The following is a 72089-nucleotide window of genomic DNA, read 5'->3' as shown; positions in this document are numbered from 1 at the left end:
AAACATTTTAATCAGAAAGTTTCATCCAACCAGCCCAAACCAGTCAGCTCCTTGGGAAGAAGGAAGCTTGTGCCATTCTATCAGAAATCAAAAATAAGTGCAGAAAGAAGCAAATCAAGCAACAATTACGCAGAAAAAAAAAAGGTAATAAGAGGGAAGGTACTTCTAGAATAAATATTAAGTAATAGCCAAGTTATTTTTACCTAACTTCTCTTCTGTATTAAAACCTGCTGAGACTCCTAATTACATTTTTTGTACAGAACACGTATAAATCATGTTAGCTTGCATGCTTCAAGGTGAAATGAGAAAACAGCCCATGGGAACCTTTTTTCTCTCTGTCTTATGACATATAATGCCAGGTGTTCATTTTGCATCTAACGTTGCTAAGTAATTGGGCAAAAGATACACAGTATGCTAAAAAATACACAAGCATGACTGTGAAGGTAAATTCCCTCAGAAGAAAAACCTTTTAATATTCTGGAGTTGCATATCCTAATGCAAGCTTGACATTTTTGCTACGAGGACAGTCGGCAAAACTTCACTAGACTGCATTCTCCAGAAAGAACTCCCTTCTTCTGCTCACACCTTTGACTTCATAGAAAAGTCTCATTTCTCGCTATCTTCTGTGAAGTCTCTCGCTAGAGATCAACATGCCTGGCCCCCATTCCCATTTGCAGAGAGACCCCTCTCACAGTCAGAAGGGTCATGGTCACCCACAATAATGTTTTGCCTTTAATAACCTGGGGCTTTAAACCAAATCAGAAGTATTAGGCAAAGCCTTTTTCCCCACTTACAACATGAATATAAAGGAATATATACCAAAAAAATATATCAAGTTCTTTCTAAGCGTACCTTGTAACATCACGGTCAAGCCTGATAACTTTTGGAAAGTTGACTTAAATTTGACTAAAGGAAGAAAAAAAAGGGTTTTTTGAAAAGAGAGGCTTGCCTAAAACTCACCTACAAAGGATATTCTGTTTCTTTAGATGTTACAAGTGCAACACAGTAATAAAGAATATAGATTGAACTAATGTTTAAGCAGGCTGAAAAGCATTAAAGGAATCTGTTCTGGGCTTTCTGCCAACAGCATTCAATGGCAGAGAGAGGGGGAAGAAGAGAACCAGAAAAGGTGTTGGTGCTACATTTCTGGAATAAAGAGTCTAGATATAAGAAAAGATCAAATAAGAAGGAAAGAAACTAGAGGAGAAGACTTCAAAACTAGCAGAGGACAGGTTCTGACTTTTTGGTGAACTGGATAAGTTAGGGAAGAAAAGGTTAATTTATTTAACAAAACACTCAGGTATTCATGTCTGCTGGCCCCCATGTCTACTGGAAAATAAAATAAATTTCTGATGAGAGTTTAACATAACCTTTTCATCATTAAAAGGTGGTATTTCATCTTCTTGTTTGCCTATTTAGCAGCTCAGGATCACTCACTTCATCTTAACTATCCATTCCCATTAACGCCTGGTCTGTGGTTACTGTGGTTTCCATAAGTAATTAGCTGACCTTTAGTTCAAGAACAGCAGTGCAGCAGAGCAACAAGAACATTTATTAAAAAAACAATGCATGTAATTCAGAGCTTTAATTGGAAAACAAAGTTGTATGTATGTACCCTAAAGAAGGATAGGATGGCCCTAAAGTCCTTTCCGTCTCAGAGCAGACTCAATCTATTCCTAAGAGGGTATGGGGGAACAGCCTTGTCCCTGACATACAGTACAGAAAAGTAAAATTGTTAGAATAATTTTGGTTTTGGAGTCCTTTTCACCTTTGCCATGACCCTTCCTTTAGTCCCTCTTTCCAAGATCAATGTGAATTAAAAACAAGTACCACCATGTTGACTTGCAGAAGGTCACCGCACCCAGGGAATACACTGCTCTCAGTATACAAAGCAATCACCCTCACAAATGCTCATCTAAGGCCAAAGTCATGTATTATTTAGATACAAAATGGTGATTAAAAACAATTACCTAAAATTAAGAAGACTGATTCCTAAAATACTACTCCGGGCATGAAAAATAGCTCATGCATCTGAACAAAAACCGGAGCATATGGTCTGAGCTGAGAATAAACTGGCAGCCTTTAATACATATTCTCTGTTGAAAGTGGCATCTGTGGTATCCTCTGTGTGTGTGTGTGTGTGTGTATACACAGGCTTTTGTCATGCACAAGCCTGACATTATGTATTTCTGGGAACCAGTTAACACCAGCAACCACTCTAGTGCCTCTAAACCCTTCTAGAATTGCTTCCCAATATTTTACTGCAATCATTTCTTCCTTACTTCAGGGAGAAAAAAAAACAAACAAAAAAACCAGTTTAATTTTAGTGTGGTTCAAGTTAGAGAGAAGCATGCTATTGTCAAACTAGTTTTCCTCACTGACTCAGAAAGCTCATCCCATAGACTGAGCACTTACCTTCAGGTGGTGATGCTCCCCACAAAAAAAAGCCCTTCTTATTGCAGAGGGAAACCTGGACTGTTGCTTTGCAGACCTTCTTTCTAAGGAAACAGCATTCTTTATTTATTTTCTGCATTTTGTGTATATATATATATATACATATATACATATATATATATACATATACATATATATATATATTTATTTTTAGAAGTTAAAATGCAAATTTATTGCCTATGCTGGGCAATCAGTTGTTCCCAAAATTTCTCTATGTAAATTCACATATCTCACTTGGTCCTTTGGAATTCTAATTATGTAGAGGAAACTGTGGCTGTAGAGGCTGCAACTCCTTTCAAGAAAAGAAAGGACAAAATTCTTCTGATGTCCAAAGTAAGTTTATGTGTAGTATTGACAAATCTCATGGCATTTATTACATAGAATCATAGGGTCATTTAAGTTGGAAAAGGTCCTTAAGATCATACAGTCCAACCATAAATCTAACATTATCAAGCCCACCACTAAACCACTTCCCTAAGCAACACATCTACACATCTTTTAAATACCTTCAGGGATGGCAACACACTTTCCTGGGTCAGCCTGTTCCAATGCTTCAAAACCCTTTCTGTGAACATGTTATATAACATTTGTTTTATATATTCTTTAAAAAGTTAGATCCTGAGATGGATCAGAATAAGAATACTTCCTAGAATCAGAGAAAATTTAAGTATAAACTATAAATATTCAAAGCACAAAGACAAACCCCACCCATTTCTTCAGTTCATTTTTTTAAAATCATAATTTTCAATTAACTTCTTAACAAAGAGGGTAAAATGGGAGAGTAACTTTTAGCTAATTTACACAATTTCTAAGGGCTTGGAATTAACATCTGAATAGCTCCTGTGTTCCAAAATACTTCTGAATTTAAGATTGGTTGAGACAGTGTGGAGACGGTTTATCTGCATGTAACAACTGTGCACTAAGAACAACAGCTCTTGGCAAGTAATAGTTTTGTTCTCGGTGCAGAGGTCTCCTGTTATCTACAGCTCAATCTATGTCCTCAGTGAAATTACACAGAATTTAGGACAGTCTCCTTTTTTAATGAAAATCTTTAACATTTAAGAAAGCTCGATGGCATTGTCATTGCAAACAAAACCCAACACATAAATTATACGTGGCCTGATTTCAGCCACAAAAGCCAAAGCACAATTAATGCAGCCGGCCAACAGCTCAGAATGATGCTTCCAGAAACTAAGGCAGGGTCTGTTTCATAGATGGCGACCCTCTGTGATTTATAATTGAATACAATATTGCATAGAGGGTCTATATATTATGTGCTGCACATTCAATGCTATGTAATAACTACATATCATTATTGGTTACTTGCCCATGTTGAGCAAAGGAATTAATACTGAAACTCCCAGTGGCAAACACCAAGTCACAGCACTTATCAATGAAGTGCAGAGGTCTCAGCAAGAAGTGTAGGAGAATTATACTTCTGCCATGCTGTAAATAAAAAGCTAGAGATTTTAGCGCATTCTTACCAATAAAAATGGGATTTATTATAGTAGTCTCTAAAACAGACCAAAACCTATTGCATTTGATGTTGTTTTCAAACAAAAAGGCAGTAGCTTCCCAAATATAAATCTTGGCTCCAACCTACCATCCTAATGACCTGCATTCAGATTTATTCACTGCTTCTACAAAACAACTTCATTCAGTCATATTTGTAGTCAAAAAACATACATAAAGGTTTTTAAAAGTGATGTTTGCTTCACTTAATTCAGTCCTAATATTCACATGTTCTACAGTATCTTTTTTGTCATAAAATGAAAGTCCTACTTTGGACTGCAGCGGAATTCAACTTCTTGGGAAACTTTTCCATTGCACACATGCTATTTCATATCATAATATGAAATCTGTCTTTGAAGAAAACTGCATACACATCAAGTCCCTAAACAGTTCCTTTAAGGCAGAAAAGAAGATGGAGGTTGCATTGCAACTTTAAGATTTGTTATCAAAAGTTACACTAAATAAAAAGGGAAGAGATACACTCTTTATACTTTCTAGTAACAACACAGCTTCCTCTTCCCAAGAAAGCAAAGTTGAGAAAAAAATTAATTAATTCTTACCAGGATGCTGGTGAGCAACATAACAGCTGCCAGAAGTCAGTATCTTCTTGAAGAATTTTTTTAAATTTTACTATATTGCAAGGGTTCAAAGAAAAAGCTTTTCTGAAAAAAAAAAAAAAAAAAGAAAAAGAAAAAGAAAAATTATTTCATTAGGTCACCTTTTACTCCAAAACCTCAGTGAATAACCTTCAGGGTAAGGAAAGAACTGTATGAACCATAGCACAGCAGATACGTGAAATAAAATGCTGATTTCTCTTACAAAGACAAGAGTCCACTTCCAGGCATCTTGATGAAGAAGCGAAACAAAAGCACTGCAGAATCTGTAATAACTTCCTTGTGTTGTAAAATACAGATTCATTCATTGTCTCTGAGGAACTCTGCTTAGACAGTCAGACTAGAAAGAAGAAAAGGAAAATTTAACAACTAGTAATGCCATAGTTAAATGCCCAAAATAGCTCTTGCAAACTTAGAAATCATATTTCTGAAATACTTCACAGTAGCTTACTTTTAGAACTGATTTTCCGCTTTTTAAAACGGTAAATAACATTCAGTTTTAACTTTGGATGTTGGCTTACCCTTAAACCCAGCTGTGCTGCATTCTCTCTGGCACACACTCCAGCATCTGCAAGCCACAAGCAACACCTACTTGCCAGTGACATGGAGATCACGTTCCATAATGGGATGTTACATAGCTCTATGTGCACTTGCTGATGCAGCCACGCCGAGCAGCTCTGGAGGAGCCAGGACAGGGACGTCAATGCCCGCCACACTCCAGATCTGGCTGGCTTCATGCAGAGCCGTTTGGCTACACACAGCTTCTTGGCTTGTTGGAGGACTCACATCTCTAGGGGTCTGCTTTCCCATTATCCTGTATAGAGGGGCTAGATTCCAAGTCCAGGCACGAACAGCAGCAACAACCTGTCAGAGAGCTGTGGATGTCCTCTCTGCAGCAGAGCCCAGGCCGGCTGTGAGCAGCTCAGTCTCAAGCTGGTGAAGAGCAGCTGCTCATTCACAATGTGGGGTCAGACAGCCAGTGCACAGGTCTATTGGGCAGTAAACTCAACAGGCCAAGGGTTTGTGTCAGCTGAAGGTGTGAGTGCCAGTTCTTGAACTCATCAGCATGAACACTTCCCTTTTAATTTCCTTTGCTCAGCCATGTGATGAGCTTATCTCAGCTCAAGTGCTCAGTACTGTTCAAGTGGGAAAGGCTGTATCTCAGCAGAGCACCTGGCCTGCCTACCTGCTGTTGGCTGAGAGAGCTAAAAAGGGAAAATTTTTGACTTCTTTCCCCCCCTGCCTCCCCCCTTTGTGTTTGGTTACCGAATATTGAACCCACTGTGCAAGGATGTAGCTGCTCGTCTGCCACAATTTGAGTAAGACTACCAAGGATGGCTCCCAAAAGCCTGGGCAATTCACCTGCCCACCACATCCTTGCTTCTCCTCAAAAATTCTCCTTCAAAAATGTTAATCACAGGCTCGCTGTCACAGCTTTTGTCCAAAGGTAGGCAACTTGCATAGACACCAGAAAAAATGAAAGTAGGTAATCATACCTTTCATATGTAAAGTTTCAAACAGCAAACAAAGAAAGAACTCTAATTATAAATTTCTTCCAGCAACCCTCTTTGTCATTCCAAAAAACTGATGTCAATTAGCATTAAATACTCCAAAGAAACTCCTCTTTAATAACATTCTTTAATAACATAAACACAATTTTGTCACCTTTCAAAGAAGAATTTTGTTAGAAATGTGTCGGTAGTGAAGGCATTTAAGCACAAGTATTCCAGAACAATACATATGTTGTATTGCAAATTCTATATGTTAAATCTGCTTCTCTTGAGGGCAGCATTTGAAGATAAAGAGCTATTGAAATTTTTTTTTAGCTGACCTCATTTTGATTACAGAATTGACAATAAGCTTTTAATATTTATTATGATAATTTCTGTTGTCTGCATTTTAACTACTATCAAGTGTTAAGGTAACAGGATAGATGCTTTGTTATACATATAAATCAAATTCCAAAACTAAAAAACAAAGTCAGTGGGATATTGTCTAGAAAATGTAATCAAACAATACTCACTATCTTCTCTTAAATTTTCCAAGAGGCTGAACAAGTCATGTTATGAAAGTGCAGTGCTAATTTACGCTGCCCATACCTGGTTTTTTCCATCTGAATTCCTCTGCCGAGATCCCAGAGTGCATCCATAGCAGTTTCCACCTTCCTTTGGGTGTCAAAAGTAGCCACTAAAGAGCAAAAGTAACTACTAAAGAGCAAGGCCATGTCACCATCTTCCCAGTGTCTTCCTTCATCTAAGCTTGGGCCTTGTCTGACAGCATCTGAGTAACTTTCTGTAGCATTCAACATGGGGCACATACATTACTTTGAAGTGGACACATTAGCTCATTAAAAATACCTCCTTAAAACATGACATGTATGACATGAATTAAACACCACGATGAGTGAAATGAGTTCAAATGTCATTTTTTCTGAAAAGGTAACTACTATTTCTGATCCCCGGGTTCTGGATAATTACTATTGACTATTTGGCATTCTGTTGCTATTGTGCAGTAGCACAAAGAACTGTTTCCCACTTAAATTCTGGAAATTGGTGCATACAGAGGGTTTTTTGCTAATTGTACCACTTACCAAAGGGACCCCTGGCAACCTGGGCAACGCTCCACCTTTCTAATCTGAAAGCTTTTGCTCCACAGCTGGAGGGAGTTCCTCCCAGCTCATTAACTCCAAAATGAAGTTAAGGGCAACCTCATTTATGGGGTAAATCCTACATAACAAAACACTCCTCTAAAGTTTTGACATTTTACACAGTACATTAAAAATAATAATGAGAATAATACATAGAGAGCTTTGCCATTTTTTAACGAATCCTTACTGATTTATATCCTAAGGACAGTAAACCTGTCAAAGACAATTCTAAAGTAAATTTGACAGTATCACCCTTGCTAATGCAATCAGATACTCCTCTGCTACTTTTTAAAAGGAAGTTAAACTGGAAGCAAACGTATCTGCTTTCAAAGGCATAGACCTCAGTCATAGGCAGCACTCATCTCTGCAGCATTTTGTTATCCCACCTCTAATGCCAAGGTCTCCTGCTACCAGGGCATTATAAGCATTTCCATCACATTTGGAGAAGGAAGAGAGGAAAAAAAAAAAGCCAGATGAAGTATATTTAGATTTTGGGGGTTTTTAAATACAGAATTAACACGTGTTTCAAACTCTCCTTCCACCAGAGATTGCATTTGTACATATTCAGAAATTAGTCTAACTTACATTTCAAATTTTTACAATGTGTGAAGAACTTTTAATGATGGCTTAATTGGGTAATTGGGGAACGCACCAGGTATGAGCAACTGTTATGGCATTATGTATGAAAAAAAGCCATGTCATTCCCCAGAACAGTTTCCTGCCTAGATGTATATACATTCCTGAATTTCCATCTAAATGGTAAACTAAATGTGCTAAGCGCACAAAAATATCAAACCACAAATCTTTAATAATTTGCTTTTTTTCCAGAGATTCGTGTCAAAAGTTGTCTTATGCACACTCTAGTGTGGTTTTTAAAAATTGTTTCCTTTTTCGACATTAAGGAACTTCATGTTTAACTGCAACCAGAAGAAAATAATTTTTTATGCAATTACCAAACAACATGCAAGGGAGAGACCCAAAAATCCAGCTCCCTTTAAGCAAATGGTGATTTTGCTTTGTCTCTGATAACAGTGACATTAAAGTTGTCATGGATTGACCAGCACATGATCGTACAACTGTTTTGCACGGGGCATCAGGGAGAGTTAATCAGCTATGTCCATAAATGTCATTTATCATCTATAATTGCCCTGTTACTTTCCAGGATGAAATAGCTAATATTGCAGTTGAGCTTGAAAACATCAGTTTTCTAGATTGTGATCTGTTTTAAAAAGAGGATTTTTCAAGAAGGCAAGCAATCTATGTGAAAGCAGTTGTGGATTACATAACAAAAGAATAGAAAGGATTATATGTAATATAAATGAGCAGCCAGGTATTTTTGTCATGGAACTGAAGTTGTGTGGTATGTTTGCATTTAGTCTTCTCTATATAAATATGATCTACAGAGCCACATGTACACCAAACTTTAACCATGCTCCTCTAACTACTGCTTAGAAAAGTGTGAATGCCAGTGAACAACAGAATTTCACTAAATGCAATTAAAACTACAATGGACATAAAATCAAACTTTTATAAACATTTTTTAAAGTTACTTTAATCTAAAAATGGTTTTATTGAAATACATTTGACATCTGAAATAGGAATCGGTATTTAAAACTAAGTAAATCTTAAAATCCTACTCTTTTCATGCAGCTGAGTAATAACTTTAATGACATTATAAAGCTTAAATTATTTTGGTAAAACCTCATAAATATGGAAGTCTAATCATCTTTTCATGGATAACAAAAAAAAGAAGAAAATACAAATACTCCATAATTTTAAATACAAGTTTAATTCTACAGGGCCTAGATAAGAGCTACACATTACCATGCAGTTATTTCTATGTGGGAAAAATACAAAAATTTGACTGGTATTTTTGCCTTGCTTTGTTTAACACCATCTCTAACTGTACCAGTTTGCCCCCCTCCTGACCTTGGCACAGCTTTCTTTATTTTAATCTTCTTCAGACCTCTTTCTACTCATTTGAAATGATTCTTGTTGCTCAACAAAATCTGGGGACTAATATAAGATGTTCGATGCAAGAATAGAGGAAAGATGCTTTTCTCCAGGGTAGTAATAAACCAGGTTTTCACTATGGCATTTTTTCTTATAAAGGGGAAAGAAATTGGTTTTACTAAATTTAATCTTCACCCACTCATGTTTTTTATTCCAGATGTTCTATAACCCTCACTAAACCTAATTTCAGTAACGAATTAGCAAGTACCATCCTCTGAAAGCACATGTTAAACTAGCCAGGCAAGAGGATTGGAGATTAGCAGACCTTATTTAAATAAGCAACATAGTATTATCTGTTTACCAGACCCTGCACAGTAAATTCACTGGATTAAAACCACCTGACAATAGATAAGGCAGCTGATCCTCGTGCTACTCGTGTGCTTCAACTGCGTTACTTAAGAAGCATCCAAATAAACCTTTCCTGTTACATGAAGTATCCCCCAAAGTAGGGGTACTGCATGTTTCAGGAGTATATTTATTAAATCAAAATCCTAGAAACACAGGGAATAGGACATCCTGTTGGTTGCTGGAACTACCAAAATTCCCACTCTCCACATCAGGTGCATAGAGAACAGAAAAAACACAATGCCTCCCTTTACCAGCAAACCTCCACATTTGCAACACAGGGATCCTACTGCAATCCTCTCATGCTGAGGGTTGGTCTTGGACAGACAACACTGTGACCACTTGCTTAAATTTCACCTTAAAACTGTGCCACATGAAATATCAAAGCACTTCATCTCAAATATAGGGACCATCCTAATACTGGGAACTGGTTTAGGATTTACATCCAGCTGTCTTTGTTGAAGGCTCTGCAACCCACCGAACTTTCATTAAAAAAATTAATTGCTACTTTTAGATTTAAAAAAATAGTGAAATAACTTTAAAGATGCAATGAAAGCAATGGAGTTTAAGCGTTCAAGAATTGTCAAGCAAGAGCTCAGGATTTTAAGTACTATTTCTTTCTACCCTCAATTTTATAACCAGGTTTACAGACTGGAACTCTATACTTTCTCTGAATCCACAGAGCCTGTTTCAACTCCTTTCTTTCTGCCCATTAAAAGATACAAGGATGTTGCCAAAGTGATTTGTTTTCCTTTGCCCTCACCTCAATCAGCAGCACATCATATTTCAACATTTTGTTCATTATTCTGCATTATTTATAATATATACTGGATTAATTATTATATAATAATGGATGTATTTCTGACCAATAATTTGTGTTTGGTTTTTAAAATTTCACTATACATCACTTCAGTGAACTGATTTGGAAGCCACAAGCCTCATCATAGCACATTTTTACAGATCTCTGTTTCCTAAATTACTGTATCACATATAAGAGTAGGACAGAACATGATGTCCAGGGATGTTTACAGACACTTTCCAGGAGTTTGCAGGGAAATAATTAACAATAAATCCTAAGCCTTCACTTCCCTGCAAACTTTTTATATCATTTATAGGAGATGTGGTAAAGCCCATTCTGGTTTTTGTCAAGATGCATGAATTCTTATGCAGGGTTTGGTTTGTGGATGAGCTCCTGCCTCAAGCAACACTCTGTCCCTCTGTACTGGGTTTGTGTGGCCAGGTTTTGGTAGTGGAGGAGCTACAGGGGTGGCTTCTGTGAGAAGCTGCCAGAAGCTTCCCCCATGTATGGTCAAGCCAATGCCAGCTGGCTCCAGGACAGACCTGCCACCATCAAGGCTGAGCCAATGAGGAATGATGGTAACACCTCTGTGATAACACATTTAAGGAGGGAAAAAAATGTTATTGTGCAGATGAAAATTGCAGCCAGAGAAGGGCAGAGTGAGAACATGTGAACAACTCTGCAGACACCAAGGTCAGTGGAGGAGGGGCAGGAGGTTCTCCAGGCACCCGAGCTGAGGTTCCCCTGCAGCCTGTGGTGAAGACCATGGTGAGGCAGCTGTGCCCACAGAGGACCATGGGAGTGCAGGGATTCACCTGCAGCCCATGGAGGAGCCCACAACAGAGCGGGTGGATGCTCGAAGGAGGCTGTGACCTCCTTTGTGGAAGGCCCATGCTGGAGCAGGTGCCTGGCAGGGATCTACTGACCCATAAAGAGAGGAGCCCACGCTGGAGCAGGTTTTCCTCGTAGGACCTGTGGCCCTGTGGGAGGCCACACTGGAGCAGCCTGTGCCTGATGGGCTGCACCCCATGGAAAAATGACCCACGCTGCAGCAGTTTGTGAAGAACTGTTACCCATGGGATGGACTCTTGTTGGAGAAGTTCATGGAGAACTGTCTCCCATGGGATGGACCCCATGCTGGAGCAGGGGAAGGACTCCTCTCCCTGAGCAGTGGCAGAAACAACTTGTGATGAACTGACCACAACCCCCATTCCCCATCTCCCTGCACTGCTGAGCGGGGAGGAGATAGAACTTGGGAAGGAGGGAGTGGTGGGGGGAGGTGTTTTAGGATTTATTTTACTTCTCGTTATCCTGCTCTGATTCTGTTAGTAATAAATTTAATTAATACCCCCATTTTGAATCTGTTTTGCCTGTGATGGTAATCGGTGAGTGATATATCCCAGTCCTTAGCTCATGTACCCTACATTATATTTTCTCTCCTCTGCCCAGTTGCAGAGGGGAATGAGAGAGTGACTTTGGTGGGTACCTGGCATCCAGCCAGGGTCAACCCACTACACCTTCACAGTCTGACCCCAGATGCTCTGAGCTAGGCACAGTCAGAGGACATGATTCATTTAAAAAGAAAAAAAAAAAAAAGAAAAAGGCAAACCCCCCACACTACCCTCTTGCTGATTTTCTCACTAAATAAGCCCTTTCAATTGAAGCAGGATAAATTCAAGCAAAATATTACTGAAGTCTCTTTCCCTTCAGAAAAATTGCAAAAATGTCAGGTTATTTATTAAATTCAGGTACCATCCCTAGACTGGTGGGCAACATTTGGTAGCATTTTTAAGATAGTTCTCAAACTAACTGTAAGAACAAGCAATCCTATTACTTACTGGCAGGTAATTCTCAAGAATATCTGAGTGAAATGAGATCACTTTGCAAACTTACTTACTTATAAACATTTTGTCTTATTTGAGATCAACACGTACTCAGTATCCACATCCACTCCAGAAACAACAAAAGCAACCAAAAATTCAGCAAAGAATATCCTAGACACCCTAATTCTTTCAAAAGCTTCCCCCAAGGAAAAGAAGTGCACCACATCAAGTTCACTAGGGAGAACAGGCTTTTCTCATACCAGGTAATTTCTCAAATAGCCTCTCCATGTGTACTGTGTTCAAGCTTCACTTAGTTATGGGAGAGAGGCTTTAAAATGCACTTACTTGAAATTTTAGTACTTTGGCTGAGAAGTTTTGCAGATAAAAATCACAGAATGGTTTGGGTTGGAAGGGATCTTAAAGATCAGCCAGTTCCAAGACCCCTGCCATGAGCTGGGACACCTTCAACTGGTTGAAGACCAGTTGCTCAGGACCACATTCAACCTGGCCTTGAACACTTCCAGGGATGAGGAATCCACAGCTCTGGGCAAGCTGTTCCAGTGCTTCACTACCCTCACAGTAAAGAAGTTTTTTCTCTTATCTAATCTAAACCTGTCCTCTTTCAGTTCAAGGCCGGCCCCTTGTCCTAGCACTGCATATCCTTGTAAAAAGTCTCTCCAACCTTCTTGTTGGCTCCTTTTAGGTACTGTTCTGAAACACTAATAAGGGTTAAAATGTTGGTTAATTTGATTTTCTTCCTTAAATAAAGGAAATCAGAGTCAGTCACATATGGAAGACAAGAAGAAAAAAAAACAAGACACCGAAATCAGGATTAACAAGTAAATATAACCCAGCCCTGAGAGCTATGTTTTTGGATCAAGTGGATAACTTGTTAGTATTTTATAAATGGAGGATGAACTAAATTCACCATTATCAAAAATTAATGAGATACTGTATTAGAATTTGAGCTTAAAGAAAACTTTAAAGTCTTTAAGTTTTCTTTCACAAGGCACACTAGTCACTTGTGCTACTTCACATCATAATGCTGAGGAGAACTGTATATCAAGAGTGAAATACATTGAATTCTGGCAAAATATCAAAATATTAAAAGAAAGACAGCAAGTAGCCAAAGACCAAAAAAAAAAAGATTTTTCAAATGTATTCTCTACCACATGAAAATTCTTGATTTCTCCATTGTTTTCCAGTATAAAACACTCTCAGGTGCATGGACTCAGGTCACCATCAAAATCTTTAAACTCATTGATGCTGTAGCTTTAAATAGCACATAAAGCTCAAAACTTCCAAGAAGTGGCTGAGATTTGATGCTACATCTTGACAATATTTAATCCTTTGCATAATATTTTATGCACTGAAACTGCTTGGTAAGAGAACAAGAAGAGCTCGGAGACAGTAACATCATTATTTTAGAATAATACTGCATTTTGCCATGAATGAATTCCTGTAGGGTTAGGAATGAGGATCTGTAGTACTAAAGGAAAAGTCAGATATAAGGATGTGAAGGTAGCTCACTGACCTACCATATGTATATTATTTTGCCTCTGCAATTATACACATTGCACTGTAAAACAACCATTATTTTATCATATTTTATAGCAGGGGTGTGTGCATCACATGCCATGCAAAAAATTACTTGGGTCATATCTAGAAGAATATATCATTCACTAATTTCAAGTCCTTGTTGGAACCATTGTGTTGAACTGATACACTGTTTGCATGGCATGGTGCTCTTATTCCAAGAATAATGAAGCAGGGAAGGTACAAAATGTGTGTGTATGTGTAAACAAGTTATAACAGTGTGGCTTAAATGTGTAGCTTTGGCTTCATGCACAACACTGGCATGCAGAGAAAGTATTTTTCAATAACTCATCCTTACTGTATAGAATCTAACTAATTAAGAGTCAATTTGATTCAATTACGGCATCAAGCCAAGTTCCCAGCAGACAGAGATGAGCTGATAAGGCCTTTTGAAAGCACAAAATCTAGACTGCAATTATGCTCTGCAAGACTCCTCTTCACAGAGCTGAGCTTCCCAGAGGAGGTTTCAGCAAAGAGCTTTAGCACGTGGCCCCAACCCCGTACAACATGCAGGTATTAAAGGTGTAACTTTGTCATCTCAAGAGTTAAGGAAGGAGAGCAGGAAAACTCAGTAATATAAAGACAAGCCCAGTTATGAATAATATTGAAATGTAAGAGGTAAACTTCCTCTTTTTGGAAAACCATTCACCATGTGATCCAGCCAAAGGTTAGGCACTTTTGAGCACCTGTGCTGTAGCTGTTTTTAGGTATTGTTTCCAATCATTCTTCATCACCATCACAAACTGCTGCACACATAGGGCTCACTTCTGCTGCTTCTTTGCCAGACATCTCATCAGTATTAGCAACTCCAGAATACTGCAAATATCTAGAGTCACTAATTATTTGTGAGACATTAGAGAACAACTACATTTTATTTTTTTCCCATTACTGAGATTGCTTTAAAGAACAGCATTTCAATAATATGCTTTCACACTGATTTACATTGCTGACTGGCTGCATAAATTACATTTCACCTGGAGACTCAGGTGCCTCTAACATTTTGTATTCCATTATTTGGAGTAGGCAAGCAATAAATGTGTTTTAATTAGAACCAGAAACAGATACTTGATACGACCCAGCAATCCCTTTCACAACAATACTGGGTGCCCGTGCTATGCATTTAGATACAGGCTTCTCTGGAGTTCAGAGGTGAACATGGAAGCTGCAGACAAAATTAGTATTTCCTTCTGCTGAACTGCACTCACTGAGATATTGAAACAGAAAAATCATCTTATGTAATAAGTTGCCTCTCTGACCTCCGTCCTCCCCAGCTAACAAAGGACTGGGGGGCAGACACCAGTTCTTTTGGTTACTCAGATTTATCGATGCTGCTCAGAGATGGCAAACTATGTATTGTTGGAAAAGTTTACAAAGGCGGTATTTGATTTAAAGATGTTTCTGGTACTGAAAACTTTACCAGCCCATCTTTCATTCTTGAGGAGTTCAAGGAAAAAAAGCAGCTCTCAGTATCTGCTGCATCCTGACCTCATCAGCCTGACAGGAGCCCTCAGTCTGACACACAGATTCAATGACTGCTCAGCTGACAATCCCCTTTTGCTAACAGTTAAGATAAAGTGTCTCCTTATTATTTTTCAGTTTTAAACATATTTAGTCTGTATCAAATATCTTTGTTCCTAAGTGCTGCCAGTCATGTGCAAAACACAGGATTCCTGGGAGAAGCTTCTCTGCAGTGTCTTCCTACTCTGGGAATTGTTTTCTACTCTTGGTTTTCTGCTGCAAAAGCTACTTATTTCTTAGGGATTGGGCACATCAATAAATACAGCCAGGATAAATTCACCTGATAACAATGCAAAAACTATACAAATTATCATTCAGAATGCAGCAGGACATGGAAATGAGGCAACAGATTCCCAGGTTACCTGACACAAAATTGGGGCAAAGAATTTCTTCCACACTGAGGATGGTGTCACTTAACACTGGATCCATCTTGGATCCAGTGAAATGGATCCTTTGAAATGCCTGTGTGTCCATTTTCAGCACCTTCAAGCACAACAGGAAAAAAGAAGTCATTCTCATTAAGGAGATACAATTAAAGGATAATTAAAGTGCACAACTCAATGATTTTTTTTCACTAAATTCTCACTGCAATAATCATCATAGGTGGTGTGCACAGAATCAGTCCTATTAGTACTAGAAAAGATTCCTTATTTACCCTTATATTAAAGATGTGTACAACATGACTACATGTGCTTACTGATACAAATTGAGATACAAATCAATGTATTAAAAATACCAGCAAATTGTCAAGTCCTCAAAAAGCAATCACTGAAAGAAGGAGAAACCCTTACAATCACCATGCCAACTAAACCTAAGCACTAAGTGCCACACCTAGTAATTTCTTGGACACTTTCCAGGAATGGTGACTCCACCACCTCCCTGGGCAGCCTGTTCCAATGCTTGACAACCCTTTCCACGAAGAAATTTTTTCTGAAGTACAGCCTGAACCTCCCATGGTGCAGCTTGAGGCCATGTCCTCTTGTCCTGTCGCTAGTTTTCTGGAAGAAAAGGCTGACCCAAACCTTGCTACAACCTCCTTTCAGGTAGTTGTAGAGAGTGATAAGGCCTCCCCACTCCTGCAGCCATTTAAGCTCTCATGGACCTATAGGAGAGATTAAAAAAACCTTACAGCTGAGGCATTATCATTGTCATCTGATAAGACCTATCCTAGATATCAAAGGCGGCCCCAGAGAGACCAATAAAGATTAAAGTTATTGTTCATCACATGAAAAAAAGCCCTTAAGTCTGATTTGAGCTTTGCTGAGATGCCTGAAGAGGTATCAGTCAGCAAAGGTGACTAAGCACTGACCCCAAAGCCTTATACCATCCTAGCACAGTACTGAGTCCAACCCAATTGGCCCTGATGAGTAGCTCAGTCTAGTAGCCACTTACACCACAGCCTCCTAAAGACTCACACAACTGGCTTGGAAAGTCAACGTGCAAAAAACCCTCTTTTTTGGTAAGAAAAGTACAATCACAATTGTTTCTTCAGTCATTTTGCATCTCTGCCTTCAATCTGTCTTGTTGAATTGGGAAAGCAGGATGCCAGAGCACGGCTTACGAAGCAGAATCAAAAACAGGCTGCCTGCCTGAACCATGCTGGGGGGTTAATGAGTGACAACCACAATGATCATAAAATAAAACGAGATGCTGCAGACTTCAATGGGCATTGCATCCATCAAGGGAACAATTTTGGAAGGAAGGAAGAAGTAAAACTGCTCCTACAGGCTCTCTCTCTTCCCTTACTGTGAAGCTAGTACAGCAAAACCTAAAGGTCCGAAATATATTCCATATATTCCACTTTGTTACAGAAAAGGCTGTTTGGTATTTCTGTAAACAGTAGGTGAGAACATAGGTCCAGGTTCTTCTCAGCATCTTTTATTTTATTTTTACATCCTTCTAAATATTTCCAAAACCATCACAAAGCCCACTTTGCAAGCTGTGCTAGAAATTGCACTTATGCAGGAGCCCCAGGGGCGTGGGTTCACTTTACAGAGGGGGATTACAATAGACAGAGGAACAGGAGCTGATCAGCTTGATCATGGGAAAAGAAGGGATGCTGGAAAGCAAGATAAAATGTGCTCAAAAGCAATGCATCTGGGACCTTCCCTAGGCATAAAACAGGAATGTATTCTGAGCTTATCTTTCCAAGCACGAGTATTTTAAGTAGGAAATAATAGAAAAAAATTGTTGACTGACCTCTCATTGATATGCAAAATCTTTCTGCCTTTTCTGCCTCCTCAGATTGGAGGATAAACAACAGTGCATCAAGAGAAGCAACAATTCTCCCAGCCTGAGATCCTATTCACCCTCAAAGGTACTAGAACTGGCACAGGTGAAGAAACAAGTGAAACCACATCAACACAGAGCACAGTCTGAACACCGATGCAGAAAACAGCTAACAATTTTCAAAGTCGAAGTTAGGAGATCGTAGCCAAAACTTCTGGGCTAATGTGAAAACATTTTTCCTAAACCATGTTCAACGTAATCAGTTCCAGTTTCAATGTCTGCACTTTTATTCTTGCAAGAATGCACCGTGCTGTCCTTCAAGATGGTTTTCTTATCAGTATATTCCATGGACTTGTCAACAGCACTCTTAGGTAGAAACATTAGTCTGAACCTAAATACTCAGATCATTTTTCTTTATGGATTTTAATCAATAATGCATTCTATTTCACTGTAATTATTTGTAGGAACATTCTGGCAAGCTCAATACACTTTCACCAATGGAGCATAATGGAAAAAATACAATTTGTCTCACCATCAGAAATATTTCCAATCAGTTTTTACAGCAGAACAATGTGGATTTTCCCAAAACAGGGATGGGGAAATGGAAATCTAGTCATAAAAAGTTTAGTTAGATGTGTTAAAGATATACTTATATTAAACTAACTGAACATAAAAGAGTTCCTCATGTCCCTCCTCCCACCTGAAACGCGGAGGCAGTTTTGCAGCAGGCAGACAACTTGATGGTTGCAGTGGACACCTGAGCATATGAAGCCCACCGGTTACATTCCAATAAATTTCCTAAAACTTAAACTTTTTAATCCATAATAAATATTAAACATCTCCATTGCTCCAGCCTCCCTCCCCTTTCATCAAGTCCTCACTACAAATTAGCATATCATAAGCCGTTCTAGTAGGTTCAGGGGGTTTTGTTCAGGTTCCCTTTTTAAAAACATTTATTGACTTCTTTGAAACTCTCCACACTGGCCGGGAGTTCTTTGGCTGGTCAGGGCATCACAAGGTTGTTGCCCAAACTGCTCCACTTCCTGGAACACACCCACGAATGTTGTTCCCCAGCTGATTGCTCTGTGTGCCTGCTTCAGGAACAGCAAACCTCAGCGTTGTGAGACCATGACAAAACATTCCAAAGCACACAATAATAAACTCTCCACAGAGAGAAATATTCCACCTGACTGCCCTTTTGAAGTATTATCCTGAAATTATAGCTTTTAGAATGTGAATGTGTTTTAGGATTAAAAACGAATGTGTTTGCTCTTTACATTCCTATCTTGTGTCCTCCTAATCCCAAAGAAACAAAGAAAAGCATTTAGAGAAAACTTATTTGCAGCTATCACAAGCCTTTTATTTCCCTGTAGATAAAAAACAAAAATCCATTGTATAACAAATGGTGTCTGACTTCAGAGAAGCCAGAGCATCTCAAAGAAACAAATTCTCAAGCTGTAATGAAAGACATATTCATAACCTAATTAAAACTGCACAAGCAAAGGCAATCTCCTCCCTTAAAAGAGCACTTGTACACATGGATGATCATACTCTGGTTTCATTCAAAAGGCACACAGCTATTTTTGCAGGCAGATATTTGTCAGTCATAAGGAGTAGTTTACGGTATTTGTAAGCATTGAAATTATCTCAGGAAAATCCACCTCCTGCCTTTACGCCCGTAACACATATATTGGTGCTGCCAAAATCACAGCAGTGTAGCTTGACAAATGCTCTAAAGACAGCCCAGAGCCTGAGGCTTCCATTAAGGCAGCAAAGACAGTGCTGGTACCAGCACACAGCTGTGTAAGCTGCAGTGACAAGGGGCACCAGGCACCCAAGTCCAGTGGCTGCTCGTTCCCCTGGCAGGTTCTCTGCAAGACTGAGGGCTTTGCACAAATGTAACGCAGAGCACTGGGTTCATATACCAAAAAAAATTATCATATTGCACAGTTTTTGAACAGAGAGGCTACCTGGAGAGCGCAAATACTTACAGCAAATACACACACTCTGTAGAAACAACAATGTCAATTATGACCAAAATGATAATTTTTCTTTAAGGAAGGAAACTTCAATGAAAACCTCCTTAACCCATTGTAGCAGTTTTCGGTTTCTTAGGTTTTGCTGACACCAGGTGGCACAAAGGGAAAGAGTCTTAAAGCATTAAACATCTCTGTTCCTGTTCCACCAGCCACGTCATACCTTACCCTCTCTGAGTCAAGATTTGCTGTTTCCATTACTACAAAGCCAATATACTCAAAGTTCTAGAAGAGATGCCATGGAAGTCTTTTACAGGTTCAGCCTTGACATCTACCATATGAACTGTTCACCCCCAAGTACTCTAATCTTTTTCATACAGTTGTATTAGTGCAAAAAGATTAGTAAAAAGATGTATATTCACTCCGTAGAGCCATAAGCTTTTCAACTACCCGTACAAAATGAATCCCAGTTCTTAACAGGAAAAAATTTTGCCATGATACCTCAGCTGGTCCTGGTTAACATCCCCCAGATAACCTAAACATGAGGAAAAAACCACTTTTTTACAGATAGCAAAGTACTCTCTTACACAAGGAGTAAATCTCCTCTCCTTGCATCATGACTGAGCCCCATACACCAGTGTTACAATATATTCATTAAATCCATAATAATTTTTTGCCAAGGAAATAAAAGGATTAACTCTAAAATATTGAGGGTATAATGTTAAATGCATAAAGAACAAAAACATATTTAGATACTGCTGACTGCAAGTATTAAAGTATTTATTAAATCAGAGGATCTCTTTGAAAAAAATTAGCATGGAAAAATAAAATATTTAAATATTTTGAAAATATATTTATAGGGTACACAAGTGCCTTCAGTAACACTAAAGTCCATTTATTCAATACATATTTTATAAGAATATTTACAGTGTATTTTTGCGTGCTTCTCAACAACACATTTCAGGCCACAAAACAGACACTTGCAATTCAGCAGTCTCACTGAGACTTCAGCAGTGTAAGGGTTTATGAGTAGCTCTAACATTATTCACAAAGCTTGTTTCAAACACCAATCTCACATTTACTTTTTCTATGTGTACACTAATTTTTCATTACCACATTTCTTGACGGGGCCTCCTGTGACATCCTGATTCATCCTCAGGACTTTGTTACAAGCAAATAAATCCACCAAACACATGTTCCTTGTGTAAAGGCAAATGCTGTGACAGTGGCTGTGACCATGCACCCACATCACTTCCAGAGCCTGCTCACACAGCCAGCACCCCCTGACTTGTAGTGCTGAGTGTCCAGCACAGAGACGTGCTGAAGCCTGGAACACCTGACCACACACTTCTTCCTTAAAATCTCTTGGCAACGCAACCCCAGAACTGTTCCCTGGTCCATCCTGGTCTCTCTAAATACTTGGTGTTCTCATTACCAAGTACTCCTTTAACAAAGATTAGTAGGTAAATGATAACACACACGAAGCATACACAGAAGAGTTCAAAAGCCTTAAGAGAATTGCGAGAAGCCAGCTTGAGAGAATGCCCTGGCAAAGGCATTTTGCTTTCCTGAATCCTTCCCCCAAAAACCCAGTGCAGGACAGGCTAGGGAACAGAGCAAGCACCACTGACTTGCTCATGCCACCCAAGTGTTTTGCCCAGAGATTCGCTGCCTCCTCCTCCCAAAATCACGTTTTCACTGACACACTTACTCTATCAATGCTGTCCCCACTGTACTGAAATTGCATCTCATCTCTGTTGAAACACTGAGTGATTCTTTTGAGCAGCATGTGATATAACTAGTAAGATTTTGAGGAAGAGCAAGAGACCTTATCATGAACAAGGCTGGCAAAGGTCCTTGCAATGCGTACCACAAGTCCAGAGCATCAACAGGAATGTGAGCTAATAGAGGTGCACAGGCACAAATAATATTGAGTCCACACCAAAATTCAGGTGTCCAGCAGCACACCCTGCTCTCAGGGGCTGTGGTGAACACAGAAGCCTGCACAGCAGGACAGCAGCACACACGGAGATGTCCTGCCCTCAATGTCTATCCCAGCCAGTGCAAGCAGAGATATTCAGACCCCACTATGCTGTGGGCTGTCTCCAGTGCCTGGTATCTCTTACCCACCAAGGCTGTGCCGCTCTGACCTCAGTCCCATTTACATCTGTGGCTTCCTAAAGTGTCCTACGCTAATACATCACATGATGTAGTTACAAGGGAAACAGTTGTGGGTTTTTTTTTTTAGTTAGGCTTGTACTTGCTCCATTAGCTCTTCCATGACGAGTGTGGAAATCCAAGGTCAGCCTGAGCTCAGCATTTCCATGATTCATTCTCTAGGACCATTGTCATCAAGTCCTCAAGCTTCAGCCTGGCTTCTCATGCCTTTGAGAGTTCAGCTTTGAGCCATCTACACCAGGGTGAACAGGAGGCTGGTTTTCATAGGACTGGGACATGGTTTATTTAGCCTAGCAAAGCGTGGACTGGGGAGGAGACAGGGTGCTCTCTTCTTGTGGCATTGGAAATAGAAGTACTCACAATAAAACTGAGGTTGGCATGGAAAGGAACGGGTACTATGGAATATGGAAAGGTGACCAACCTCAGGATTTCAGACAACCAGTTTATATTTTCATACCATCTGTCCTGATTCCGGTCAGAGCTCTGCCATCCCGCTTTCACTGAGAACTAGTGAACATGCACTGAGAACCATGGGAACATGCAAAAAGCTTAGGAGGCTGTCTTTAAATTGTCACCAAATCTTTCTTGTCTGCAGAGTCCATAGTTACATGCAGCTGAGCTGACAGATAAGCATTTCTAACCAATCAGATGCAAAATTGACTGAAAAGGGGCATTTCTAGGGACATTGTGGAACTGCTCAGGATGGACTGGCAGCCAGGGAAGAGCAGACAGCTCGCACTTAAAAAAAAAAACCAATCTGAAAACCTGCTTGAGGAGGTCTGGCTGCCCTTTGCTGGGCAAGTACTGAAAGGCAGAAACTCCATTAGTCAGAGCGAGGGTACTGGTCAGCAAATAGAACAGCCAGGCTGCTGGCAGAGCAGGTTTCCCCCTTTCTAAGAGTCCTGTGTTTTACTATACTGGACCATGAAGAGGTAATTCTCCTCCCCTTCCTGTTCCACAGACTCCAGCTCTCTCAGGTCCATCAATAGCACTGTCATCACCGAAAGGACTGCAGATCAACTCTAACTGCAAGCCCATAAACCCAGAAGTGACTTCATTTTTGGCTGGCTATTGAAACGTGGCTTGCAATGAACCTAAAACTCCCCTCATTCTGTGGAAGAATATATTTTAGAAAAGTGTATTTTAGAAAAGTGCAGCAAATTATTTTGAGACTGAAACCCATCATCACGGAGCACCAGATCAGAGCAGAGAGAGGGAGCTACTGCCAACACATTCAAACAAGGATTCTCCAGGAATGAGCATTTCTGTATATCAGACCAGTTTTAATTAATTGTCCATACTAGCTTCTACAACTGGAAACTGTGAACTTATCCACTGGGTGCTTACATCAATGGTCATGATATTTTCCCTTTGATTCGTTGTGTTTGCACCCCAAATCAAAATAGTCCAATCATTTTTTCAAACAGCTTTGTAGAAACATCACTTACTCTGACTGTTCCATTCTTAAAATCCCATTTTTCAAACTAACATAGCCTATAGATTCAGGATCTGAATGGAGATGTTTGAAAACACCTGCAAAACAGGTTTTTGGTGTTATAATTATTGTATTTTCTGGTTATAGCAGTCAACGAAAATTAGCAGTACATTTTCAAAGAAGTCCTAGCATAACTTCTGCTTACCGGGGGGGCTTCTTCGAGGAGTCTTCTGTTAAGAAAATATTTTTTTCCTAAAAAAATATCAGGCTGAGGAACAGAGACAGGAGTTCATGTCTCCTGGTTTTCGCCTGCAGCTCACTACAAGCAGAAAAATCCATGGGATAGATACTCAGTTTCAAAGCCATGTAACTGCACTCCTAAAAGTGGCCTTTACCAAGTTTTTCTGCAAGTAGAATAGGCCAGTAGTTTTTGTTAAAACAAACAGTACTTTTAACAAAGCTGGTTGGTATTTTTTTGAGTCCTGAAACTAATCACAGAGCATAAAAATACACTGAGGACAACAGGAAGCATAGGTCCCAAACATAGAGCTTTCCTGGATATCTCCATTTCCTGGCCCTCCATCACCTCAGACCGTGATCACATCCCAGTTTATGGTGAGCTTATCCTCATGCCTCCCACATAAGGCAGGAGAAAGTTACTGCTTAGAGGAGACTCAGAAAGACCATGCAGTGGGTCATGCAGAGAAAGCACAGCTGAGCAGGGAGCCAAGCATCAGCTCCCTACCGTCTTTGCCCAACAGCCCCTTCTTTGCCTGTTGCCTCCCCTGAGACATATTTATGACACTTCTTCTTTTCACTCTTTATTGTTCTTTGTAGTTTAGCTTCTACCAACTTACCTTTCAGAGTGCCAAGATGGGGTTTCCTTCACACCCTTATCTTCTTAAGGACAAGTTGTGGCAGGAAGAATGTAGCAATGAACCATGGGAGTTGTGGTCTCCCGGGTTCTCAGATAATATTTGATTGTCATTGGTTAGAGGGTCACGTGACATGTTCAGGTGTGGTATTTAAACCTTGGCAGTTTGAATAAATGGTAATTCTGCTCTGGCACTTGTTCGTGTCTGAGTGGGGTTCATGCCTTGAACAGCACCTCAAATGGCCGTCCGATAAGGGACTTCAGCAGGTTACCGGCAACCAGGAGCAGCAGCTCTGGGGAACCTGTCCGGGGGTGTCCATATCGCCAAAACCAAAAGGAAGAAAAGAAAGAATTCAGCGTGCTGGGTTACCTCTGCAAAAAGGAACAAAAAAGGAAGAAAAAAGGACCAGAAGAAAGGACAACAGAGCTTCAGCACAGAGGTAACCAAAAATTGGCGAATATGGGAGGGTGGTTTACCCGTCAGGAGGGAAATACTCCAAAAATCAAACAAACAGCTGAAGCTATCTCTCAACTTTTACAAGAACAGAGTATAACCATAGAAGGAAGTAAGTTATGGGACTTGTTATATTGGATTTCGTTGCATGAACCTGCACTACCTCTGACTGGACCTTGTCAAGTGTCATCTTGGAGGAAAATAGGGAACAAAATTATTGAAAAAGCCAGTGAGGGAAAAACAGATGCCCTCAAGAATTTGGCTACATGGAAAGACATTATGATAGCCTTGAATAAGCACTACAGAAAGGCAAATGCACCCGGGAGAGTGGACTCCCCCCCCCTTCACTCCTTTCCCCTCAACCCCCCCCCTTCAACCCCAGCCCCCCCTTCGACCGAGTGCGGCAGGGGGGGAATGCATGTTGGTCAGAGGGGATGGGGGGGAGGGGGAGCCCTTGGGGGGAACAGTGCAGTGGCAGCGTGTGGTGTGAAGGAGCATGGCTTGGGGGCTGACAGCATGAGCATGGCAGCGGGTGGGGATGCTGGCTTTATGCCAGCGCCCATGGCTGCAGCTGAGACCATGCCATACAGAGCAGCAAGCGGTGCTGCTGGAGCCGAGGACCGTTACAGAGCAGCGTCTACCCCTGGACCATTACGGGGTGACCGTTACACGGCGGTTGCACAGTCAACGTGCAGAAGGAGAGCGGCACCGGAGGCACCGCCATGTTGCCCCTGCCGCGCAGCGGAAGTAAGGCCGCCTCCCCCAGGTTCAGGCGTTTCACCGGGAAGAGAGGAGAATGACTATGACGGACAAATGAACAGCGAGTCTATAGAGGACACAGAAGAGAATCTATTAGCTCCCTTTAGCCACGGTGGTCCACTAACACCCTTTGGCTGCGCAGCAGCCATGAGACCGCTGCAGAACAACCACGCGGCAACATGGACACAGCAAGCTTACTCCGGCCGTGAGGTGGAAGTGAAAGTGCCTCTTCCGTCACCACCAGTTCAACCAACTCACAACAAATGCACAACAGTTAAAGCATCACTGTGGCTCTCCTACCAAGAAACCAACCCACAGCCCTCACCAGCCTCAGAACAGCTTCTATGCCGAAGATGGCCTGATGGAGGAGGAAGAAGAGATATTGACTCCCTAGAAAGCTTAGCCGAGCTGTGGCAAACTGAACTCAGCGAGACAAGAGAACCAGAAAAAAGACAAGCAGTTTTGAATCCTGCAAAAGAAGAAGAACAGCAAACATGGCTACAGCTACTATTTCAGCTCAAGGAAGAAGATGCAGACTGGGAAAGCACGCAGAACATCTGCCTACCCAAGCCCAGACCATCAGAAAAGTCAAAGCTACTGACGTTGAAGTGGACAGCACGTGTACTGACTGCGTTGCTGGCGATGACAGCTGTTGGTTTTGTACTGCGAGAATTTCAGCTGGGACAACACCATCCACCTCCTGACAGAACCAACAACCTAGAGGTAGCATTGCAAAACACAGCAGACATACAGCTATCAACTACCATGTTTAATTTTCTAAGTCACAAAAGGACAACTTTACTAATTGACAGATTATTTGCTATTATAAAAAGTTTGTGTTACAGAGGGTAAGAATAATAATAAGAGGGGCCCCAAATCAAGTATTTACTTCTCACTATTTTAAAATGCTGTTGGACAATATGCCATACACAACATGGAAAGCCAAACTTAAACAAGTGACAAACAAACAACCAGTTACAATTTCAACTGCAGAAACACATAACTCTTTATACACAGTCACTGCAAGAGCCTTAAGAAAGCAAAACAAACAAAACCTTCATACAACACAAGCCCAAAGATGCTCCACAAAGTTGCAACATACAACAACACACACCTCTAAATCCACTCAAAACACAAACATGCAAAGATACCACTGGACAGTACTGCCTCAGGGCATGAAAAACAGCCCGATGATTTGTCAAACAGTGGTAGCCAACATCATACACCCTGTTCGAAAACTCCACCCTTCAGCCATCATCTATCATTACATAGATGACATCCTGATAGCAGCAAAACACGGGACCGAACTACAATCCACCTTGACTGCCTTAACTGACGCCATCCAAAAAGCAGGTTTGCAGCTTGCCCCAGAAAAAATTCAACGCACCCAACCTTGGACCTACCTCGGATGGGGGATCACTCAACAGGAAATCATGCCACAACCACTGACTTTCAAAGTAACAGACACTATGACCCTGAATGATTTGCAACGGCTTTTAGGAGCCATTAACTGGCTAAGGCCTGTCTTGGGGATCACAACAGAGGAATTGCACCCCCTCTTCGAGCTACTTAAAGGTGACCCAACTCTCACATCTATTCGATCCCTAACCCCAGAAGCAAAACAAGCTCTGGAAGTATGCTCCCAAGCTGTCGAAAACAGGCAAAGCAGACGACGACACCCTGACCTGCACATTCGCCTCGCCATCATATCCAGCAAGTTCCAACCTTTTGCTGTCCTTTTCCAATGGGATCAGGCAGAATCCGACCCTTTGAGAATTCTAGAATGGTTATTTCTTCCCCACTCTCCACCTAAGACTGTTTGGACCATTAATGACATGCTTGCTAAGCTCATCATGAAAGGTAGAGGACGTCTGCAGGAGATGGATGGAAGAGATCCTGAGACGATCTACATTCCAGCCACAAAAGACAACTTAGACTGGCTTCTTGCAGAGGACGCTGGGTTTCAGACTGCATTAGCGGACTTCCACGGTAATATTTCCATTCACTTCCCGAAACATAAACTCTGGGCGGAAATAGGAAATCTACCCGTGATGGCCACGCGTCGCTGCAAACTACGACCAGTAAATGGAATCACAGTCTTCACCGACGCGTCTGGATGATCGAAAAAGGCCACTGTGACATGGAAGAACCCTGCCACAGGACAATGGGACAATAAGGTACAAACCTTGGACCAAGGTTCTGTACAGGTTTTAGAACTAGCAGCTATCCGCATGGCATTTGAATTGTTCCATGATCAACCTATGAATGTTGTCACAGATTCTCACTATGCAGCAGGGTTGGTCTCACGTCTCGAAGCCTCCTTCCTTCAAGATGTCACTAATCCTCACTTATTCACAGAAATTCGTACCATATGGTTTCTTATCAACCACAGAAAATTTGATTTTTACATAATGCACACTCGGTCACACACAGAACTTCCAGGACCCATAGCAGAGGGCAATCAAAAAGCTGATGCAACTGCTATGGTAACTACAGTTCCCAAAATTCTGGAACAGGCTAAACTCTCGCACCAGTTCTTCCACCAAAATGCACGTTCATTAAAGAGACAATTCCAAATTACAATAAACCAGGCCAGAGACATAATTATGTCATGCTCTGACTGCCAGCGAATTACCCCAATGCCAGCTAAGGAAGGGGTTAATCCCAGGGGCATAACAGCCAATGAAATCTGGCAGACAGACGTTACACATATAGCTGAATTCGGTAAACTAAAATATGTCCATGTTACAGTAGACACACATTCCAGATACATTAATGCAACAGCACACACGGGAGAAAAAGCCAAAGACGTTATCAGACACTGGCTCAGTTGTTTCGCAATCCTAGGAATTCCAAAAACCATAAAAACCGACAATGGCCCTGCTTATTGTTCTAAAAAAATCAAAACATTTCTCACAGATTGGGGGGTACTCCATTCCATAGGTATACCGCATTCACCCACAGGACAAGCGATTGTAGAAAGAGCTCACCGTACACTAAAAGAAATGCTTCAAAGACAAAAAAGAGGGGAGCCGGTATATAGCCCCCAGGAACGCTTATGGAAAGCGTCATATGTTCTAAATTTCTTAAACTGTGATGATACAGACCATAGCAGGTATGAACGCCAACATAAAACTCAAATACTTTCATCTTCCAAACCACCAGTTATGATCAAAGATCTAATATCTGGGCAATGGTCAGGACCAGTAGATCTCATAACATGGGGAAGGGGATATGCCTGTGTATCCAAGGGTACCAAATTACAATGGGTCCCTTCTAGATGTGTCAGGCCTTATATTAGCCCTCCACCACAACAGGAACAACCACCAGGAGAAATAAGTGAAGGATTTGGATTAGAAGAAACATGACCAACAATAGTAAACACATCACAGAGAAAGAAAAAAAAAAAAAAAAAAAAAAAAAAAGGGGGGGAAAGAGATATGAGTCTGTTCCCTATGTGTGTAAATCTACATTAACATTTCCTTAAAACAGGGATAATCACAAAGAAGCAATAAATGATACAACAGAACCAAAAGAAACATATAAACAGTAACCAATGCAGAACCAATAGAAACACATAAACAGTAACCAATGCAGAACCAATAGAAACATATAAACAGTAACCAATACAGAACCAAAAGAAACATATAAACAGTAACCAATACAGAACCAAAACTCCATGAGTCAAACACAATAAAGGGTTTAAGTGTGCATGTGTAAGGGAGAATGAAACGGTGGCCACCGGAGTATGAATGAGAAAGTTGAGTGGACGCATGTATGTGTGTGTGAATGCAAGTACACTTTATAGCAAGACGTCTTAAACACTACTTCAAACAACATCACGTCAGACACAACATCTACAACCCAACACATTTCCCTTTTTAATAAAGATGATGCCATTACACAAAGTCACCCTCAGATAAAAGGTTATCCACACCTACAAACCCTGGGTAATTTGAGATTGTTTGAATATTGCACGAACCAATAAAGTTGTAAACAGTTCAATAAAGGCCTTGTGACGATAGGCCCTGTTTTTTATAATTAGTTGAAATAAGATTAGTTATAATAAGAATGTTAAAAATGCATTGTTTCTCAACTTGTTAATAAAAAGAGGGGGGAGATGTGGCAGGAAGAACGTAGCAATGAACTATGGGAGTTGTGGTCTCCCGGGTTCTCAGATAATATTTGATTGTCATTGGTTAGAGGGTCACGTGACATGTTCAGGTGTGGTATTTAAACCTTGGCAGTTTGAATAAACGGTAATTCTGCTCTGGCACTTGTTCGTGTCTGAGTGGGGTTCGTGCCTTGAACAGCACCTCAACAAGTTGCAAGCCAGAAGTCAAGATTTCAAAGGTGCTGGAGCAACCTTAAGCTAATGAGGCGGGAGTGAAGGTTGGTTGGTCCACAGCCCCAACAAACCTGAGAGGCAGGCACTCACTATCTTCCTGCCCAAATTTGCATTTTGCAGCCAAATAATTTTGCAGCCACTGATTTGACAACAGCCCATTAGACTGCAGCCCTAAGTGAGGAAGATTCTGAAGGGAGAAGACACAACAGGTATATATATCTCCAGAGGTGAAAGAGACTTGCTTGTGACAAGGCTGTGACCAAACTAAACTGCATATCGAGAAATTATGTAATTCTTAAAGGCAAGACTAAGTGTAACACTTCAACCTATCCTGCCTACTCATTGTTTAAATGCCAGGTGTGTAGCTTGCCAAATCTTTACTTAAGCTTGATTTTAAAAAGCCCTGTCAGGCTGCAGTTCTCAGACTCTCCTATCTTGGGTTGACTGATACTTTACAACACAAGCAGCCTACAAGAGGAAAGTTTAAACCACACCCCCCCAGTGGTTGCACAGTGTAACTGTGATGTGCATTTGGATTAACAACAACTCTCATCAGTGAGTTATCCCTACAGTCAGGTAGAGAGCTGTGAGCATCCTGGCTCTCATGGGGGTCATGGCACATGGCTAGGGAAGACCGTATGGGCAAGGCAGGCCTGGAGAACAGCCATTATAAAAGGCACCACCACCTCTGAGAGAAGTCAAAGGTGCAACAACCTGCAGCCTTTCATTTCCCCTGAAGCTTCCTTGGCTTTAACACCCACAGCAGAGCAGTTTTGCAGCTGCTTCTCAGCTCTTGTTGTTGGAAGCTGCTGTTCTGCCTCTGATGGATCTGACAGAAGTCTTCACAGGACATGATCCAGCATGTCGAGCAGCTGTGTGCCATTTTGACAGACACCACAAAGTAACTAAATGACTTAGATGTGTTAGCAACGGTAAAGATTTCAGGCCAGCAATCTTCCAAACTTCCACAGAAGAAGTGGATGAGTTGGAACAGTAGATGTTCCTTGGCCTGTAACTTTAGCTCTGTCCCCCACTCTGTTACACACAGCTGTATCTCAGGGAATGCAGTACACAAACACCAACAGGCACTCAGCTAGCATCATTTGTTTAATAAAGTCTTTTCTGTCTTTAAAAAAGTTTACAGGACACATGTGTTCCACATGATAAAACTACTAGCAGCTGATCTTTCCTTGTAATAACTTAATCCATGCAGAAAGACTGGACTGCCTACCTTGGAGTTAACAGCAGCTAACAACTGACCAAAACCACACAGATCTACACACTGACATGGATACAGGTAGCACGTGACACAGTAGGATGAGAATCAATATACAAGCCTTGGAGAATTTTCAGAATTCAAGTGCAAGTTTAAGGAAAACCCCTGATTTATTTTTTTAAATGGAGCTTATGTACTGAATATTCTGCTACAATCTGCCTACAGTCACCCTTTATTCAGCAGTCATGTGAAAACACATACACAAAAATGTTAGAAGTCCCTTTCACTACTGATACTACACATTAACAACTAACTCTGATAGCACTGCTTTGGTTGTTTCAATACAGAATGATAGGTTTCTAATGTCTTCTGTTTTCCCATTTTCCATCCTTTTCCAAAGTCGTTGAAGAGTGTTGCTGAGGTGAATATTGTGTTTTTCTTCAAGAATCCACTGTTGCTTTTGTATAAGAAACTGTGGAAGGCAAACAAACAGGAACATTACTATAGCTAGAGTAGCAATGCAGTAGGATTCCTTCAAATCCCAAAGAGAAAAGTATCTTTACTTATTGTCACAGCATGAAAATTAACACTAGGTTATTTGTTTATCACATTTTAGAAACATTCAGCTCCTTAAAAATTCAAATGTTATTGGAAAGACTGGACTGACCAAAGCACTCTAGAAGGTCTACAAACTTGTGCTGTCTAAAATGTTCTTATTTCAGCACACAACCTGGAAACAGGGGGCAGAAAACTTGTATCCCTGTAGCACAGCAGCAAGGCCAACAGTTGTTGAGAAATAATAGTAGATCATCACTTCATTTTCTAAGAGCACATTTTTCTTCCCAATGTGCCTGCTCATCTCCAGGATCAAAAGAGGAAGATGCAACAAACATAGAGGCAAAAAGAGCAGAACTCCTGTGATCCTAGCTGTTGTACCATATGACAATCCACTTCTGACTGCAACTCAATTAAAAACAGAGCCATTTCACACCAATCTTGAAGCCGCTCTTCATGAGGCCAGGACTTGAGAACTTCTTTGATCCCTTTGCAAGGTAAATCTAAAACAAATTTCCAGAAATCTATTCAATGCCTTAGGCAAATTGATTTGTATTAGTACCCCTTCTGTAGAACAGAAATAATCCCCTAATGTCTGACCACTAGGGAAATTAATAGATTAAAAAAAAAAAAAAGAAAAAAAAAGAAAGAAAAAAAGAAAGAAAAGAAAGTAACTTTGGGAGCAATGTGTGATGCTGAATAGTATCAGCCAGACTGAACTCTAGGGACAGGAAAATGAGAGAAAGGTTAAACCTCGATTTGGCAAAGCTGTTAGTAATTAAACTGCACAGCTGGCTCAGGGCTACAGTGTGCAGATGAGGTTAATAATACTTTCTTGAGAGCTTAGACATGTTTGAAAAGTCAAAATCAGCAGTGTGGCTTTTCAGGGGCAGGGAAAGGAAGGTAATGAAAGCTGCATCCTGAAGACTTAAAACTGACAGGAAGAGTATGATAAATACATATCTACATAGGCAGATAATCCATGGCAAAGGAATTGCATCTATATTCAGTCTAATTCCATTCACTCATGTCCAGGTGTACCCTGCTGGTCAAGTGCCTGAAGGGAGAGAAGATCTGCTGCCAAACTCCAGCAGCAAGTCTGGCTCTCAATGCCTGGCCTCATGTCCTTATTAGATGGTGAAGGTATATGAAATAGCCTGTTACCAAGTCATTCTGGGAAAGAACAAACCCAGGATGGATGGGTAGGAACCATGACAGGAAGTTGCAGTTCTGGCCTGTCTCCAACTTCTGAGCGGTTTTGCACTTCCACTGCCAGGGACCATGTGTTATTTGGGCACTACAAATGGTGGGGGCTGTTCCAGAATGACCTGCCTGCTAGGTGAAGAGAGAAATATAACTCTGTATCTCCACTCTGAAGAATACAAAGCAGGATTCTGAGTTATATCACTGCTGTATTATAAGATCAAATTCCTAAATTTCCTGAGTCAACCTGGAAACAATCATGGCTGGGCCAGACTCACAGACACACCTCCAGCCAATCACACAGCTGGGAAGAGATTTTCACCTACTCCTACATTCTGGTGTGTGACTGCAGACAGAAGCAGAGGTTACCCACTAGCAAGTATCAGAATTTCACCTTTCAGCACTTCTAATGCAGCTCTCTGCATGTGCTGCTTCAGTAAGACACACAGGGTTTAGAGACTGCCAAGCAGGAGGCCACAGCTTTACAGAGGAGAGGAAAAGCCAAACCTGAGGCCTGCTTTGGATGAGCTAAGGCTCTCTTTCCGAAGACACATCTCCTTCTGCTCCACTGCTGGCGCTGGGGTCATCCTTGTTTCGGGGGGCATTTCTCTCTCTACTTGACTCAGAGGGCACCTTAGTTCTGGTCTTCTCTTTTCTTTGTTGCTGTTTTTCAAGTTTTGTCAGCTAGTCACAAAACAAGGAGAAAACACTTCATGCAACAAAACCATTCCAGATGTCTATTTATAAAAAATCATAAATGCGAGCATTTGTATAAAACTTGCAATTTGGATTCACGTCACCAATACATATATCAACAAAACAGGAAAGAAAAAAAAAGCTGAAGACTAGGATTTCCAGAAATTTAGAGAAGACAGTGAATTATCACCATACACTAACACAATCATCCCAGAGCATAAAAGAGAAGTGCACATATTCAAAGAACTACCCTCACTTTTCCAGGGTTCCTTCTTTGTCCAACACAATCTATAAACGTGGAAAACAGTAAAACACAAGGACCACAAGAGAGAGCTGGATTCCACCAAACTTCTGTTTTGAGCTTTAAGTGGTGGTTTTGTAGTTTCAAAGATGCTGACAACAGATGTGTCCCAAGTTTGGCCATCCAGCACACAAGAATAAATTCATTTTATTATTTATTCAGAGAAAGATCCATGTGAGCTTTAGTATCACCTAGGATATACAATAACCATGTGAAATCAAAAACAAAGACAAAACCCTCAGCTAACTCTACCTTGCCACCTCTCAGTAGAAATGCTTTCAAATACTACTAAGAGTCAAGCTAAGTTGCCCACAGCTGTCACTTCATCTCTTTCTGATTTTTCAGAGAAGTAAATTTTGGGGATGCTACATACTGATAGCTACTTAAATCATCACACTTTGCACAATTTATCTGTGTGGATTTCTATAATCTACTGATTTTCTTTTTAACTCATTATCTGACAACACACTCATTGACAACATGAATGCTACTCTTCAACCAACAAGACTACACTGTTATGTGACATTTTTTAAGTCACAATAATAGAATAATTATGTGGAATTCATGTCTTCCTGACATTTAAAAATGTAAGTTACTTAAATGTCAGTCTTCAGAAGTTCCTTTAGTTTAAAACTAACATTTCCAAGGGGCATTACACAATTATTTACCCCTCGTATCAACCAAGAGTGAGTACACTGCTTTACTGTATGGATACAGGCAGGTTCAATAACAAAGATCTGCTACAATGCTTTCATTCTCCTTATCCTTCCCACTACAGGGTCTAGTTTCACAATAGGGTATGAAATATTACATGGTTTATTTCTTTCTGGACCATAATGGAACAATGGTCCCACAGAGATCAGTTCAGCATCTTATCAGAATATATGCATTAAACACTGAAACTGCTATGCCAATTCCAGCCAGAATTCCACAATTATTCATAATGCTTTCAAAGTTCAATGGGCTTTTTTTCTGAGTTGTCACCACGTCACCTCCCCAGGCACCCTGTAAAACCTCATCTTGCTCCATTTCTGTCTGGCTACTTCTATTAGCCACAAATTCCTACAAATAAATACAAAGTACATCTCCCTAGTCTCCCCCAAAACACGATATACACTTACAAAGCATTCTGGGCACAACTAAACTAATCTCAGCAATAATCCCAATAAACTTCATCAAGACAGCACAGAAATTTGCTACACTCTTAGCCCTTGGATAATTACATTTACCTCTGTAATTATGCAAATGGTTGTATGCAAGTCCAAAAAGAATTACCCAAAATTGCTTCCCCAGTTAAGGCCAGAAACTACAATGCTTGCGATTTGTTAGTACAAATGTTTGTTAGAATATTAGGGAAAATCCTTCTGTTTTCTGCATCACAGCCAAGAGTGAAGAGAAATATCTGATCTCCCCTCATTCTCCAAGACTGTGTAAGAAATGTAGTCACTATTACTGAACTCAGTACAGAATCATCGCATATTGACCTTTTTCCCTTTTATGCCTTTTTGTTTTCACATTTCTTATCCAGTTTCTAATCCCTGGATTTGTTTTGACTTCCAAGCAAAATTTCTTGTACATCTGACTTACTAAAAAGATGTTTTAAGAGCTCAATTAAATGCCAGCAATTTTTGACTTTTTTACTTTTCCATTCACACATCCAAAATTCAAAAAAAAATCACAAATCTTCAGTAAAGGCTCAGCAATCACTAGTGTCTACTGGTGTAAGAATCTTCTGATTTACTTCATACTTTCAAATAATTTGCTTACTATTAAATCAGATCACAATGAAACTGAGCAATTCACAACAAACTAAACTCTAGTTGCTTCCCCTGCTTACTAGGGTTTCACAAACAGCTGTGATACTCTCTTTCTTATTTGCATATATATAGATTCACACATCTTATATATGTTATATATACCCATATACATATTTATTGTACAAGGAAGACACATTTATTTTAATTTTTTTATTAATCTGTAATTTATTTATATCCCACTAGCACAAGGAATAAATAATATACATTTGAATTAATTATTTTTATTAATTTTATTAATTACATTGCAAATGAATTATAAATTTCAGATTACCAATTACAAACACAGACAATTGCTCAGACAAAAAGAGGTATTTCACTGCCACATTCAATGACATAAAAGAGCTATTCATCAGCAATTATGTGTCTAATTTCTTTTGGCTAACATCATATTAAACACTGCAGGATGGTTCAGTCATCTCTTCTGGCTAAAACAAAAAGCAAGAACATAAAAACTACACCATCCCTAAGACTTAGTTCCCATGCTACAGGGAAATCAACAGACTATATAACAGCAAAAAAAAAAAATGCCACGGGTAGGGAAGAGGAAAGAGAATGACAATTTAAACTGGCTCTTCCTCATCACATCTTGTATGATGGGTAAGTCAATGGTACACATGTAAAACAGTATCAGGAAAGGATGCCTCAGAGCATCAGAAACAGCAGTGCCTCTGACTGTGCGTTAAGGTCTCAATATGAGCTAGAACAGATACCCAGTAACAGTTAAAAGTGCTGCCAGTTTTCAAGTAATAGGGTTCTTTGAAACATGGTGTAGATCAAACTCTCAGTGCGTCCAAAGCACACAGGGCTGGATTCCTTTATCAATGTCTCTGCCACTGTAAAAGCTCACCCATTTCTGTGACAGCCAAGAATCCCCCAGACCAGGACAAGCAATGAGCTGGAACCCAAGGGGGCTCATGAAATGTGCATGGGCAACACACTGCAGAAGGTAGGAGAGCAAACTTTACTCTTACTCTCACTGCAGACTGTCCAGTACCCACTCAGATACCCATACAAGGACTCTGACCTTTACACAGGCTTTAGGAATGCACTCAGTAAGTAGATCCTTGGTGTATCCTTACCCTAGGACAAGTAACAGTGTTCTAAGCACATCCTGCACAAGAAGCCTCATCTCTGCTGATGAAATGAGTTTTAAGGCGGAATGGAAGCCAATCAGCAAGCGAGACTGAAGCAGAATCAGACACTCATACTAAACAAAGATTTCATGCCAGAGAAAGTTTGAAAACCAGCATCCTTCCCTTACTTCTGTCCATGTTGTGGCCACCAGGAAGGTGCTGTCAGATGGGTAAAGCAGGCAGCCTTGAACTGTGAAAGCAAAATCCTTACACAAGCCAACATTCCCCAAGAAAGAAATGGAATCTTGAAGAATCCTGCACACCTTGGTGATTCCTCTTGGGTTATTTAACACCTACACACAGAGCAGTGGGGTAAAAGCTCTCTGAATCCTCTCCATTTCAGTCAGAAACTGCACTGTGCCATCCTTTGGGGATCCACCCACCCTTAGGTCAATGATTCCCACTGACTGCTTCAGCAAAAAAGATTGCTCACCAGTTTTGCTCTAGAGACCATGACGCCATGGGCTCCATCTCATATTCACAGGCAGCAGGACACAATGCTGCTCTCCATCTTGCCACTATGCGGTCAACTGCAGGCTACAATAAAAGCTGCTACACAAGGGATATGGCACCTGCACCTGAGACAGAGCCCTGCAAGAGCATGGAGAACTGTGCAGAACACATTGCCTGATGGTATGGAGGGACCATGTCCTTTCCTATTCCACAAAGAGTTGTAGTGGCAAAATCAGAGGGTTGATACCACCACAAGTACCACAACTAAACCTCAACCTTAACAAGTCATAAACATGGCACCTGAAAACACGGGGCCATAACCCTCTTGATGGTTAACGGACAGTTCAAAGGGGACATCAAAGCACTCTGTTTCTCTGCCAACCTAGCTTTCTGCAGACTATTTCCCAGGCAAATCAGGCAGCAGCTCAATTCCCCCAAGTGGGAATGTGGGTGCCTGAATCTACAAGTAGTTCTCACTCCAAAAACAGAGCTACTGCTGCTAATTATGCACAGTTTGGCCTGAGAACTCATGCTAAAACTGTGAGGGTACAGAAAGAAAGACCGGAAACAGAAGAACTACTACTTTACAATCTTGCTCCACTTCCCCTCCTGAGGAAGCTGTAGTGAGCAATGAGGTCAACCCTCAGCCTCCTTTTCTCCAGACAAACGTAGAGTTCTTTGCTGCTCCACACAGGACATTCCTTGCAGCCCTTTCACCAGCTTTGTTGCCTTCCTCTGGATGTATTCAAGTACCTGAACAACCTTCTTGAATCATGGGGCACAGAACTACACATAACACTCAAGGTGAGTCTGCAACAATGCTAATTACAGCTAATCACCTCTTTAGACTGGCTGTTTAAATTTGATACACCCCAGGATGGGGTTTGCCCTCTTGGCTGCTCAGGCACACACTGCTGACTCCTACTGAGCCTGCTACGGGCTAGCCCGTCACACCAGATCCTTTTTGGAGAGCTGTTCTCCAGCCACCCCTCTCCCAGTTTATGTTTTTGCCCAGCACTGTTCTGTCTCAGCTGCAGAATCCAGCATTTGGCCCAGCTAAATGTCATGCCACCGATGACTGCCCAATGCTCCAAACTATTTAGATCCTTCTGCAAGGCCTCTTGTCCTACAAGAGAGTCAAGAGCACTTCCCAGTCTGGTATCATCAGCAAATCTGCTAATGGTGCATTCAGCTCCTGCATCCAGACTGATAAATATATTGAACAGAAGGGGTACCAAAATTAAGCCCTGAGGAACACTGCCGGTGGCTGATCGTCAGCCAGCGGTAGCCCCACTGACTACAACCCTTTGAGCCCTGCCCTTCAGCCAGTTCTTCACTGTGTATCTGATTATTTCACAGCTGGAGGACTTGTTGAGAAGAATGCTGTGAGAGACAGTATCAAAAGCCTTACCAAAATCCAGAAAAACTAAATCCACCACCTACCCTTCCTCCACTATGCAGGTGACCTTATTGTAGAAGGGTATCAAATCAGTTGGACAGGACTTTCCCTTCTGAATCCATGTTGACTCTGCCTGATGACTGCATTGTTCTTTAAATGCCTTTCAACAGCACCCAGTATGATCTTCTCCATAATTTTTCCAGGTACTGAGGTTAGATTAACTAAATTGTAGTTTCCTAGTTCTTCCCTGGTGTCCTTCTTATAAACTGCAGTAACAATTTTAACAAGGTTAAGTGAAACGTTATACAAATAAGATCGGTGTGGCCTTGCTGAGGCACAGTTGGTAATAACAAGCCCTCCCCCTTCTCTTTCAGCCTGGAAAAGTCACTGTTGTGTTTAGAAGATGAGAAAACCTCATTACTGCATTTGGTTTGCAGCATAACTTGTGCTGTTCCTAAGAAGAGCTAACTCTCCTCTCCGCTCCAGACTTAAATTTGGGACTTAAATTGCTGTTCCTTTTTTTCTGACAAAGAGGCATGTCTCCAGTTCCATCCAATCACCCACATGCACAAGCTCCTACATGGCAAGAAACTTCACTAAAAGCTGGCAGGGGTGGTTGTCCAGACACATTAAAAACATCATTAATGAGTCATGATTAAACAGCAGCTTTAATGATGAGGAGGAATAAATTGTAAAAAGTTTTTTTGCATTACACATGCACAACCTTTACCAGGACAGCAGGCAGCTATCAACAGGCCAGGGAACTGAAGAAAACAATGAAATTATTTACTTTTCAGAGGCTGCATAGGAAGGACGAGGTCCTTGTGTCTAAGGAAAGCTATACTGCTTCATAACAAGAATGCTACAAATCTGCAAAGGATATACATCACTCTTTCCAGACAGACCTTCTGGGTCACTTACCTGTTTAGGGTCAACAGTGGCAGCTGGGGACTCCAGTTCTATTGTTACAGGACCATCGTTCTGGATGTGTACCTGCATGTAGGCACCAAACTTGCCATCTGAAAAGGGAAGAGACAAGAAGTGCTGAGAGCCCTTGGAAGGATAACACGTACCCAAGTGTTTACCAAATGTGCTACCAAAAAAAAAATAAAAATACATGAAAGGACTAACAAACTGCAGAAAGCTACTAAGGAAATAACAGTGTATGTGCACCCAGCTATGTAGTCTGGCATTCAGAGATGATAAATACACAGCTAAGTATAGAAACATCCACAAAACAAACCAAGTCTACAGATAATCAAGGTGCTCACAGTTCAGGATAGGGGGATAGTTCTCACAGTCAGGAGATGAAATTTTAAAGGATGTAACAGCTAAGCCTAAGGATCCAGTCCAACTAACCAGCTGATGTTTTGAAGAAACTTTATACATAGGCAAAAGATAAAAGCCTGTTCTGAAGCATTTGTCATTGAATACTCTAGAGCAAGGAACACTGATGTGCAGCTCAGTCCCAATCTGCTACAGCCATTTCTACATTCCTGCTTGCAACATAGGTTGTTCTTTGACAGAGTTTGGCAAGAAAAGGTGGAAAAAAAGACACTGCCTACTCCTTCAACCTTGCTGACTTCAGAGGAATACACTTGCGAAATCACAAATGTCTATGTCATTTGTCATCAATGGCATTTATTAGCATACCAGCTGAGGCACAGACCAGATTCTTTGTAAGCATTTGAGAAGGTTCTATGATGACAGAGCTATGACATTTTTATCTTGTATAGTTTAGAAAGGCCATCCTGTTGTATGCTGTCTTCTCCACACATCTCATTTTTCTTTGTCCAAACTTCGTTGCTTCATTTTTTCTAGTCTAGCTCTCTACTCCTCAAACTCAACCCACCCCTGGCTGAGCCTATTCTGCTCACTACCACATATTCTCTTCTACTGTCCTGCACACCTGAGCAGCCTTTATAGACTTTCCTGCAGGGACAGCAACAAGAAGAGATGTTCCCGTATCACTACAAATGCATGGAAGAGAAAAAAAGTGTACTGCAGCAAACTGACAGCAGTTATCCAAAGACTGGAGCAGTCTCACTTACTGGGAAGGCAGGCCTGGAGTCAGCTCAGCAACCCAACCAAAACAACTTCCAGTACCACCTTGGACAGTGAGCAAGAACATGCTAAAAGCCATATAGGCTCAAACTTCAGTGACACAACCACCACTGGGAATATTTACATGAGATTTTGTATAGCTACACAGCACACCTGTTGCTTTCCACAGCAAGAGGTGATGTCCCTGACTGAAGAGAGATCAAGCTATTCTGATTTTTCACAGACATGTTACTGGGGACAAAGAGCTCTCAGAGAGTTCCCAGTGTTTCCCTGTCACATCCTCTAAGTCAGACAGAAGTCTGATATTTGCTTAAAAGAAAAAGGAAAAAGAAAAGGCATGTTCAGGCCTGTCCAACACGTATGGGCCATATCACAATCAATCTACCACCCAACTGCTTTTCCAAAAGCTGTATGCCACAAGGCACCCTATGAACTAGAGATACAAGCTCTGGCAAAGCCAAAAATCATAGCACTGTACAGAAGTCTGCTGCCAATATTTCAGCAGCCAAGGAAAAGGTTCTGGACTGATCACTGAAGAGTCACAGCAACATAAATGCCAATGGAAGGGGGAGTAAGAGCATGATTTGAGGGATTTGTTTTATTAAAAGACATGTAATTTACTGCATAATTTTACCAGCTGCTGTCCTCAGATGTTTTGCCCCATAGAGGACATGGCTGAAAAGAATGCATGGCTCCTGCACACTCTGTGCTTTCCTCATGGGATGCTTCTGGATTTCTGTTCTGGCAGCTCTCTTACACAACAAAACCAGGTTCCAGTGGTCCCTTGATTCCCACAGCTCTTTTCAAGAAGTGACCTCACTGTAATACAGCTTTTTGTTCTGCAGCTTTTGGGTCTGATCTTGCCTGAAATAACACAGTAAAGATAAAACCTAGTTTCAACACTTCTTCTTAAATCAATGCCTAACTCCTCCTTAGGAAGACAACTTTTTCAGCAGAATCTCCCCCAGCGTTGGCTGTCTGCCTCAAATACATGCTCCTGCATTCCTTCCCTTGTCCACTGTTGTGTCAGTATGTGGCAATTCATATAACCTTTCAGAGGGGGGGCATCTCTTATTTGTGCATTATGGTTTCCTGAAGAGGTAAGTTGGGAGACAGCCTAACTCCTCTAAATCAGACTGACATCTGTGGAAACACTGGATGTTGCATTCAGCTAAAAGCACATGGGGGGAACACATCACTTCTGCAGCACTCAGGCAGACAGGATGCAAAGTTCTGCCCTTGAATGCAACTTCTGAAACTCCGAGGCAGATAAATCCCACTTCTGTACAGCACTGCAAAGAAACTGAAAACATCATCTCTTTCATCTCTCTGTCCCAAGAGTTTGGATTGATTTTCACTTCTCAGTCAGAAGGAGAGGAGGAGAAAGAATCCATCCTCCTTGCATATTGCTTGTTACCCCAGCAACTTCAGGTAGATTTATCATATGACCCTGAACTGTCCATGGGAGACAGTAATAACTTACCCTTAAAAACACTATTTCTTTTCATGCTTTTTATACAATAATGCACTTCAATGTAGTAAATCTTTCCCCACTTTTAAGACTCCTTGACTGATAAATTCACCTTACAACATCTTCTGCAATAAAACAGGATCCTGGAATTATAATTAGTGTCAAGTTTATTCTGCTGGACACCCATCTCTCCAAATTCCTTGTCTCTAAAAATCAGGCATGCATACCTTCCTCAGAGGTAAAGAAGATCTTTATCTATGGTGAGTCAGAGAGGCCACATCTGAGATGTAAAAACTTGAAAAAGAGATATAATTTACTTTCAGAATATTTTTGAACCTATCTCAAGCCTTATGACCCAAAAACCTCACACTGGTTTTATTCAGGAGTTACTTCTAAGCTTGTCTACTTAGAAAGTTATTTTTAATTAACACCATGCGAATATCCTTGCTCCAGATAAGAACACTTATTCTGAAGTGACAACACTTACAAAGGGAATTTAATCAAGGAGAATAATTCTGCTTTCAACTTGTACCAAACCTTAATCTGACTTAAACTCTTCCTTGTGGAACAACCCTCTCATATTTACTGGGATATTACTACTGAAGGAGCATGACATTTCACACTCTTTGCCACGCTAATCCTTACTGCCTCAGAACACTAAATGCACATGCAAGGCAGAGAGCAAAGGCCCTGACACATAACCTCTTCCAAGATTTTGTTTGTCAAATGTTCCACTGCTCTGGGTGTGAAAGAATGGTTTGTGTTTCTCTTTACTTTCCATTCTGAGCTCCTAGCTGGCAAGCTCCAGACAGACCAGATAACAGACAGAGGAGCTGCCTGCCCAGCATCTCTAAGTGGCACACATAGCAGCCTAACTTCCAACAGCCAAATTATCTACCGAGAAAAAATAGGAACCAGAAAACACAGGGCTCTTAGGCAACAGGACACGACATTTATTGATCTATCTTTGCCTCAGTTACACAAATTCCAATTTCAGTGACTACATTACTCCTCTAAAACGCATTAAGCAATTTGTAAGATCAAAGGGAAGGACACCTAAAGCAACCCAGAGAACCAAACTCTAATCTCCCAATAACTACAACTGTGTGTATGTAGGGGAAATACATGAGTAGAGATTTTGTAGACAGCAGCTAGAGCCTCATGCTGATACACTAAACCTATTTAACAATCCAGTCCCTCATTTACCAGAGCTCCTTCCCAGGGCCCTCCCACCACCCTTTGTAACCCAGCAGCATGTAGGACAGCCCCCAGCAAGTCAGGTTTTGATTTCCTCAGGACTTTTCCAGGACAGAATTCAGTATGTTTGCATGCCATAGTAAATCACAGATCAGGAATTACAATTTTACAAAATTATACTTCAGCTCAGGGTAACTGTAAACTCTGCTGATGCTACCACAGGACTTGGCCCACTACCTATGAAACTGCCAAACTTCATAAACTTTGCATGCACAGAAATAAATAGATAAAACAAACAAACAAAAGCACTGGCAAAGCAATTGACACAACAGAAACTTTGACCTAACAGAGTCATAACAATATAGTCTGGTACAGCTTAATAAAAAAGCAAAATCATAAGTTAACACATAGTTCCAGTGCTGCCAGCAGTTTTAAATGCATGTGTTGTCTGACACAATACCACAAGGCAGTCACTCTTATGTTTCTATGTTTTCAGTACAGAAAGAAAATGCAGAAGTTTTAGCTCTTTTTGCAGAAAGTACTGGCAAGCAAGTGCCAAAATATGGGCACTTAACAACAGTGGCTATGCATTTCAGGTATACAACTGCTATTCACTGAGAGAAGTTCAAAAAGCCGCTGTCAAATTATAAACTGATTGAAGGTACTTCAGAAACAGAGCATTTTCCAAAGCCCAAGGACAAAAAAGTAGATATACAGAGATATATCAATTTTTCCACACCTCATTTAAGTGAAAGAAGAAAGTCCATATTTGCTTTTAGTTTCCCAGGACGTAAGTGTCAACTCAATCAAATCTCACCAGAGCAAATCTTATTCTCACTAACTTGCCAGGAAGTTCTGTTACCAGTTTCTGAGGCATAGGAATGGGTCCTAACTTAGTCAGAACTCATCAAAGATAAAGATTCAAAAAGCAAATATTCTGAATTAGTTAGAAGTTTTCTATGTTACCAACTAAAAAGGATGCAGGGAAGGGGTATGAGAAATGCATTCCTTATCATGAACAAATGTTGACTGGAAGAACACATCAAGCTGCCAAAAAGAGGGACATTTTATGTGTGCATTTCAATGTGCCTCCTTGGAAAGCATTGAGATAACTACCCTAATCTTAGAGTCAATATAAAAATTAGCCTATAACTCTTTCCCCAGCTACCAGTTTTCTGTCTTTTTTTTTACTTTTTTCCTCATAACGAAAGTAAGGCTGACCATTATCCATTAACAGCCACCATTTAAAAAATAGTCTTTTCTAGGTACTTGTCTTCTGGTCAAGTGTAGCAAAAAATCAAGTCTAAATATGAAAATGGACAGAGAGAAATCAGAAAAGCAAACAGAAAAGATTAAGAACAACAATACCCAGGGAAGCCAGGCATTCTCCAGTAAAGAGAAGACTGTTGCATACGTGACATAGAGTTGAGAAAAGATAGCCTAAATCAAATACTGTTCTCAAACAACACATTACACCTCCCACTGTCGTCATTACCATTTAACAGGATGTAGAAGCAAAGTGACAGATGGAACTATCACACACTGGTGACACCTTCAAGCCTGACTCAACATATATCTCAGTCCTTACCTTTAATAAGCTCTGGCTTGTAGGCTTTTCTTAGCTGCTCTAGGAAGTTGTTATAAAAACACTCTGCCTGCTCTGTGGGCATTGCCATGTGGTAGTCAGGCTTGTTTCCTTTCAGGATGCACTGGAGGGTAAATTGGCTCACACACAACACTTCATACTGTTTATCCATCACACTTTTGGACCAGTGCTTCCCACTCTCATCTTCAAATACTCGCAAGTTCAAGATCTTTCGAACCCTAGTAGGAAAAAGATAATTCTTAAATTGTCCCATGAGGAATCAACAGGTACCATACAGAATAAGATAACAGGAAAGGCAGATGCATATTCATTCTTTCTCCCCATAACAAGATATCCCTTTGCACCTTCATTCCTAAGCCGTGGGAATCTCGTCACATTATCAGAGGCATAACCAAGAAAGCCCTTATACACCTACACAATGTTGTCAGATCATTAATCCACACCATCGTTTTATGGAGAATGGGATCAGAACTGAATAACTGCATGTTATAGAGTGACGTAAAGATGGCATAGTAAGTTAAGAAAGCTCACTCTTTAATATCTGATTTTATGTGTCACAATATTCCTTAACATGTGAACAGCTTTGGGAATTTTAATCCTCCCACCGCACTGGAAAATCCCACTTAGTATGAAATGAGATCATCCTACACTGTAGTTGTTGCCAGTCATGATTCACATATACACCTCCTGCTTTGTCACTTCCTAGCACTATTCCCAAACCAGGCCCCACAAGCCAGATGAGGGCAACACTTTTTCATCAGGAGAAGAGGAAGGCAAGGAACAGGGCAGAACTGCAGGTGGCAGTAAAGTGGTGATTTGGACTTGCTTGAATTTTGGACCCATCTTTGGCTCTAATACTCAAGAGAATAAGAGGAACTTCACAAATGGATCCTGAAAAGCAACAGGAGGACTTGCAATCCAGTCCGTGTCAGGACTTTGATTGGTAACAGGACTGCAAGCCACTCTCCTGTCTTTGGTTTCTTCTCCACATCTGCAGCATCAAGAGAGCATATCAAGTGCAAAGCATTTCAATTCCAGTCATCAGCCAGGCATTCTATATGGCACCAGAGGTGAGGCCGTTAGTATAAGATAAAGCTGAGACTTTGTTATGGTCTAGCTCCACGGCTTTGCCATCACTAAGGCACAGTCCCAAGAACCATCCTTGCCAATCTCTCTGTGTCAACAGCAAACAGAATTAACTTCTGAATGAAATAGATGGTTAAAAGCATCCACTGGAAGACCCCAGCGGAAGGCTTTAATCATCATCACTGCTCTGTTTTAATCTTAGAGGTGTTTGTTGTTTCACTTACAGGATTACTAAAGTTTCCTTTAATAGGACCTGAAAAACCTGGTTAAGCTGATTTCTTTCATTCCTTTTTCTCAGATGCTGGCTTCCTGCCCTTCCTGCAACAGTCATCCCAACAACCTGGTGTTGAGAGCACAGTCACTGTGGATCACCTGCATGTAATATTCAGAAGCATCCTCCACATTCACCAAGGTAAGGATAAGAAACAACGACAGAGCAAATGTTACACACTGAGCGAGGCAAACAGTAAGGTAAACCAATGAAGCATGTCAGAATAAAACCCCCTTCAGCTCTGCTGCAATTCTCTACAAGTTTCAAACGTTTATGTGAGATCTTTGGTGACATTCAGGTCATATCCTCAGTCACTTACTTTCTGTGCCACATCTGCTAAGGGTTGTTTTCACCATCCCTCACATTCTTCTCTCTTCACTGCTTGAGCCTTTCCTCTCCTTGACATCAGTCAGCTCCACCACCTGTTTCTTCTTTGCCTTTGTAAAGACTGAGGTCAGTCTTAGAATAATGATCTGTCTGAAGGAGACAGAAGAAGCCCCTGGAGAACTCCTTCTTGCATGTGTTTGCTGGCTGAATTACGCTATTCTGTGGCCATGGAACAGATGGCCAGAGTCAGTCCTCAAGGATGCCAAAATTGATTCATGTTTCCACACAACTAACTGACAGGAGTATCCTGCCTTTTGGAGGAACAAAACTTCTGTGCAAACTAAAATGAGAGTTTGAGGTTTCTGATAAATCCCATCCTTGAAGGATGGATTTCTTCTGGGTAAATTCATGCAGTAAAAAGGACAGACAGCTAAAAAAGGGAAATCTGAAAAACCCAACATGTTGATTCTTCCTTTTTGAGTCTGCTCTTGTTAGAAAACACAGAGACAGGGAACAGAAACAGATTTTTCTCAGTGGAACATAAACTAAGAACTAACTAAGAAATTTGTATTCAAGGTAAAATCTCAAGAGGAACTAACAGGTAAACCTGAATCTCCCAATACGAATAAACAATTTGTTTGGCTACTGCACAGGTATCAGTGATTCAGTATCGGCAATAAACAAATAAAACAGCACAAGGCAAAAGGAAATAAGCGACTTACATGTGCTCCAGCTCTCTTTGTGTATCTTCCAAAGAAATGCCCAGCAGCACACAGAGGCCTCGTCCTATTGAGCTGATCTGTTCACCACCCACTGGGGAAGGAGAGGGGGAAAAGTAAGGTTAAATGCACTGTCTTGTTTTATGACACAAGTAAGTACTGGTTTCAGCTGGAAAACTGTTCATCCACCAAACAGCATTTCCAAACCCTGCTTATCTGTGTTAAGTTTGTAGAGATTAAAGATCACATAGAAGCATTCTTTCAAAAGCTTCCCAGTGTCACTTCTTTGTGAGCTCAGGATGCTTATTCCAGCATTTAAAAACTGTTGAAAGATTTTTACTACTGCTGGATCAGCCATGCTAACCAGAGAAAAGGCAGAACTCTCTCCAAGACTTGTAAAAATTATCCACCTGGTTGATGTCACTAAGTTTCTCAAGTTCTCTACTCCACCATTCCCTTCATACTTTGTATTTGTTGTGAAAAGGTGACTTCTACCTTCTACCCTCACGAATTTTTTGAAATATGACTTTTAACAACCTGCAAATTCTGCCCTTCTAATTGGGAACACAACCCCTTTAATGACATTTACAATAAAACACAAACCATCAAAGATCTATAGCGTTTTCCTAAGAAATGTTTTAAATTATCTTAAACTGATTATCTTAATTTAAATTATGGACCGTGGTTGATCCTGAGATCACTGTAGTAAGATTAGATGCAGCCTTAAAACTGAGATAAGCACCAGTTACCCAGCCGTTAAAACTGCATCCAGGCTCATGACTGGGGAAAAAAGCTCCAAACATTCTGTAAAATGAGAGGAGATCAGGTCTCCAGCAAAAGCTGAAAGCTTGTGTCTCTGCACTAGTGGCCATATCAGGACTATTCCCAATGGGCAGAAGCAAACCAGGGGGAAAAACTCCTCACAAAGACTCTTTCCATTGGATCTGGGTATGAGTCCTCCAGCTTAGAAATCTGTTCTGCTATGTACAGCACTCTCTCCCTCAGAGAGTGACATCTCAAACTCTTCAACAGCCAGAAGCAATAGTTTAAATTATTCCCCAGGGAAGTGGCAGTAAGTCAGCAAGAACTCCAGTGCTGATGGGGACTGACCACTGTTGTGGCCGCAGTACCAGCTGTGCACAAAAGCTGTGCCCCTTACACAAACATGCTCTGTCAGTGATGACACACAAGCAGAAACTGTTTTATAGCGTGAAGGCCATTCTGCTGCACACTTCTTGACCCCTGGGCCGCACAGCAGAACTCACTGCCTCACGTGCAAACTTCTTGGGGATTTTAAGCATCTCAAGCACAGGTCCAACCAGTGCAATAGCGGGGACATTCCATCAGGACACACCATTCCAATCGGCACCAGGGCTACTGACCCAGGCAAGCAGTGCCCAGTGGCAGCAGGGACAGCACCACTGACACACACAAGCAGTGCAAAAAGGGGCACCAGGCTGCACTGCCAACGTGCTTGCAATGCTCCGAGGTGACTGTGATTGTACTGCCAATGCACAGGAGCCACAGGAGAGGGAAACTGGGATGGCACTGCCACCACATACACGCTGCATGGAGGCACCCTTGATTACAGTGCTGACACATTCGCTGGGGGAAGGTAATCACAGGCTCACTGCTGACATGCACACGCAGGACAGAGACAACTGTGACCGTTGTGCCAGCACGTGTCCATGGTGCAAGGAGGCAGATGGGATGGCTACTCTGACACACACACAGGTAACGTGGAACAGTCACCGGTTCAGTCCTGCCACGCAAGCAACCGATGCAGGTGGCTGTGGCTGTCGTGGCACACATGCAGGAGCGAGGGCTCGCAGAGGGGATGGCACTGCCAACACACACAGCGCGGCAGTGACCAGGACGGCCCCGCCAACACGGACACCAAGCCTGACAGAATTCAAGAAGCGTTTGGACAACGCTCCCAGGCACATGGTGTGACTCCTGCGTATACCCTGTGCAGGGCTAAGAGTTGGACTCGATGATCCTCGTGAGTGCCTTCCAACTCAAAATGTTCTGTGATTCTGTGAACGCAAACAAGCAATGCAAAATGACTGCGACTGTGGTATGAATACAAAGGCACTCGAGGAGGCGACTGCAGCGGGACTGCCAGCCCATGCCGGCAAGGCGAGGATGTACACAGACCTCGATACACAGACCACACACGTAACCCATGAGGGAGCTGGGCTGGGCCCCCGTGGGAGAAGCAAGCGAGCCGGCCCACGCCAAACCCACGCAGCGGGACAAGGAAAGGGGAGCGCACACATGCATACATACACACACACACACACGGCCGCCCCCAGCCCTCCCGGTTGGGGCGCACTGACCTGTGACGCTGGCCTGGGCCACCCGCTGCACGATCGCCTTCATGGCGCAGCGCGGGTCGGCGCAGAGCGGGGACAGGCGGCGGCGCCTGGCAACGGCGGCCGCTCCCTGCCCGCCGCCCGCCCGCACCGCCGCCCCGCGGCCGGGAGGTGCTACTGCAGCCCGGCGGCACACCCCCGACAGCGCCAACAGAGGCTGCTTCGAGAGCAAAGGGACAGGTGTGCGCAGGACAGGTGTGCGCAGGGCAGGTGTGCACTGACCAAGTGTGTGCAGGTGTGCACTGACCAGGTGTGCACAGGACAGGTGGGCGCAGGACAGGTGTCCGCAGGTATGCGCAGGGCAGGCATGCACAGATGGGTACAGGCATGTACAGGCCTAGTGTCTACAGGAAAGGTGTGTTTAGGGCAGGCGTGCACAGATGTACATGGGACAGGTGTGCAGAGGCGTGCACAGGACAAGTGTGCACAGGACAGGCATGCACAGGTGCGTAAAGGACAGGTATGCACAGGACAGGTGTGCACAGGTGTTCAGTGCGTAAAGGGGCTCCCTTCCTCTAAAGGGGAGTTAATGTCTGTAGGGTTTTGTGGGGGCACCTACAAAAGGGAGAAAATGCAGGTGATCAGAGCAGCACCTCTATAGCAACAGCTACAGGGACACAAGGCGGTGCCCAGAGAAATTAGTGCCTGGGAGTAGCCCTCTGGAAAAGGAGGTGGTAGGTGTAGGGACCAGAGGAGTCTATATGGAAAGGTGAGTCTGTAGGTGCATGGACTAGGTGGGGCTTGTGTTATAAAAGCTCCAATAGAATTATAGAATGGTTGGAGTTGGAAGGGACGTTAAAGATCATCTAGTCCCAATCCCGCTGCTGTGAGGCCTTTCACTAGACCAGGTTGCTCAAGGCTTTATCCAAAACCTTGCTTTGAATGCTTCCACAGTTGGGGCATCCACAACATCCCTTGGCACTGTTCCAGTGCCTCACCACCTTCCCAGTAAAGAATTTCTTCCCAATATCTACCCTAGATTTTCCCCCTTGTCCTACCACTACAGTTCCTGATGAAGAGTCCCTCTCTGGCTTCCCTGTAGGCCCCCTTCAGATACTGGAAGGATCTGGAACCTGAGGTGTGTGGGCAGAGACAGCTTTCCTTATGGCAAGATGGGAGACCTTAGAGAGACTTGTGTGGGGTAGGGCAAGGGGTGTCCTAAAAAAGCTGTAGGAAGAGCCTTGATAGAAACGGGGAGGTGGGGCAGGGGCAGGTAGAAGCCCCTACAGAAAGGAAGCTCTGCCGGTGCAGGGTCTTGGGTTAGCTCCCCCCAAAAGGGAGGCCATGTCCATAGAGACTGGAGGAAGCCTGTGGAAAAAGGAAGGGCTGAGGGTAGAGCTCTAGATAAGAGGAAGTGGAAGCTGCAGGGAGCCCCTGCAGCAATGAGGGTCAGCAGTGAGAGAAATGAGGGGAAACATCAACAGAAAATGGTGGCCAGGAGCTTGGAAAGGAGGTGATGTACATAAGGACTAGAGAAAACCCTACAGAATGAACATTAGTTATGGCCACAGAGCTAGGGGACAGTATCCTACAAGGGGGAATAGCATGTATAAGGATCAGGAAAATCCCTATAGAAACAAGAGCCTGGAGCAGAAAATTTAATAACTTTTTAACTCGCAGGAGTTGTAATTCATCCCTCATAAGCTTTTATTTGAAGGATGAGTAAGAACTCTTGTACCTGAAGCATTAAACTACACTCCTTCCCATTTACTAATCGTTCTTCAAGTATCCATTTCAGAGCTGCTCAGTTGAGAAGCCATCCCAGGTATATTCTGGATCATCCGGGTATGTCCTGCACACCAGCTGGGAAATCACACCTGGTCAGAGCATTGGTTGCAGGACACCAGGCAGCACACAGGTTCATTACCACCTCACAGGACACCTGGATGAACCCAGTTCATGTTCAGCAATTCCAATACACAGACAAAGAACAGCAGCGATCCAAGCAGACAAGAAGGTTGGCAAGTCCAGCAGAGTGGTGTCCAAGATGGAGCTGTTGCTTCAGAAATGCAAGGGACAATTTTCCAGTGGTGGTCTGACATAAGGCACTGGGATGACATTCTCAGAGCCCCAACACAATGTTCTGAGCTTTCAGGCAGCTCACGTTTCAGAAGGCGGGCTGCCACTAGAATCAAAGAATGATACCACACGTCTGAGCAGTCGAGTAAGAGGAGGCTGATCATCTCTGTATGTTACTTCTGTTCTCACTTGGAATCCGAAAGGTGTTTCCGTAGTGTATACTTCCTTACGGGGCCCTTGGTTCGTCTGAGGATCATTTTCATTCTCTAAGGAATGGGGGGAGGGTAAGAGGGGAGACAAAAGAGAGCACAGCAATAAAAATGTTTCATGCCTTCATCATGACACAACAGCAGCCACTGGGCATTCAGTCTTCTCTTCCCTTTTCCTCAAATTTTGAGGAATAGATAGCAAAGATCTGGTAACTCTGTAGTCAGAAAAAGTGATTTACTAGGGTAGGTTAGACACCTGCACTGGCACTGGACAAGAAACAGTACTACAATAGCAGCAATAACAACTGGCTTCCAAGTTACACACATTACAGCTAGCTCAAGCGGCTCAGTGCAGAGCTGACCAAAAGTTAAAGTATTGTCCAAAGGCCTCTTAAACACCGACAGGCTGGGGGTGTCGACCACCTCTCCGGGAAGCTTGTTCCACTGTCTGACCACTCTCCTGGTAGACATGCTTCCTAATGTCCAGCCTAATCTGCCCCCAGCACAGCTTTCAACCACTCCCACAATGTAAATAAAAGCAACAGTTCGGGAAGACTCTAGTCCCTGTTCCTGTGACCTGCGGTAAAGCACAAGCTTCTCCCTTCAACAGGGGATTTATCTTCCTTCAGGGTTAACCCATTCGGGCTGCCAGGGGGGGCGGGCGGACACCCGGTTCACTCACCCGGCCCAAGCAAAGGCCGCGCTCCGGCTGCCTCACAGTTGCTGATCACAACTGGGTTCTGAGCTATCACGTACTACGTGACCATGACCAGAGTACAAATGAAGCAAGTCAATCTGAAAAAAAGACTGCTGCTGTCACTTCCAGACCCAAGCGCCCCGAGGGGCGGGCGGGCTTACTGCCGGGGCAGCGCGGCGGGGGCAGCACCCGGCCCTGCTTTCCCCGGCCGAAATACGCGGCGAGCGCGGTCCCGGGGGCAATCCCGGCGCTTTCCCCTAAGACTCGTCCCCGAACAAGCCCCGCGCGCGGCCGAGCTCCCTCACGCAAGCACCGCCCCCGGACACGCCCCGCGCTGCCGGAGCGAGGCCCCCGATCGAGGCCCCCGAGCGAGGCTCCCCCTCCGCCAAACCCCACCCCTAGGCCCAGCCGCGTCACGCCTTCCCGGGGTGACCCGAGGCACCGTTCCCGGTCCCGGGGCCGCGCCAGCCCGTACCGGGGCCGCCGCCGCTCTCGGCGCCGCCGCCGCTGCCGTAGCGGCTGTAGTAGATCATCCCGCCCAGCGCCGTCCATCCGCCCAGCGAGTACAGCAGCGCTGCCCGCGCGTTCCACACGGCCACGCGCATCGCGCCCCAGTAACGCCGGCGCTCCTTGGCCGCGCCCCGCCGCCAATGGGGCGGCGCGCAGGGCGGGGACAGCGGGGAAAGGAGGAGGCATGAAACGCCCATTCTAGGGACAGCACTAAGGGGTGGTTCTCTTACCTGATTTTATTTTTCATTAATACAGTCCGCTGGTTGCCAAAAGCCACTTCTTAAGAACACGCGACATTAAAATTAAGCCAAAGACTGTCAAAATCTCTGTTGACTAAAACATCCTTCAGCTCTAATTACAGTGTGTGAAAAATGTAGAGTAAGCAGAATATAGACAAAAGGGAATACAAATAAGTTAGAAAGGAGCAGTAAAAACTCCCCTGGAATGTTTATTTCATGTAATACTTAAAACCCCTAGTTTAAAAGAGAGAAAAGGAAATGTAACTAAATTGCTCCATTTCTGTCATCAACATGATCCATGTATCTTCTTGCTCCTCAGTTTGATCCCTCATGATGCACTCGAAACTGCCAGCTTTTTTAAGTGGTCCATGAATACCTGGAGACTCACATCATCTGTCAAGATTGGAGCTCCTGATTCCTGAAAAAAAAAAAAAAGAAATAATGAGCCTATAATACTGTTGTTAATGCAGGGGACTAATTGAAAGCAAATAAAATGTTAGCGCTCTGAACTGACTGCCTGCTAAATAACCACCTTTTTCTCCTGCAAAAGACAGGATCAGTAGAGATCCTTTGCATCTCTAATGAAAAGTTGCTACTTTTTGGCAACAGCACTAACACTATCCTCCAGTACAATCTGAATTACTGCAGAAAAGTCTCTTCTACCTAAAGCATTAGGAATTTTGCTGCCCAAAGTGCTACACAAACAAGGTAAACAAAAAGGATATAAAAGTCTAGTATTCTCAGATAGAATTCTTAGATCTATATGTAGCCATATGCTAGTTACTTTTTCCAAAATACTAAATACATTGTGACCTATTTAAATCATATTTGTAGGGAACGGTCAAGATAAATTTCTACATCAGGTCACCTGAAATCTCTATGAACATAGGCTACATAAAATCAGCTGCTTCCTTCAATAGCAGCCAACACAGAAAATTCTCCTGGTTTGCCTGTGCCCCCCATGCAGCTGAGATATGGGAAGGGAAAAATCAAAGGGAAAAACCACTCCTTGTGGAAACCACTCCTTTCCTGCCATCAAGCTACTCAGGTCCTGAACTGTTGATGCGTCACCTCTGTCAAGGCATTCCTTGGACGCCTTGAGGAAAAACCTCAAAATCAACTGGGTTTTGTGGAAAATTTGTGGTGATTCAGTACAAGAATAGGAACACGAATTAGTCATCCAGGCTTGAAAACTGTTATTCTCATCATCTAGTGGTCCCCACCAGTACTGTTTATCTTATCAACAACCATGGTAAGAAACTGAGGACAAACGTAACCTGCTCACAATGCCTGCTGCCCAGACAAATATGTACATGTACATTTTACAGCATTCCCGAACATGAGCAGCTCTTTCATTGCTTACCTGTCCCCATGCATAGAGGTTATTGTGGGTCTGAGATGGGTTCACTTTAGACAAGAGGAACCGGGCCTATCAGGACAAAAGAGAAGTAGTTTTGTAAAATGACAGACCTGTGAGCTCCCTCAAGCTTCCTACCACCTTAGATCCATGACTAGAGATGTTCCTCTGCTTTTGCAAGTAAGGTACTAATGTAACTTAAACAGGTTTCAAGTCCAGAAACAGCTCTGCTCCACAAACAACCTGTGTCCAAGGGGCATTGAGTGCTCTGCTACAAGTCATGCTCGCCTGGCAGGGCAGCTCTGGTTCCATGCAACTTGGGCATGTCACCAGCTCTGTCCCTTGCATGCCTCATCTGCTCTTCAGAAAAGGGGTCAGTAGAGGACCAGTGTAACAGAGTCACATCAAAAATCAATACCAAATCTTTGTTTTGGACCATCAGTTCCTGCCTCTTCACTGCTACAAACAAGCCAGGCACAGGGAAGCACGGCACAACTGCAATTCCAAGAACAACAACAATAGGAACTACTTTATATCCTTATTCAGTGTTAAAGAATAAAGGAGCAGGTGGTCAATCATTCAGCATTACCGCAGGCTAACTACAGACTCATATCCAAATCATTTCTTTCCCACCTCTTTGGGAATAAAAATGTATTTAAGTCAGCTTTTCCATTTTTTTCCCATCCTCAGATTTCAAAAGTATATCCAGCAAGTGACTTACTTATTAAAAGACAGAGTTGTAGTAAAAGCTCATGAGAAAATATGCAAGCTCTGTACTTTGAAGAGCTAAATTACCACTACATTTAACTTACAGAACCATCCTTCCAGAAAAGCAGAAAGACAGCCATTTGCTCTAGGCAACAACAGAAGGAGTTCCTCCATAAACTTTCCTACCTGACTGCCCCCATGTTCAGTGTGGATGTAACGTGGCATTGGGAATCTGGTCTGCAGGATTTCCTGGCCGTCATCCAGTGGGGCTTGCAGTAGGTGCTTGAAGTTTTCATATTCAGGCATGTCTTGGTATCCAGCTTTCTGCCACTGTGCAATAGTCTATTGATGATAGAGGGATGAAATGAAAACAAGAGCGGAGATATCTGCAAGCCTCTCCTTTTTAACCTGCACATCTTAAAGCAGCAAAATGTTACACATACTTCTGCTTACAGGGTAAATGCACCCTTTCACTGCTCTGGCAAAAACATTACTTTCTGTCCCTGAATTTAAGCACAGGCACTCAACACAAAAGCTGGTAGCAATTTGTGCAGTGCAAAAGCAATTAGTTGAAAGTGATCTTCAAGCCTTTATGTTTCAGCCTGTGCCAACATAGAAACATGAAGAATCTGACTTGACCTTACAGTATTTTCAAGGTACCTATTGTATGTACTATATATATGTAGCAATTGTTCTACACATATACAGGTCACACACTTAGCTCTTCCTCTGTCTAAATTTTACCGAGTTGCTGAGTGTCTTGCTCTGCAACAGCAGGTAGAAACTGTTTAAGGTCACTCCAGATTTATTGTCATTGTTGACTCAAGTGTTCAACTCCTGTTCGTGTCAATTGGGTACCCCTTCTCACTTCTCAAAGGGAACAAATCCTATATGGAGTGAAATCAGGAGCTAACAGCGGGGCTGCCAAAAACTGTCACGCCAAACTTCAAGCGTTCTAATAACAGTCATCAAATAACAGCAAAGTAGCTTAATTCAAAGACAAAGGGAAGGGTTAAAATACCTCCCAAAAAGTTTTCACTGATGGGAATCATATGAGGGAATATGGATAGGAAGGATATGAGGGGGGAAAAATGCATCAAAGAACAGGGAGTTTTACGGAGAAAGAAGTGGAAAGCAGCCTTCCTCTTCATCCCTCACCCTATGACTACTCTAGGATGTGACACATTTTTGTTCTTCAGCTACAGTATTGCACTGCTCCCTTCCAAAACCTGACAGGACTGAAATACAGATCTACAGGTCTGCATAGTACACAGGCAGACCAAAGTAGATCAAAGGCAAGGAGTAAGCCTGTATGTTCAGAAAGAGCCAGTATATAAGCATTTACCTCAGTCATGATGGAAGACATATAAGAGCAGCTTCCAAAAACATCCAGTATTTAAAAGCAAAACCTGTAAAACTGCCTAACTGATTTAAGAGAAGCACTATTTAAGTGTCAAAACCCTGCAATCAAGTCTGTCACGTACCTCAAAAAATCAAACTGTAACTCTCCATCCTGCTTAGTTTCAAGTTTCTCTAGCCTTTTCCAGGTATGGTAAGGGACCACCTTCATTACTAAGCTAATATAACAGCTGCTACTCAGTGCAGAACACATCCTTAGCAACTCCAGTATTATTTTAACTCTGACAGTGGAGAAATTCTATTCAAACAGGCAGCATGCATACCATGTCATTAAGCTCATGTGGGCTTTGCAAGAAGCTTATTTTACACTAACAGCAATGCTGTCCACATGCATGGCAGGAGGGAAGGAGTGCAAACAGAGAAAGAGAACATAGTTCACTGTACCTCACCAAGGTAGATAACTATCTGGAAGAAAGTATCCATCAGGAGGATTCTGTCAGGAAGAATACTGCTGCTATCCAAAAGCACTGGCTGGAGAAAACAAAGAACAAAGTCAGGCACCCCTAAGCCCTCAGAAGTATATTAACCTTCACGGCTGGCCAAACAGCTTGTTGAACCCTGCTCATACAGGCACTGCTCAGTCCATGTGAATGCCCAGTAGAGTGTGGCCAGCCTCCTGCAGCATCACAGAATGGAGCAGCAGGTTATCAGCACCTGTATGAAGTGCAGGATGCCAGAGAGCATCCATGGCCATCCAAGTGTAATTTGATATGATCTTGAACAAAAGTATCTCGGCTTTAACAACTAAAAAAGAAATATAGGGGCCTTTTTGCTGAAATAGTGTTACTCTGACTGAATACTCGTTATTTTGGGTTGATTCACCTCTTCCTGTAAAACACGGACTCACCTCAGGAGGCCCATGGAAAGAATAAGCATAAAGGATGGGCTGGATCATAATGAGAGACTGGGTGAGATCTTGCCTAGCAAAGTGGTGACGGTAATATGAAGATTCATCAGGACTGTTATTGAAGACCTGCAGGAATGGGGAGCGTCGTAGATGGAACATGAACTGCACCAGAAAGATGAGTGAGAAGAGAAATGTCAGCCAAAGTTGCCAAAACTTCTGGACCCAAATCCAATCTTTCTGAACAGCAAATTCTTTGGAAAAAAGTCTAGCCCTTATTAACTACTCAGAATTCTTCCCCTATCAGTCACTTGCAGCACTGAACTACAGGACCAGTCCACTAAATTAAAAAAGCACCTGTTCCTCCCCTCTTGAATCTGAGAAATAGTACAAGATGTTTTAGTATCACTCACACTCACTCTTTCACACTTTTCCCATGACATCCTTACCTGAGGATACAAAGAAAATGATTCTGACAATCTGAAGGAGTTAGGATCATCTTTGTTGTATTGTCCAAATTTCTGACACTGTTGGAAGCAAAATGGATATTCTGGTTATCTATCTCTTTTTTCTATTTTTTCCCCCTTTTTTTTTTTTAGAATTAACACCTTTTTTTTTTTTTCCAGAAGGGTGTTCTCTTGGTTGTTTTTAAACAATCAAGGCATGAACCTGATGAGAACAAGTAATTACAACATTCACATTCTTTAAGTCAGTGGTTACTCTGTCTTACTGGAATGAGAATGATGATTCAATCTATTTATATATATATATATAAAACCCCTAGATTTGAAATTATCCAAGACTGAAAGAAATAGTGCTTTGAAGATCTCCATAGTGCTTCTTCATATAGTGCTTCTAAAGCACTACCCATTAAATCAGGGCTACTACATTATCCTTAAAACTGCTTTGTACACTATGAAACAGTTCTGTGACAATTACTTCCTGTTAGAACAGCACCAGACTGGCATTTCACCAACTGCTTCACTGAAAATAAGAAGCATCAATGGTTTTAGCAATTTAACTATAAATGACTCCACAGTCTTTTCAACATGCAGTGTGCTTGTTTGTGTTTGTGTTCAAATCTCAGTGTATGATGTGCCATACTGTGTTAGTACCAACTCCACATGGGTGTTTGGACAAGGCCAACACTAATTTAGACAATTTGGGCTTGTAAAATTCAAAGCAAGAGACAGCAAGAGTTTGAAGAATTAATTCAGATTATTGCTCTGAATTTAGCCCACATCTGAGTGCTGTGTCTAGTTTTGGGCTCTCCAGTGTAAGACAGACATGGATATATTGGAGTGGGTTTAGCAGAAGCCACCAAGCTAGTCAGGTGTTGGAGCATCTCAGGCAGAAAGTGAGGATGAGGAAGCTGGGTTTGTTCAGCCTGGTGAGGAGTGGGATCAAGGAGTCCAATCGCTGTCTACAGCTACTTGATTGGTAACTGGGCAAATGGAAATTCTGACTGGGAAACAGAGGCAGGGGAGAGAAAAAAAGGATCCTCGTGACTGTGATCAGACATTGGAACAGACTGTTAAGAGAAGAAGAGAAACCCCATCTTTGGAGATCTTCAAAACTCAGCTGAATAAGACCTTGAGCAACCTGCTCTAACTTCAAAGCTGGCCCTACTTTAAGCAGGAGGGTCAAATCAGAGACCTTCCCACCTGCATTATTGTGTTTCATTATCACTGATTCAATCTCGGGTTTAACTCTTTCAGCATAATGGGATGTTTACCTACCCCATCAAAAATTTGCTGATCACAACTTAATTCTGAGCTATCACATACTACAAGTACGTGACCACGATCAGAGTAAAAATGAAGCGAGTCAATCTGAAAAAAGACTGCTGTTATCACTTCCAGAGAGCATTTTTACTAAATCAAGAATGCACCCAACCGCAGTCTGATTTTCTTACCAGCCTGATCAGCTGTCTGTCCAGCCACCGCAGAACATCAGGTCCCTCCTCAGATTCAGCTCTGTACACTCCCAGTCGTGCCATCAGCACGGCAGCTGCTTCCTGGTCAAACGCAGCTTCTATATGCTGGAGCTGAGTCTGTGCATCTGCCCAGCTACAGGGTTAGTAAAGGGTTAGTGCTCCATGCATCCACCTTCGGCAAAACCCAAACCAGATTCATCCTCCTTGTGCGAACTACTCTGTGGCCACTGCATGCAACAAAAAGCTAGAAAAATTCCAGCAGTCTGCAGCTTAACTTTCTGGCACTCTGCTGGAGAACTGGCACAGGATACTCACTTTCTGGCTATGGTGGTGACACGAATGCGCTTTTCTGTACTGGAGTGTTGATACTGAGTGACAAACTGCACTGCCCCTCTGCTTCCCTGAGGTATCGGTGCATTGTGCTGCAAATGAAACAAGGGCAGCTTTCAAAACATCATGGCTTTTCCATAACTCTTTCCAACTGTAACAAGCCCACACAAAACAGAAAACAAAGAGAACACACATGGAATAAAATTCCTTTGGGATAATCTGAGCTGCCACAGTTACTTCTGAGCCATCAAGTTATTACAACTTGAAGGACTGATTCTCCAAAAATTTTAACATATTTTAACATTATTTATTCTCCACTGCACCTACTGGCAAAAAGACAATTTCTTCTTTGTTAAATAAATACTGTAGAAAAAAAACAATGAAAGAATGCAGGTTTTGTAAAGAACAAAAATAACAGACAATTTATACCTACGAAAACAATTTCTGAGACTATTTCTTTATTACGAAACACTTGATTGCTTTGCAACCAACCACCTGCAACACATGGGATGTCATTGCACTTTCTAGCCCTGTAACAAGTAGTTTGATGTGTAAAAAAGATGATCAAAAAAAAAAGAGAAGCCAAGACTGACCTGATTTACCACTTCAAAGTAAATGGCCAGAGTTGTACTGGGATCCAGACTACAGATTTTCCATTGAGATGTTCCTCCAATTCCAAGCTCCTGCACAGAATCAAAAAGAAAGCAGCAGTTTTGCCTCTAGCAGCAGGAAAGGCAAGCTAATGTCAAATTCTGATCTGAGATAGAAGTAATGGCAGGCCTTCTAGATTCATTATCTTTTGAGTGTGACTGAAGTTACTGAAGGCCATACAGTTAAAGAAAGCCTTATGGGGCAAGAATTTAGTCTAGGAAAGACTGTCACTTAGTAGGGATGTTTCCAAGTTGTTCTTCTCCTTGAAAACTCTGATATTCTAGCTGAGCTGTAGGGCTAGACAGAAACTTTGCACTGTTTATTTACTTTGCTATTAAAGATTTTTTCATGTCAGAAACTTACATTTTCAGAGACACACGGGCCTTTAGCATTCAGTGATATGCATGGTCCAATAGCTCCTGCAATTTTCAGCTCCCTAGAGGTCTAGAACAAGGTAAAAAAAAAAAAGTTGTGGATTTTTTTAAATCAAGTCAATCCAATAGAGTACACAGTCTAAACCAGTTGCTCAGCTTTGGTGAGATGATAAAAAAACCAAACCCACAAAACAACAGCAACAACAAAAAAACCCGCCACAAACTTACTAAGCTTTCAAATAAAAATTCCTTCCACTAGTGTGGTGCTTCTCCCAAAGAAGTCAAGATGACATCTGACCTCAAACATGTACACTTTTATACGCCCCAGAGACTTCAACTGACTTTTGAGTGAACAGCACTTGTATTATACCCCCATTAAGTCATCCAATCAAACTGATCTCTCACCTTCACATCCAAATTTGCACCAAAAGCCATCCGAAACTCCCCGTTGTACCCTTTGTTAAATACCCGCTGGAAGGTCTGTCTGAAGAGAGAAGTGTTGAAGGAGTCTCCCATCACCATGTGTCCTCTGGGAAAGAAAAAACAATACACAAGGGAACTGAAGGAACTGGGAACTAGAAGTACAAAGGATACATCCCTGCAAGTCTAACACATGCAAACACATTCAGTAACTGTTTTAGAGCATGCCTTTGCATAGGCAGAACTTGCATCAGGGAATACAGATTCATGGACTCCTACAAAGCCAGACAGGTTAGTAGTGCTCCGCCTTTGCCAGCTTGCTTTCTCAGCTATATTTCTTACCATCCCTTTAGCTGCCTTCAAAATGTTCATGTTCCACGTGTTAGAAATGTCTCAGCTCAAGAAGGCTCTTTGTTCAGCCTGCTTTCCCTGAGCAGGGCTGGAACCCTCCACACTACACGAGGGATGCCTGCACTGCTGCAGCACTTGGACAGTTGTGTGGGTCTGTGCTGGGCCTCCCCTCAGTGCCGTGGCAAACGCAGCCCTGATCAGATGCAGCTTTGTAGTGCAAACAAAGGGTCTAACAATGTCTCTGCTGCTTATTGAGCACTAAGTGATTATTTACAAACACCTTGCATTTCCTCTAACCATCCTTTGGCTCCCTAGACACAGAGTATTTTAAGCGGCCAGTAAGACATGCCGAGTCTCCAAAAGGCCTGGTTTGGCACACAGCCTCCCCAGAGAGACCATATTCAGCAACACGGAACACAGACATTTATTCCTTAGAGATATCACTTAAAACTGGACCCAGGGAAGGCAAGAATCCCTGGAGGAAGCACAAGTGAGCTGTTAGGCAGAGAAAATCAGGCCCATACAAGAAAAGCTTCTACCCACCAAGCCTAACAGTTGTGTGATGGCACTTCAGTCATGCACAACCACAAAGCATGACATCTTTATCCCATAAATTCTGGAAGGGATACTTGCTGGCTCCAAAGGAGACATAAGACACTTGCAAAAGACATATTGCACCATGCTTTAGAATACTTTGCTCAAAGCAGGACATAGAGTTTTATAACAGCAGTGCTAACTCACATGCTGCTTTGACACTCCAGAAATGTGGACTGGAATCAGGTAAGTTTTGGCCGTTTAATTCCTGGCAAATTCAAACACAGTGTAGAACAGAATAACAATCTCACCCTTTTGCCCTGGCAGCAATATTAACTGCTTTTTGAACCATTCTTCTCCTCCAGAAAAAAAAAAAAAAGGCAGGTGTCAACTTTGTGCTGTCCTGCTCTGAACATACCCGGTGAGGTTTGCACAGCACTTCATCTCCAGCAGCCCAGTCTGGTCCAGGGCACAGGCATAGATGTCGATGCAATGCCCGTTGGCTGCAGTGCGATTAGCCAGAGTCTCGTAGTGCTGGGGAACACATACACAGTGCTCAGGAGGCTGCAATGGGCAGTGTTTCTGCTGCTCTCCAGCTGAGGCACACACGTGAAACACAAGGTACAAATGTGGCAATTACCAGTGCTGTGGTAACTAAACAGCTGTTTGCTCTTGCTGCCCTGCTGCAGCACACTTCTCCCGTCTAGGATGAGGGATTCACTTGGATGAGATTGAGTTGCATGTCTCAAATACAGAGAGTGCATGAATCGCATGGGATCTTTGCCTGTGATGACTTAGTGGAAACCCAAAGATTTCTAGGTGATAGTTAAGAGAATAGGTGCCATACTGCTTTCTCTAAGCTGACAAGGACATTTCATGTCTGACATTTTTACTATTTTAACAATTGTTTTACACATCAAGAAGAACAAATGAAGCTTTCTGGAAATGACCAATTCTTGGAAGACAGGTTTTTTCCTTCCCAGAAGGAATTACAATGATGCTGATGAACAAACTCTCCACCCAACATCAGCTAAGAAATAACACTGAAATACTTTTTTCTCTGAGAAGATACAAGACCATGCTGGAAAAATAACTAGGAGAAAGTCTTTTACCCTTCCCTTGACCATTCTCACAATTTATCACACACAGAAGACTGGGCGTTTCAAGCACAACCATGCGAATATCTGGACATACCGTTCCTACATTGATAGAATAGAATATATTTACTGGGGAAGGACATTGGGCAGCTGTCAACATAGCAATGTATATAGCTTTGTGTACTGTCCTTTCTCCCCCATGTAGTGTTCTAACACAATATTCAGTTTTAGCTTTTAAACACACCCGGCAGGCACTAGCACCTACTTTGGTGGCCTTCTTCATGAACCTTGCATTATCCTTCTCTATGTCATGCCAAGAACGGATGGGTGTTTTCAGTTCATCCCCCACCACCATGCCTGGTCCTTGTGTTGGTGGCCCGCCTGTAAACAGCATTATTCTGGCCCCTGTGTTTGGAAATGTGCCCTAAAATAAAAATAAAGACTTATATCAGAAGGAAGGGAGGGAGGGAGGGAAGAAAAAAGGAAACTTATTAAATTAAATGGTGTTATGGGGTTTAAAGCCTCTTTCTGAATTTTCGCCATGCCACCACGCAAGGGTGCTCACCGACAATGGCACCACAGTCTGGCCAGGCAGCAGTGGGAAGAGCTCTCTGCCATCCTTCCCCGCATTCCTTTGGTTTGCCAGGGGGAGGGGGGAAACCACGCAGCCAGGCGGTCTCCAGTCTCTTGAGGGGAGGTTTGGAGAGACAGACCATTTTCTCTCTGTACCCCTGTGGTTACTGTGTTTTGTTGTTTTGTCTGTTTTGGTCTGTATTGCTCTCCGTTATTAGAAAAAAAACTGTTATTTCGTTTCTACACGTTGCTCAAAAACTCTTGTATTTTCAAATTTACAAAAAGTTTGGGAGGGAGGGGTCTCTATCCCATCGGAGGTCCTGCCTCCCTGGCATACATTGTCTTTAACCCAAGACAAATGGCAACAATGCTTTCTTGAGACAAGTGTCTGCATGTGTTTCTGCAATGTCATAGGCACCTGTCCCTGCCAGAGGCCACCTCGATAAGTAGCAATGACAATCACAGCACTCTGATGAAGTTTAAACCCCAGCTATGTTAAGCTTCCTGTTTTCAAAACAGGAAGCAGGCAGTTTCTGTTCTCTTCACTTTTATCTTAGATGACCCTCAGATAAATCCCGTGCATGGTATCACCTGTTGTGTGGCCACACACACGAGAATCAGAGACCTTTAAACACCTGTGAATTTTACCATTTAGATGAAACCTCCAGCCCACTCTATATCAGCTGGTGCTTATACACATCAAATGTCAGTAGACACAAATTGCACCTCTGCAGCCCAGTGTAACCCAGATGGACTGACACCTGCACACATCTCAGCAAACTTTGCCATTTCCTTACTTTGACTTGCTCATCTCAAACAGCAGCATTACAAGTACCTCCAATAAGCCAACTGCGATGGAAAGAGCTACTCCAGTGGAACGTAAAGGTCTCTTTCCCTGGGTCACTGGCCACGGGTCCCTTTGCAGTTCTCCAAGCAGATCTGTTAAATTCATGTCAATCTTATGTACTGGCTGTAGAAACCTGCAAAAATTCAAATGAAATGTTGTCCTACTTCTAAGTTCAAAGAAGGAAAAAAGTGTCCCTTTGTTCCTGGCACACATAAATTGCATTGAAACAGAAGCAAAAAGACATGTGGCACGTCGCCTTCTTACATCCAAACTTTCCAAGATAACAAGCCTGTGCAAAATAAAAAATTTGATCAAAACAAGACATCAGACACTGACATGAAGGCAAAGTCACACAAAGAATAGGAAAAAAAATTCAATGGTGATTTAGTTTGCTGAAACACGAGAGCTGCCACTGAAAAAGAGGAGCTGCAAAAGAGAAAACTGTATTCAACAGAGGCAAATACGGCTTTACTGTTCAGGGGGCACTGATGATCATGTTTTGGATTTCATGGATCAGGAGGTAAGAGATGATATATAGGATTGTTATCCATAGTCCAGAGTCCCCATGTGCCAGTCAATCAAAGACAGGTCCTTGCTCCAGGCGACCCCTAAGCAATGTGCTTTCCAAAGACAGCCACTCTATGTTTTACAAGTAGAAATCTAGCCTGAAAGGCAATCCTGTTCTTGCAACTGCAAACCTAAGATACTGTAGAAGTCTAATACACTGCCTGCAGCTCTAGTAATCCCATCCAGCAGCTCTAGTAACCCCACACATACATATCACTTAATGTAGAGAAATAACTGTGACAAGACAATGCCATTTAAATCTTCTTTCTTACAGAAACTTCTCTTGGGAAAACCAGGTTTAGAAGCATGCCCCTAAGGGGCACAAAACATCTGCCCTGCTCATCTGCTGTACCGGTGAGGCTTACCTGCTGGAAATAGGAGGTTGCTCTGGAGTTTGAAGAGGTCTTCCCTGTTGCATAGAGGCGGCTGGCCTTGAAAGCCCAAGCATATCCTAGAGAATAGTAAAGAGGAGGCAGAGGAAATGTACTATCCAAACACTAAACATATTACTTACATTACTATTTAACATACCCTGAGGCCTGCAATACTGTAGCAATAAATATATTTAAATCTGTGAAATTATTCATCTTTGCACTCCCATTAGGAATGGATCAATGGCTCCGTTACATGAGAGACACCAACTCAATCTTGAACAAGCTTCCAAGGGATTTACAAAGGCAAAAACTGGGAGGGCAGCAGGCTAACAGTTAAGAGCACTGAGCCCTCCTTTCTACCCAAGAGCCCTGTGCTTAAAAGACTAGCAGTGGTGTCAACAAAGCTAACAGGAACAAGCCAGTGGCCTACAAGATAGCAGAGCATACCTGTATTTGCTTAGCTGTCAGGTCCTTTGTGCCCCGAAACACGTAGCTCTTGGAAATCCCTTCACAGCTCAGCTCATGAACCTGGACCATCCTGCCAAAAGTGATCAGCCCCACCAGAGCACTGGCAGGCAGCAGGCTCAGGGACATCTGGAGGGACTCCTTCAGCGCCTGCAAATCCTCCTCTTCCAAGCACGAGTCAACAACATACAGGAAGATCAATGGCGTCTGCGGACCTCGCTAGTGTGGAAAGAGATGAATTTTAGGGCCATGCATACACAAGGTGATACTTTTTAATGCCTTCAGCCAAGGCATAAAATTAGTCCTGTCATAAGCACTTTGCAGATGTTATTTATTTGCTTTATCTAAAGCAAATTAACACATATATAATCTGTCACAGACAAGACAATTCTGGGGGCTTCAAAGTTGCCTGTGATTCATTTACCTGCACTATATATTCAATTGTTGAAAACTGAGGCATAAGCTCTGCTGGTTGATTGACTTCAGATATGCCTGCATATGCTGGGGGGAACTGAAAAAGAGAACAAAAAATTAGGACAAGGAAGTTGCAGGACAGAAATGTAGGGCTCTCCTCTTCAGTACAGAGCCTGCCCTGCTCATGATGTGGTTATTGAACTCTTTATTTACTGCCACTGCACCAAGCTAATTAATTCATGACAAGAGACCCACACTGCTGCCTTCCTAAGCACAAACAACAAGTGGCCAGCAGAATGGACAGCTGCTCGATCCAGGGTAAATACAGTATAGGACTATAGCAGCAACTGTGCATTAGTTGAAAGTCTTGTTGCCATGAGGTAGTTTCTGATACCAAAAGTCTACTCAAATCTAATGAATTTCATACTTTGCAAGAACAGTAAATATCAAGTGGAAAAAACACACGGGAAACACATGGGACAAAATAGCATTTTTATTTCCTTTCTATGTCCTGCAAGCCAGCAAAATCACTGGCAAAACTGGACTGAAAATAGCCGAGATGTCAGGTAAAGCAGACTGTATTCTGGCCTGGGTTCAGCAGACAAAAAGGCCAAGGTATGGAATCTAGAGAAGGGCAATTTAAGCTTAATGTCCTTTGTCAGAGAAGGCTATCAATAAAACGTTCACTGAAAAGATGAAAGGGCTGATGCTTTTTCCAACTTACCTGATTTCTCTGAAAACAGAAGTTACAAGCCCAAAGCTTGGCCCGATAGTCAACTTGGCTGCAAGGGAAAGATGAGGCATTACTATGACTTCAGAAACAATTTAACAGCACAGCTTCACAATTATCCATGCTGGTTCACAGCGCTGAGGAAGAAACAGTATCAGACACTCCAGATTGAATAACAAATGTTCTAAGGATTCAGAATCTTGTTCTATTGCCAGAAAGTTCATTAGCTTATTCAGCCCTGCCAGGCTTGTCAGTATGATGGACCACTGACAGCTCTCAGGAGCAAAGGCTCTGGTAGACAAAGACTTGGGTCTAATCCTTCTTTCACTACACTTAGGCTTATCTCAGTTGTCTTACTGTTTGTACAGCTGTAGCACAAAGTTCTACAGTCTCAGAGCAGCAGGAGGCATCCACCTAGATCCTGTGCAAACATAGAACAAAGAGGCTGTTCCCTGCCCTAAAGAGTTTACTCTCCTCAGCCTGTTACAACATCCTGCTGCTGTGGTATGCCTAGCGATATTCTTAGTTCCTAGGTTTGGTCTCATTTTTACTTTCTCTTACTAGCTTTTCCTGCTTTTTCTCAGCCCAATGCTACACTCATCATGCATGATCATCACATGATTTTGGGACCAAGCTTATTCCTCTAAAATTACTTCCTGATGCTCCTACTGGAACTGACCTACAAGCAGCAGGATGTGGAAGCAGGAAAACAAGTGAACATCACAGTCCAGCAGATGGTATCAGTAAAACTGGCATCTTTGTTTATTTTGAGTTTTAACATTCACCACAAAATTCTCTGCAGTGGTAGGAGGATCAGTCATTTCATCTCTGCCTTAACAGCCTCCTCCTGCCTCCTCTGGTCCTGCCAGCTCTAATAACAGACATGTTAATGTATCTCCTTAGGCACATGTGGATTTTAACAAGCCCACCAGATCTAAATGAAAGAGCCTCCAGGCACTGGGCAGAGAAAAAGTGGAATAAGGAAGTAGTGAAGTTCAGATAAAAATTAGGTACTATTCAGCCTCTCTTAACATCCCCAGCCAAGAAATTCATACCAGAGCGGGTTAAGCACTGCTTTGCAAGTTGGCCTGCTGCAAAGCACCGGTTCATACTGCACAGGCGGCAGGTCAAGACGTTCCTTCAGTGGGGTCAGGAGACAAGCCAGCGGGACAACCATCCTTGTGGCCTCCAGCCTGCTGGAGGGCCACACGTTCCAGCTGAAACGCACTCCGTCACGCTCCTCATTTTGCTGGATGAACTCCAGGTAGGTCGCCATGGGACTGCAGAAGCTCTGAAAGGACATAAGAACACACATTCAGGCAGCAGTCACCTATTTGGACAACAGGCCTGCAAAGGAGGTCAGCAGATCGGCTACAGGTAGGTACAGGGCACTGCAGGACAAAGCCAATACATTACAGTGCATTAATCCCATTATCAAACGAACCATGTGACTACATTAATCTCTTCTGTCCACTTCTCTCATCAACTTACAGCCAATCCAAATCCAACAAAGAAACAAGGAAATCTGAAACTCAAAGCCAGAAAGCAAGGGTTTTTTTTTTCTTATGATCCGCATTTAACATCTCAATACCCAAACAGCCTCATGCTGACCTCAAGGCAGTCCTGCCTGACTGGGCTAGTAACAGAAAACAGGTCAGATTTGCAACACACCCTGAAGTCTTCAGCTGAAAAGTTGAGGGGAGAAAGAGAGGCCAAGTCTAAGACCAAAACATTCCTCACATATGTCACCTGGCTGCCAGTCTGACCTGCTTACAAATGGAAAGGAGCACATGACAAACTGTCAAAAAAGATTTTCTGTGATTTTTAGACACCTGTTGGGCATGGCACCATTGTCCCACTCCCAGTAAGGAAGGAACTGAGAGTCCAGCAGACTTAAGAAAACATCCCGTTCCGGGAGAGATATCCCCAACACAACAGAGGAGTCACTGTCTGTACTGCCTTACTAAATGCTTCAGAGTAGGACATGAACAAAAGCTCCAGGCTGTCATTGCCTTTGATGTCTCTGAGAAAGGGAAGAACAAGCCTACGAAAAACTTGCTTGTCAAATCCAGTGCACAGACACCACACCACACTAGCAGCACCTCACAGAGCCTAGAGCAGCAGCTCCACAACCTGCTCCAGACAAGGAAACTCAGAGGTTCACCTACAGCTGCAGATGCTCCAGCATTACCTTACTCCTGGTCCTCACTGCAGGTGGGATATTCACAAGGGCCACATGCATGAGAAATGAGAAGCATCACCTTCACTCAGAGAAGTTTTCCTGCAGAACTCCAAACTCACTGACATTTTCCTTGTCCTTGCTATTGAGGATGTAAATCAAGCTCATGGAGAATTGCCCTATATTTCCACTCCCACCTCTGGACAGACAAAGTGGTTCACAACACATCCCCATCACAAAAAGGTCTGCTGGGGTAAAAGTCAGAGCTGAGCCTCCCTGTAAAAGATCCTGGACATCAGAACAGCAGGACAAACACCTGACACCTCAGGTATGCAGCACAGCCACAGGACAAATTTATGCCACATTCCTCCAACTGAAGCCCAGCACCTCTACCCTGCCCCAGGCCGAGCCCGAGTTGCCATACTGGGTTTGGCATGGGCTGTGGTCCTACTTTGGGGTCAGGACAGCAGGAGGGGAGGTATTCCCCCCTCCAATGAAGGGGGGAACTGTCCATCTGCCTGCCCATCTGCCGGCCTCCCCGCCAGCGCAAGGCAGGGGCCCATCCCACCAGTGGGAAGGTCCCAAATCCCCTACTCAGGAGATGACGGACCCTTCCAAAGCCTTAGCAGAAGAGTGGTGGCAGAATTCCATTCTCCCCGTGGGATCTGCTTAGGGCACAACGCTGACACCCGCTCCTTCCAGCAAAGCTATAGACAATGCTGCTGCTTCCAAAAAGTTCCCTGCTGCTGCTGCTACAGGGAACCCCACGGATCAGCAAGCTGCTGCGCTTGGCATGGCTATAAGAGACAAAGTTACAGGGAACACCGCTGAGCCCCCGTGCTGCTCTGTGGGAAGCTGCTGACCCTCATGGCAGCACTGAGACAGGGGACACCACTGCTCCCTCAGACCCTCCTGTGAGAGACACCACCGACCCCCCCCAACCCCCTCACAGGAGACGCCCCTGACCACTCCCCCCCCTCCTCGGGGGACCTCAGTGACCCACCCACTCTGCCTCCCCTCACGGGGAACACGATTCTCCCACCCCAGTTCCCACCGGAACCCCCGCAGGCCCCGCCGTTCCCACCTGCCCGCGCCGCTCCCGCCTCTCCCTCCCGACGGGCCCCGCCCGCCCGGCAAGGCCACGTCAGCACTACGCTCTGCCCGCAGCCAAGATGGCGGAGCCAGCACACCCCACCCTCCTCCCCGAGGCTCCGCCGACATCTTGACTAAGGGCACCCTACGCTGCCGCAAGGAAGGAGGCGGAGCGACCTGCCCGTAACAAACATGGCGAGGCGGCGGCGAGGCAATCTGGGTTAAGGGTGGCAGGTACCGGATGGGAATGACGACAGACGAAGTGTCTCTGCTAAATGTGGGAGTCGCTGTGGCGTTCCCGCTCTGGCGCAGGAAGGAGGAAGCAGCTCTGCTCTCAGGGTGCTCGGCAGCTTGGGAGGGTGCTGTCATGTTCAGCAGGGAACATAGAACCTCCTGGGAAGAGGTTATCAGTAACGCTCCACTAATAACACAAACACTTTTTAAAGAAATAAACTGCAAGCCCCAGAGAGCCTCACCTTTGCCTCAGCTCCCAGCTCCTCTCTCAGGCAAGAGCTGCTGTGCCCGGGCACATTGGCTCAGTGAAGCCAAGCCATCAGGCCACCCAGGCCAGCAACGAGGCAGGGACAATCAACTGGATTTTCTTTCCTCTCTGTTCCCAGAAAAAACTTTACCCTCACGGTTGCTTGAGGCCACGCTGGTTCATCACTCTGTCAGGAAATCTGTACCCCAGCCCACTGGGAAGACTGCTGCAGTGCCCAGATGTTCTCACGATGGCCACAATTTTCAGAAATGCACCATGGAGCCTGTGGATAGGTGGCAGATGTTTGACCAAGCCTGACTTGCCCCTGGAATTTGTCTCTGCCTTGAAACTAGGCAAATATGTTCCCTCTTTCATTGCTTCCTTCTCTTTTGGTTCCCAGAACCTTTTCCAAAGCCAAGGAGGCAAAACTGTTCCTAGTGAGACCGACAACAGGAATCCTCCACTATAGCTTTGTGTAATGCCGGGCAAGTGGGATTTGTCCTATCTGAATGCACGCACACAAATCCATCTCTGAATGCTGCAGACTTCCACACATACTTCGAGGGGCAAAGGCATTGCAGTGAAATATCTCAATCTGCTTCTACTGGTTTGTGTGCTTGCCTTAAATTCACGCAGCCAGTCAGGTCAACTTATAAATATTCCCCAGGCTTCTGTGTGGGTATCACTCCACCTTTGCTTTAAGGAAATTAATGCCCTGTGATCTGCCCATGCACTGTCAAGCTTTGGGTTTTTTCCTGCTTTCTTTCTTTTAAATACAACATAAATCTGTGTTTTGAGTATTTTTTATTTTTCTAAAAGTCATTGACTGAAAGAAAGCCTAAAGTTTGTTCTCAAGTTGCTTAAAACAACAGGAGCAACATATTTGAAATGCTCTGCAGCAGTGTGGTCATCCATGCAGGTTTGATCCCCAGGCTGCTATTTTTCTCCGATGAGTCCAAACTCAGTTATCATGTTGGTGTCTGCCAACACCTGATATGATAGATAAAAAACTCAAGAGATGCAGTGCTATGGAGATCCACTGATGCAAGTGGCCAGAATGCCTCCAGCTACCTAGCACAAGAAACATGAAAGCTTGGCAAACCATGGATCTGGAATTGCCTATAGAAGGTGACTTTTGAGACCAACCACGGGGTGATTTCTTACTCTATAAGCCATGTGGGACACACCTCATACTTTTCTTAGCTATAT

At 42.7% G+C, this 72089-nt stretch overlaps 3 protein-coding genes across 3 annotated transcripts; all 3 read right to left on the bottom strand.

Annotated features, from left to right (window-relative positions):
• Positions 1 to 30668: 30668 nt before the first annotated feature.
• On the bottom strand, positions 30669 to 49559 carry DTD1 (D-aminoacyl-tRNA deacylase 1). The gene is made up of 6 exons (XM_064647914.1): positions 49428 to 49559; positions 47092 to 47182; positions 44668 to 44903; positions 39269 to 39366; positions 33056 to 33232; positions 30669 to 31262 (listed from the first exon to the last, which is right to left on the bottom strand). Exons 1-5 carry the CDS (start codon positions 49468 to 49470, stop codon positions 33077 to 33079), a joined length of 624 nt encoding a protein of 207 aa, XP_064503984.1. The 5' UTR covers positions 49471 to 49559; the 3' UTR covers positions 30669 to 31262; positions 33056 to 33076.
• A 1527-nt stretch (positions 49560 to 51086) lies between these two features.
• SMIM26 (small integral membrane protein 26) lies at positions 51087 to 53034 on the bottom strand. Its single transcript, XM_064647915.1, has 2 exons — positions 52864 to 53034; positions 51087 to 51748 (listed from the first exon to the last, which is right to left on the bottom strand). Exons 1-2 carry the CDS (start codon positions 52991 to 52993, stop codon positions 51564 to 51566), a joined length of 315 nt encoding a protein of 104 aa, XP_064503985.1. The 5' UTR covers positions 52994 to 53034; the 3' UTR covers positions 51087 to 51563.
• Positions 53035 to 53308: 274 nt separating this feature from the next.
• On the bottom strand, positions 53309 to 70444 carry SEC23B (SEC23 homolog B, COPII coat complex component). Its single transcript, XM_064647912.1, has 20 exons — positions 70392 to 70444; positions 68184 to 68419; positions 67123 to 67180; positions 66409 to 66495; positions 65967 to 66203; positions 65511 to 65596; positions 64567 to 64711; positions 63424 to 63582; positions 62480 to 62595; positions 61162 to 61285; positions 60746 to 60826; positions 60325 to 60414; positions 59717 to 59823; positions 59381 to 59534; positions 57915 to 57992; positions 57469 to 57630; positions 57006 to 57092; positions 55389 to 55544; positions 54501 to 54566; positions 53309 to 53555 (listed from the first exon to the last, which is right to left on the bottom strand). Exons 2-20 carry the CDS (start codon positions 68402 to 68404, stop codon positions 53466 to 53468), a joined length of 2304 nt encoding a protein of 767 aa, XP_064503982.1. The 5' UTR covers positions 68405 to 68419; positions 70392 to 70444; the 3' UTR covers positions 53309 to 53465.
• Positions 70445 to 72089: the final 1645 nt, after the last annotated feature.

This window comes from Pseudopipra pipra, chromosome 3, assembly GCF_036250125.1.
Source record: "Pseudopipra pipra isolate bDixPip1 chromosome 3, bDixPip1.hap1, whole genome shotgun sequence".
Classification (NCBI taxonomy): domain Eukaryota; kingdom Metazoa; phylum Chordata; class Aves; order Passeriformes; family Pipridae; genus Pseudopipra; species Pseudopipra pipra.
Note: the sequence above shows the minus strand (reverse complement) of the source record. Positions and strands in the feature narration are given on the sequence as shown.

Bases quoted from the DNA above. Each gene is read 5' to 3' on its own strand.
- SEC23B (XM_064647912.1), bottom strand. From the start codon at position 68,404: ATGGCGACCTACCTGGAGTTCATCCAGCAAAATGAGGAGCGTGACGGA. The intron at 57,631-57,914 runs GTAAGGATGTCA...TTTCTGGTGCAG, and splicing joins CATTTTCTTTGTATCCTCAG to TTCATGTTCCATCTACGACG. The intron at 53,556-54,500 runs GTAAGCAATGAA...TTTTTTTTTCAG, and splicing joins ACCTCTATGCATGGGGACAG to GAATCAGGAGCTCCAATCTT.
- SMIM26 (XM_064647915.1), bottom strand. From the start codon at position 52,993: ATGCGCGTGGCCGTGTGGAACGCGCGGGCAGCGCTGCTGTACTCGCTG. The intron at 51,749-52,863 runs GTACGGGCTGGC...CCCATTCCTTAG, and splicing joins CGAGAGCGGCGGCGGCCCCG to AGAATGAAAATGATCCTCAG.
- DTD1 (XM_064647914.1), bottom strand. From the start codon at position 49,470: ATGAAGGCGATCGTGCAGCGGGTGGCCCAGGCCAGCGTCACAG. The intron at 47,183-49,427 runs GTCAGTGCGCCC...CTCCTTCCCCAG, and splicing joins GGCCCAGGCCAGCGTCACAG to TGGGTGGTGAACAGATCAGC. The intron at 44,904-47,091 runs GTAAGTCGCTTA...TTTTCCTACTAG, and splicing joins CAAAGAGAGCTGGAGCACAT to GGTTCGAAAGATCTTGAACT.